Source organism: Camelus dromedarius, unplaced genomic scaffold, assembly GCF_036321535.1.
Source record: "Camelus dromedarius isolate mCamDro1 unplaced genomic scaffold, mCamDro1.pat HAP1_SCAFFOLD_28, whole genome shotgun sequence".
NCBI classification, from domain to species: domain Eukaryota; kingdom Metazoa; phylum Chordata; class Mammalia; order Artiodactyla; family Camelidae; genus Camelus; species Camelus dromedarius.
Genome location: NW_026989775.1, coordinates 409,519 through 481,607, shown reverse-complemented (window position 1 = coordinate 481,607; position 72,089 = coordinate 409,519). Strand labels below are relative to the sequence as shown.

At 36.6% G+C, this 72,089-nt stretch overlaps 2 long non-coding RNA genes and 1 pseudogene across 2 annotated transcripts; 1 reads left to right on the top strand and 2 right to left on the bottom strand.

The window, feature by feature from the left end:
- The first annotated feature begins 35,347 nt into the window (after positions 1–35,347).
- Positions 35,348–45,497, top strand: LOC116151705 (guanylate-binding protein 6-like; annotated as a pseudogene).
- Positions 45,498–46,788: 1,291 nt separating this feature from the next.
- Positions 46,789–58,908, bottom strand: LOC135320622 (uncharacterized). Its single transcript, XR_010379863.1, has 3 exons — positions 58,857–58,908; positions 56,813–56,911; positions 46,789–46,865 (listed from the first exon to the last, which is right to left on the bottom strand). It is a non-coding gene; the product is annotated as an uncharacterized LOC135320622 (long non-coding RNA).
- Positions 58,909–58,917: 9 nt separating this feature from the next.
- On the bottom strand, positions 58,918–62,346 carry LOC135320621 (uncharacterized). Its single transcript, XR_010379862.1, has 3 exons — positions 61,984–62,346; positions 61,763–61,885; positions 58,918–58,957 (listed from the first exon to the last, which is right to left on the bottom strand). It is a non-coding gene; the product is annotated as an uncharacterized LOC135320621 (long non-coding RNA).
- Between the last annotated feature and the right edge of the window lie 9,743 nt (positions 62,347–72,089).

Here is a 72,089-nt window from a genome sequence, read left to right as displayed (position 1 = left end):
TACCGTATGACCCAGGAATCCCACTCCTGGGCATATATCCAGAAGGACCCCTACTTCAGGATGACACATGCACCCCAATGTTCATAGCAGCTTTACAATAGCCAAGACATGGTAACAGCCTAAATGTCCAACAGATGACTGGATAAAGAAGAAGTGGTATATTTATACAATGGAATAATATTCAGCCATAAAACCCGACAACATAACGCCATTTGCAGCAACATGGATGTTCCTGGAGAATGTCATTCTAAGTGAAGTAAGACAGAAAGAGAAAGAAAAATGCCATAAGAGATCATTCATATGTGGAATCAAAAAAAAAAAAGCATAAATACAAAACCGAAATAGACTCATAGACATAGAATACAAACTTGTGGTTTTCAAGGGGGCAGGGGGTGGGAAGAGATAGATTGGGATTTCAAAATTGTAGAATAGTTAAACAAGATTATACTGTATAGCACAGGGAAATATATACAAGATCTTATGGTAGCTCACAGAGAGAAAAATGTGAAATATATGTTCATGTATAACTGAAAAATTGTGCTCTAAATAGGAAATTGACACAACATTGTATAATGATTATAAATCAATAAAAAATGTTAAAAAATAAATCTCGGAACTGAATGTGTGTGAAAGCCATCCATCACCTACCTTTTTGCGAACACTGAGTTTCATTGATTTTGACACAGTCATACCTATATGTATATATGGGGAGGCACACTCTCCAACTCGATTTTCCATTGCAAACGGCCTTTACCTTGAAACCGGCTCTGGGAAACATGGTGAGAACTCAGGGAGAGTGATTCTATATTTACCCTTGCCCTTTAGGCTAGCTGAATGTATGCTTCTCCACATGTTCCATTCTGGGATCCAGACCCTAACCTTGAACCCTGACCCTAAACATGAACACTTCTCCTATCCCTAAACCCTGGCACTGAGCATGCCCCAGCCCCAGCTCCAACCCTAACCTTGCCCCAGCCACAACCCCAACCACAATCCCAAACCTAACCCCAACCCAAACCCTAACCCTAAACTCAATCCTAACCCTACCCCAACCCCAAACACAAACACAAACCCAACCCCAACCACAAAATTGTCCCTGTCCCCTAACCTGAACCCGAACCTCACTCTCATCCTGACCCTCACCCTTATCCTTTCCCTCAACCTCAACCTCTCCCTCAACCTCATACTAAAAACGAACATGTACCCTAACCATCACCTGAGCCAGCATCCTACATACCCGTGCCCTAAACTTGTACCCTGAGCCCTAACCCTATCCCAGCACTAGCCCTGAACTTGAACCTGACCCTGACCTTAGCCCTGACTCTGGCACAAACCCTAACCCTGGCCCTGGTTTTAGTTCTAGCCCTGGTCCTAACACTAGCTCTATCCAAGCCCTGACCCAGAAGCCCTGACCCCATCTGCTGACCCTGACCATAAACCCAGTACCTGAACATGACTCTGACCAACATTGAACCTGGACCTGTCCCTGAAACTTGTCCCCACACCAAAAACACTGACCTTAACACTGACCACCACCTCCTATCCAGACCCTAATGCTGACCCCTGAACTTGACCCTGACCCAGACCCTGACCCAGACCAAGATGCTGAACTGGACCTTACCCTAACTCTACCCTTAACACTAACCCTAATCCTACCTTAACCCTACCCTAACCCTGACCCTAAACCCTAACCTGAAACCAAGCCTTTACCATAACCCTAGCCATAGACAGAGCCCTAGCCCTAACCCTGACCCTGAACCAAAACACTGGCCCTGAACCTGAACCCTGACCCTAAGCCTGAACGCTGACCATAAGCCTGAACCCTGACCCTAACCTTAACCCTAACCTGATTACAACACCAACCCCAACCCCGAATCAAACCCCAACCTAGCCTGAACCCGAACCCGAACCCTCACACCCTAACCTGAACCCTAAAACCCTGACCCTGACCCTTACCCAGACCCAGACCCTGACTCTGACCTTAGACACTAAACCCTAGACCCTGACCTAGACCATGACCCAGACCTTGACCTTTGCCCTGACCCATAATGCCTAACCCAGCTCTTGCCCATAGACCCAACCACAGCCCATACTCATGACATAAACATCCAATACTTCCCCAGACCCCTGTTCCCTAGCACTGACCCCTAACACCCTTTGCCTAACCCTTACCACTGACTATTTTACTTTCACCCTGTCTCTACCCCTCATCCCTTAATCCTATTTTCTTGGAATAAACTAAGTCTATCTTGACGGAATAAAATCCCACAGAAACATCACAAAAACAATCAATTTGCCTATTAAATTCGATTCCTCCACTTACCTAAAGTACTACTTATCTTAATTTAACCACACAATAAAAAGATTATGCACCTTAAGCAAATGTCTCCACAGAAGATTTTATAATTTTTTAACATTTTAAACCAAACAATGTCTTAAATTTTAACATAAAACTAAATGGTATAATAAACAACAATATTACAGCAGGAGAAATCACATAATCTGATTCAATTGATCACAAGAAACGTTAAAAAACTCCACTCTTACTTCATGGAATAAACACTCTTGAAAATAGGGGTAGAAACAAATTATCTTAGTATGATACACAGCATTATAAGAAACAGTAAATAAAAATCTGGAATAAAGCCCAGAGGTTTCCTTTCAACACTTTTATTCACTATTTTCCTGGAACTTCCACAAAAAGCCAGGGTGAAAGACAGTAAAAGTATCAACAAATAAAATTGTTACAATAAAAACAAATCTATTCACCAATCAGATGACATCATCATATATATATATATATAAATCTTGAAATCATGAACAATTCATTAAGTAGCTCAACTTTTAAGCTGTAAGCAACTCAAATACTTCAGCAAGTAGACAATACAAATTGTCAATTTATCAGAATTTCTTTCTTGTACACAGTAACAATGAATAATGTCAAGAATAATTTAACAGAATTATATTTTACATAATATCAATATTACTAGAATACTTAAGAATCAATTTTATCAAGGTGTAAGACTACTAAATTGAAATGGAAAAGACATTACAAAAAGAAATAAAATAAAACCTTAAAAAAAGAAGACATCCCATGTTGATAACAAAACTAAACATGGAAGGAGTGCCCAAAGCGATCTAGAGAGAAATAGACTGAAGAAGGTTTACTAGAAGATTTATCTGCTGACTGAAACTTCCTGTAGTGGAAGCCCACCAATCTACTAAGTATTTTCCTTAATTAAAGTGTTTGATTGGCTTCAATTGATGTAGTGCAAACTCTTGTAATCTGTATTTTCAGAAATGAAATTGTACTTCCTTAAACATTTGAAGACTGTTGGTGTGTACAACCTGAATCCATACTTAAGCACTGATACCGTTTATATTAAGGCAGTAATCCTATGACTGGTAGGATTAGTAATAATCAGAGTGTTGTTTTCTATGTTTAAAATCTCATTTTTTTTATAATTTACTGATAAAAATATAGGTAGTGCCTTGGAGGATTTTAGCCAGAAGTACAAATATATGTTGAATAATGCTGCAAGGAATATTAATGTTTGTAGGTTGATGTTAATGAATTTTGTTATATCTTGAGTTATTACTCATTTGAGGAAAAACCCTTATACTGGTGGCAGACCACATTAGACAATATGATGATGGGGATAAAAATTGTGATCAGAAGAGTTTTATTTTATGTGTGTGATAATGATACTGTTGCAGTCCATGCACAGGGCATAAATAGTAAGTTGACAGAGTTTTTGATGCAAATTAGTGCATTTAGGGTTGTCATGATTGGATTACACATTGTAATAGCTTTTATTCATCTTATATGGACAGTTGATGAGCAGGCTATACATTTTGTAGTGGGTTTTGTTAGTCTGTCTCAGCTGCTGATGATACTTCATAATACAGCTTTGATGAATAGTATGTTTAGTGGGCAGTGAGATTTGGTGTAACACATAGGGGTGTACATTTGTCACATTAATAAGATTGGCTCTATTGTATGACGTATGCCCTGTATAAATTCAATCACTCAGAAAAGAAATGGGGGAAGTTCAATTTTATGTCTAGGGCTATTGTAAAAATGGTGAATGCTCTTAGATTAAAGAATTTTGTACTTGTTCATTGACTGGAGTATACTAGATTAATAATAATATCCAATATAAATAGTATTGATGTGGTGTTTTTGTTAGAAAATACTTGTTGGTTGCTTCTATAACTTGTGCATTTAATTTTCTTTTAGAATGGAAATACTAGTACCATGTGAGCTTTTTATTAAAATAATGATTCCTGAGATAATGTTCAGTAGAATGACAGTAAAAATATGGTTTACTAATATACTAAACATGTAAAACAATACTCTTAGTGTATGTGCCTGATAGTTTATTTAACAGACTATATTCACCATAGAATGTGGTATAATGTGGTAGCATGAACATTTTAAAATTCTTAGGGGTAGGATTAATTCCTATGATTCTAGGAACTGATTAGACCTCTTTTATTTACTATTTTAAAAGAACTATTTTGGGGGAGGGTATAGATCAGTGGTAGATTGTATGCTTAGATGATGATGATAATAATAATATATTAAATATTTTAAATGATTATAATGATAATAATAATAAATTTAAACATACATAAATAAACCTACTTACTTCCCCCCTAAAAGCAGAGCAAAACAAACAAACAAAAACTCTTTGGTCAGACATAATTCTTATGTTTGTAGTGGGATGCCTGATGCATTGACAGGTACTGAAACATATACATAGAGCTAGTCTTTGTGTTAATTTTTTTCATAAATAAGGGATGTATAAAAAAGAAATCTAAAAAGAGAACATAAATCCAAAACAGAAATAGATTCATAGACATAGAATACAAACTTGTGGTTACCAAGGGAGAGAGGGATGGGAAGGGATAAACTGGGAGTTCAAAATTTGTAGATACTGACAGGCATATGCAGAATAGATAACCAAGATTGTACTGTATAGCACAGGGAAATATATACAAGATCTTGTGGTAGTTCACAGGGAAAATAATGTAACAATGAATATATATAAATGTTCATGTATGTATGAAAAATTATGCTCTACACTTGAATTTGACACAACATTGTAAAATGACTATAACTCAATAAAAATGTTAAAAAATAAGAGATGTATAAGATGATCATCTCAAAATTGTGTGTAGGATATTCAAATTCATAGGATATTGTTAGGAGGCATGTTTGAATAATAACATTGGCTGTATTTAATTTGGCTGTATATAATTCTGTTATCTAGGGATTTTGAAATGCCCTTAAAAATAGAATAATTTTGAAACCATTTATTATAGTGATACTGACATATTCATCTATAAAGATCAGAGAAAATAAACCTGCTACATATTCTTCATGGAAGGTATATACAAGTTTTGATTCTCCTGTTAAATCAAAATGGGGCTCTGTTGATTTCTGCTACAGTAGAGGTAAATATAAAAAAAATCTAGCTAGGGTTTGGGAGGGGAAAATTAATCATATGTATTCTTGTTTAATAACTGAGAGTATAAATGATCCATTTATCAGTAGGAATGATAAACCAATAATTGCTAGTTTACATTATTTGAGATTGTGCTCTTGCCCATAAAGCTCTGATTAGTGTGTATTTTTAATATTATACTCATCCAGATCAGAGCATGGAATAAGAAGCTAGGCTTCATACAGCCAGTATAAGAAGTGTGCCTAAGTTTACATCAGTGGATAGTGGATAAGTTATGTTAAGAGGAACTGCTAATGTGAAAGCCATGGTTAAGGCCAGCATTGGTGCAATAATATACATAAATTGATGATATTTGGGTCTCTCTAAATTTCCAGAACCTAGGAATTCCCTTTAATTAATGTGAAAAGTGACACAGTGAGCAAACCTGTAATACTTAGTAAAAGAATGTAGATTATAAACCTGTTCTTAGGAAGAGGACTTAACCTTGAGGAAATAAAGATTTATGTTTGATGCAATTGTTGTGTTCTGCTACCGTAGCAAACTATGTTCTACACTAGGGTATGTATAAATTATTAAAATTTTACTGTATCACCAATTAATTTGATGGTGCTTTTATAAAGTGACCCTTAATTCTCTTGTCCTCTCATACTGGGACAAGTGTGTAATACATACAAACTTATTGGGATCAATCCAGTCTGAACTCATATCTCACAGAACTTTAATCATTAAATGAAGCATTTTCACCAGTTACAACACTGGGATCTTCTGATCCAATTCTGAGGGTATAAAATCTATTGCTGAAATGAATTCTACTTTTGAATTGAGCTATTATTCTTAGAGTACTTTTTTCTGTTAATCAATGTATTGGATCAATACATGCTACAGCATTTTGAAAAGCTGGTCTAAATTTTAATCACTTGGAGCTTGTTATATTCATTGGGGCCACCACAACCAAAATTATTAACCCATTAAAAGCTATGCTATCCGTTAAGATTCAGTTATTTATTTTATAGATTAAACACATAAAGCACCAAAGGATCTTCTCATTTTATATGGCTCCCACCTCTTATTGGGAAGGTCAATTTCACTGATGAAAAGAGATAGTAAAAACCTTGTGCCATTCTCCCAGCTGCTTATTTAGAAAACAAGTGATTATTCTACATTTTCAGTGTCAGGAAACCATGGCCATTAAATATGTCCTTTGTTAGGCAGTACCTCTAATATTAGAAGTGCTAGAGGTAACCTTCCTGGTAAACATGCAGGACATGTGATTACAAAGTTCCTTTTCCTTTTACAAAGTCATTTCTTAAATGCAAACCTGTGTTGGACTAACAGTTTTTTAAAAATAATTAAGTATTGGTTAGGGATTATTTTGCTGTTAACCATCAGTAAGTGATTCATCCTGATATAAGCTTATGCAAGGATAAATATTTCTTGCTAACAATATGAATAGTATTGCTTTTACTAACTAATAGATTAGTCCAGTATTAAATTATGAGGTTTATTATTTTGCTATTGATATTGAGATGAATGTGTTCTTAACCTTGAATACTTTCTTAATTGGTGGCTGCTTTTAAGCAAACTACAGCATTGTTTATGCTTCTTCTCTAGAGAAACTTATATCCTGCATCTACATACCTGTAACTTTTAAAATTATATTAAATTGTATTAACAGTTTTGTTTTTAATTAATAATTAAAATTGAACTAAAATTATTTTCTGAACAACCTGTTATCATCAGACTTGTTGGGCTTATTACCTCTACTCATAAATCTTCTATTATACCATATAGATGAATTTGTTACAGTAAACTGTTCATAAATACATCCTCTGGTTTCAAGGTATTTAACTTATTTCATCTTTCCCTAATGGTACTTTATACTACTAGATTTAATTTTCTATCTTCAATATATTAACTGTTAAACAAATCTCTAATTTACTTATGATAGTTGAATATGGTAGGAAGCCTGGGCTGGCTTTAGTTCAAATTTTTCATGAAGTATGGAATCTACTGGGTGTAAACCAGGTGCTTTTCTTTCAACTACACTTTAATGCATCAAAGCACACTCTCTGGTGTGCTCACATTGTCATGAATCACCTCCTCGTTAATTACTTTTACTTGCTAATGGGCTATAAAAAGTTATCACTATTAGAGTAGAGTGATGGCATGAGTGTGCCTGCTTCATGTCCTGATTGTATTTGTCACACTTCTTAATTTACAACTATGTTCTCCTTTGGTATTTCTTAACAATTTTGTATATATTATTTTGTACTCAAGTTTTCCCTTGACTTGCCATCCAATAGTTTACACTTAGACCTGACATTTTTATATCTAATCATTATGATTATGACTGCTCCTTTTGTGGGTATACTGAAGATGCTGTTACAGAGACAAACCACCAAAAAAAAAAAACTGAAAAAATAAATGAGTTTAGAAAAGTTGTATGATAAAATATCAATACAGAAAAATCAATTCTTAAAATATACACAATATCACTAATTATCAGAGAAATGCAAACCAAAACTACAATGAGGTATCACCTCACACCAGTCAGAATGGCCATCATACAAAAATCCACAAATGACAAATGCTGGAGAGGCTGGGGAGAAATGGAACTCTCCTACACTGTTGGTGGGAATGCAGCTTGGTGCAGCCACTGTGGAAAACAGTATGGAGATTCCTCAAAAGACTAGGAATAGACTTATCATATGACCCAGGAATCCCACTCCTGGGCCTCTGTCCAGAAGGAACCCTACTTCAAAAAGACACTTGTGTCCCAATGTTTATAGCAGCAATATTTACAGAAGCCAAGACATGGAAACAGCCTAAATGTCCATCAACAGATGACTGGATAAATAAGAAGTGGTATAATTATATAATTGAATACTATTCAGCCATATAAATCGACAACATAATGTCATTTGCACAACATGGATGATCCTGGAGAATGTCATTCTAAGTGGAGTAAGCCAGAAGGAGAAAGAAAAATACCATGAGATCACTTATATGTGGAACCTAAAACAAACAAACAAACAGCATAAATACAAATCAGAAATAGACACATAGACATAGAATACAATCTTGTGGTTGCCAAGGGGGCAGACGGTGGGAAGGGATAGACTGGGATTTCAAAATTGTAGAATAGATAAACAAGATTATATTGTATAGCACAGGGAAATAAATACAAGATCTTATGGTAGCTCACAGAGAGAAAAACTTGACAATGAGTATATATATATATATGTTCATGTGTAACTGAAAAATTGTGCTCTTCACTGGAATTTGACACATTGTAAAATGATTATAAAGCAATAAAAAATGTTAAAAAAAAAGAAAAATTAGTTGACTTTCTATATGCTAATAAGTTCCAGAAAGGTAAATTACTAAAACAAACTTATTTCACAATTGTACTAAAAAATAACGAAAATGCCTAGAAATAAATTATAAAGGATGTGAAAGGCCTGCACATGGAAACTTATAAAACAGTGATAAAGAAATTGATACAGAACACACATCCACAAAATTTGTGCTCATACATTAGAAGAACATTGGTATAACATTCATCAAGCCAAAGCAGTGTACACATTAATTGCAAACTCTATCAAATTCAAATAGCTTTTTTTTATGGACACAAAAACCAAGAAATCCTAGCATTTGTGTAGAACAAAGAACTCGGAATAACCTAAATGATCCTAAGAAAGGAGAAAACAGCTAGAGGCATCTTTCTCACTGACTTCACAGAACATGATGAAGCTACAGTCACCTAAGCAGTGTGGTACTGGCACAAAAACAGGCACATGAACCAGAGTGATAGAATAGAGAGCACAGGAATAAACCCAGTTTATGTCGTCAGTTAATTCACAACAAAACAGCTAAGGACACAAAATGGGGAAAGACATTATCCTCAATAAATGGTGCCAAGAACACCGGAAACCATATCCCCCCAAAATGACACGAGACACTGTCAACATCACACACAAAATTAAGAGTAAACTCCACAAGTTCCCATATAAACCCCCTTCTCTGCTGGATCCTCTGAAAATGGAAACCCTTGGCTGTAACCACTTGGAGAAAGCTTCTGCCCACTTTTTCCACATCTTTTACTCTCATGATGTTGCCTCCTGTTGGTTCCTGAAGAAGTCTGGCTCCTGCCTGTGTGTACTTACCTGAGCGTTGTCCTGAAGTTGAAACCACGACGGGTCCTGAAGAGGCCCAACCTCCACTAGCTCCACAAGGAGCCAAGCCCCTCAGTGAGAAACGTGCACCTCAAGGGTCAGAGAGTGGGCATGGAGCCACCTTCTGACCAGCTGGGAACTGCAGGTGCAACCACTCAGTGTTTACCAAGTGCACTCTAAATTGTCCATACAATTATAAAAATGCACATCTATAAATATTCTAAAGGAAAACATGTAAGAAAATCTACATAACCTGGTCTAAGTGATGAACATTTTAAAAAAAATCCCCAAATCTATCCACAAAAGTAAAATTTGTATCATGGAATTTAAAAAAAATAAAAATTTAAACATTGTTTATGATCTTATTCAGAAAACCTAAAGACAAACCACACACTGAGAAAAATAAATCTACACAACACATAACTGATTAAGGATTTGGACACAATTACATCAAAAATTTTATAACAAACAACCCAAATAAAAACTGGCAAAGATCTTAACAAACACCTTTCCAAAGAAAATCATATACCATTAAGGAATTACAAACTAAAATGATGATATAGAAATGCACACTTATTAGAACCACTACACTCCAAAGAATTGACATTACCTGTGATTTATAGAGAATGAAGAAAAACAGGAACTCTCCCTCACTGCTGGAGGAATCCATGTGTTGCTACTTTGAAAGACAGTTTGGCAGTTTTTTCCAAAGCTAGTCAAAGTTCACCTGAGGACCCAACAGTGTGTCTTTAGTATTTAGACAACTGCTTTGAAAGTGTCCAAACAAAACCTAGCCTGCAATTATGCACAACAACTCTACTCATAATGCCTAAATTCTTTATAATATGAGGATATCCTTCCATGCATGAATCCATGTGAAGGATGGCAAATTACACTATAACATAGATCCCTTTAGCTTGAAGATTACAATGGACAGATTTCTTAAAAAAGAACCATGAGGTTCTCTGAAACCCAAGTCAATTTTGCCTTTTTGAGGCAATTTTATATTTATAATGGAAATCTCCATTTGAAAGGTTGTGTCCCCCTCTGTGCCAGGAATAGAAAAATGACTAAATCTCAAACAACAACAACAACAACAACAACAACAACAACAACAACAACAACAACAAAACACTGTTATTAATGGAGAAGGCTAAGATTTAAATCTGTACAATGAACATACCCTTCGTTTCTTTTGGTTTTAGATGAAGATGGTATTTCAAGTGATGTCTTGGGCCATTTCAGGGAATTACTCAATTTTCTTGGTATCTCCCATGCTTAAAGGAGGTACTCATGTTACTAAGTTTGTTTATACAATTATCTATAGACAGCTAATACCACAAAAGTGTGTACTTATAATGATTTAAATGTTATGATTTAAAATGATTTAAGTGTCATATTATGTATTTTTAATCACAATCAAAATAATCAGGAATGTAGTACTGATACAATGCATGATAGTAATACACACTAAAAAGATCCCTAGTGAAAAAAGCCATAAAGAAAAGTTCTTCCAGATTAAGTGATTATCGTGTATGCTTTAAATCCATCAAGGTTGTAAAAAGGAGAGAATCTCAGTAACAATTCTAGAAAAAGAAAAAAAAAAGGGAAACAAGCAGTTAGACCTACTGGTGAAAGTTGAAGTGAGCCTACGGATTAAATAATAATGTGGAAAGCATATCACTTCCTCAATTGCACATTATATGGTGGTTCTTCAGGAGAGTGTCCCTACTTTGGGGAAAGCAGACTACAGTATTTGGTGCAAAGTGCCAACTATGAGGACTTTTTATCATTACACAATTTATTGGAAAGTCCAATATTTTCAAAGCAACCATATCAATACCATGGCAGAAAAGTGGATAAGACAGATATCAAACGTTGATATAGAGGCCAATACTTATCCAGACCAAGGTCATCTAAAGTTGTGATGATAATTGCCCTTGTAGAAAACCTCTTGCTATTAAGAAGTACTGTGGGAGGAGTATACAAGTAGCCATCAAGGTTAAACAGTATCTAAACATCCTTATTGTCTTGCATCAGAGGTGCAGATGTACTGTCATTCTGTCTAAGCAACATCCATGTGAGTTCCTGCCTGGGTCCCCAAGCCATGCATCCACATGTCTATGCAAGTAACTGTCTCACTCCCAACAACATAGCACTGCCAGTAGCTCCTAGACCAGACAAAGAGAAACAGAAAGTGATGGGATATAGTCAGTGGTAGTGGTTTGGAAGAGGCTGGTTTGGCCGTGTGTCATCTTCCTAGGTTTGCAGGCCTCTGTGAGTGAGCGAGGAAGCCTGATATCTGGGTACATGTCAAGGTGACCTCAGCTGGGCTGAGAGTGTGGGGCATTGGTGAAGGTTATAACAGACTTTTCAGGGGTACTTCTGCCTACACTTGTGCAACATGGTCTGTTCATCCCCAGCACAGATTAGAGAACAACACAGTTCCCACGGGTGCTGCACAAGGCCAAACCTAAGGTGTAATGGCTTACTGACCCTGCCATCATGTGGTAACTCAAAACCATCATCCATCCAGTAATGTGTGAACTTTCCCTGAGAAAAGTGCTTTACAGAATTCAATATAAATTCAATGTAGATTTTATAGAAATTCAATTATAGTGAAGTAGAAATCCACATATACAAATATATCCCATGCATGCAATAATAATTTTGCCATCATATGTTTCCTAACATAAACAGCTATAATGTAGTTTCTTTAAAGGTGAATTGAAATGAAGAGAGAAGTAGTAAGATCTTAAGCTCCTATAGAGAGACAATTTCACAGCAAAAGATATTTGGATGTATGTGGCTTATTTGGGAAGTGATGACAGGAATCCAGAGAGGTGTAGATGGCAAAAAGGGACAGTAAGACAGGGAAAATGGAAAAGTCAAGAAAGGCGAGTTATGGGACTGGTTCCCCTTCTGGGAAATGAGGTCAATCCCAAAATGGATATTCTGAAGAACTACAAAGAATGCACTTCAGAAGTATCCCTTTGAAGGGCAATGTGGAGATTTATCCAACAACTCACATTTCCCATTGATTGAGAGTTTTTGTAGATGTCTTTAACACCCCTAAACTTTCAGGCTGTGCCTTTGCAAAATGAGCTGCCTTTCACAGTTTAAAGAAAATCCTGAGACAGAATAGATGAAAGGCACTCGAGGCAGGACATAGACGTAAGCTTACTGGTACCAGGAATGCTCTGCTACAGTACATTTGAGAAAAGAGGCAAGAGGATGATCAATGAGAATTGGAAATAACTGAAGCCTAAGAATTGGGAAATAGAGTGACCAAATGTGAATAATACTTTCAGACAAAGCCTTGTACTGAAAATAATTTAAGCTTCTGGATTAAGGAAATGTATGTTTTCAAAAGCAATAAAAATATTAAACTAGTACTGAATGACATCATTAGGCCAAATTTCAAGGGAAAGTGGGAACTCAGTGAGGTAAGTGGAGCATGGAAGCTGTTGGCAAACAAAGGAATGTGCCATCAATTTTGAAGGTGTGAGATAAGCAGCCAGAGTTCAAAAGTCAGAGCTCACCCAAAGAGTCTATGGGGATGCAATGTACTAAATGACCATAGTGAATAATACTGTATTATATATTTGAAAGTTGCTAAGAGAGTAGATATTAAACATTCTCATCATAGGAAAAAATATATATAGCTATTTGTGGCAATGGATGTTAACTAGACTTATTGTGATCATTTGTATCAAATACATAAATATGATATATATATATATACTATATCTATTTCAAATCCATGATTTTGTGTACCTGAAAGTAATATATGCCAGTTATATCTCAATTTAAAAATAATGTAAAAATGCATGTACTAAAATATCAAAGGAGAAAAGAAAAAAATAAAGGTAAAGGACTCAGGTTTTAATAACATGATATTAACCAATTATGAGAAATAAAAGCAATATAAAATGGGATGTATAATTCTATATTCTTGCCTCTCAAGAACACTGAAGGTTAATGCAATGACAACAGTTCCATTCAACACAAAAGGTGATGAAGCTTCAATGGCAAAGTGTCTTTATTAATGAAGAAATATGTTTTGCTTGAACATTAAAAATTCCAAGCTTGAAATTCCCATAGTAGAGCCCTAGTAAAGAATTCTTGCTGCATTTTGAAGGGCTTAAACTTTCACTTCAAAAAATAACTTCAGATCAGATTACTCCCTAAACTATATGAGGCAAATGAATAACTGTGCATTGTTTGTTTTTTTCAGCTTAAAGGGAATAGAAGCTATCTCATCTCTCCTGAAAATTATCCACTATTTCACACATCATAGAGTCGTTAATTAGAATTCCAGCATTATTTGATAATAAAACTAGAATGGGTTTTATTATACATAAAACTATATGTTATATTAGAAAATATAATAACAGTATAATATATATTAATCACTTATTGTATTCCTGGAACTGTGCTAAACTTGCTCAATGTTAATATATTAAATGTGATCACTATACACCTTGTGTGATTCTCAATGTGATTGTGCTATTTGTCAATTCATTGACTTCCCAACTCCAAGTCTACTCTTTATTCTCTATTCTGAAAAAATAGAGCTTAACTCCTCAAGTATTTTTCCTTGGCAAAATGGCAACGTTCAGCTTTGTCAGTAGAAGGTGTTAGGAGGACAGACACGGTCTAATGGGAGACCTCCTTTAAATATTGAAAGACTAAACTAGTTATTCTTAACATTTTCTGTACATAAACATCAACAGGGATGGTCTTAAAAATGCTCACACTTGACCTTTGGACCATCACCAGAGTGTCTGATTTAACAGAGCTGGACTTGGAGCTAAGCATGAGTGTTTTTTTAAGGCCTCCTTCCCAAGTGATTTTAATTGCAAGCCAAGGATGAAAACAACTGGAGTACACCTACAAAGAAAGTGTGAACTTGAAGGGAATCTGCCTTCCCTCACTCAGAATGCATTATATTCAATGTTGATTTGCTACAGTATGGAAAGGAGAGAGAAGAGAAGCAAAAAAAGATTCATGGCTATCATATTTATTTGCAGCCAGGGGTTTGTTTTAAAGTGTATGTTTTGTTATTATTCAAATATGGTGAGGCCAACAGATAAGGAGATGATTGTCATGGAAAAGATGGTTTGTTATTCACAGCTCCCAAGAGGAGAGGGCATGCCATGACAATGTGGGGCAACACGAGAAAGTACCAGGGTCAGTAAGGAGCAGAGTGAGCAAGGTGAAACCTGGGCAAGAGCTTTATTGTGGCTGCTGCTGAAAGGGGAAAGGGAAGGGGTGAAGCAAAGTAGTCAGGTTAAGATTGGTTAGTTTGAATAATTTCAGCAGGCTGTATGGTATGGGGGTGTCCATAGTTGACTGATATCTGATCCTCAGGTGATTAGAGCAGTTGGATAGTGGCCCAGAGTGTGAAGGCTGATAGAGGAGGTGGCTGGAATATAGCCTATTGATTGGTTGGTTTTTTACAAAAGACACACTTGCAAGGGAGTCCTTTACTATTTCAAAGAATAGGCTAACCCCAGATTGATCAGTCTCTTCAGGGACTGCAAAGTCCCAAGATGCCAAACCATTAAATACAGAAGCTAGTAAATATAGTTACTACAGGGTTGCATCTCTTGGATGGTCCAGGAACTCAAGCCAAAATTTTGGTTTAGGATGACTCTGGACTGGTAATATCCACAGGCACCTTAAAGAATTAAATATGAATCCTTCACAATGGAAGATAATTTTACCCTATTCATCTTACAATTCCAACAAGAAATTTTAAAAGAAATTAAATAGCGATAACAATTTAAAAATTGCCTAGCTCAAAAGGAAACAATGAGCAAACACCCTTCCAAAAAAAAAAAAGAATAAAGTGACTAACAAAATTTAAATGTTGAAAATTATTGAATACAGATTACAAACTCATAAGCTTTCTCTGTTTAAACAAATAAAAGACAAACTTTAAAATATTTGCAAGTAATAGAAAATTATATAGTGACAGCAAATTTCAAAAGGAATGGAAAAGTCTTTAAATGAAAAATGGAATAGCTGAAATTAAAAACCCAAAATATATTATTAAAAGCAGATTAGAGACATCTGACAAGAGAACTGCTGTTCTGGGAGACAAATCAAAATACAATATCCTGAGTGCAGCACAGAAGAGGAAGTAGGAGGAGAAGGAGAAGAAGATATGGAAGAGAACTGAGGCATCTTAGAGGATAAGGCAAGAAAATCTAAACTATATGAAATGGGTGTTCCAGAACCAAATTGAGATTAATGCAGAATCAGTTTTAAAGAACTATCAACAACCAGAAAGAAATTAACAAAATGGCAATAATTGCATACCTATCAATAATTACTCTAAATGTAGATGGACTAAAGTCTCCAAAGAGAAGACATAGAGTGACTGAACATATGAAAAACAAGATCGATGTATATGTTGCCTACAAAAGACTCACTTTGGATCAAGATACACACTAACTGAAAGTGAAGGAATGGCAAAATATATCCTATGCAAAGGGAGACAAAAAGAAAGGTGGGGTAGAAATACTTACATCAGACAAAATAGATTTAAAACAAAGACTGTAAAAAGATACAAAGAAGAGCATTACATAATGATAAAGGGATCAATTTAACAAGAGGATATAACAATTTTATGGGGGGAAGGTATAGTTCAAGTGGTAGAGTTCTTGCTTAGCATGCATGAGGTCCTGGGTTCAATCCCCAGTAGCTCCTCTAAAAATAGACAAACCTAATTACCCTGCCCCCAAAATTAAATAATTAAATCATACAATAATAAATAAAATATTTTTTAAAAGAGTACACAAGACTTGTAAATATCTATGCATCCAACATAGGATTACCTAAATACACAAAGCAAATATTAACAGACACAAAGGGAGACAGTAAGATAATAATAGTAATGACAATAATACAATAATTTTTGTGGACTTTAACACCTCACTTTCATCAATGGCTAGATCACAGAAAAGCAGAAAGGAAACAATGACCTTAAACAATACTTCAGACCAGATGAACATAATAGATAAACACAGAACATTCCACCCAGAAGCAGCAGATACATATTCCTTTCAAATGCACATAAAGCATTATACAAGATAGATCACATGTGAGGCCACAAAACAAAACTCAATAAATTTAAGAAGAGTGAAATTATATTAAGCATCTTTTCTGACCAAAACGGTATAAAATTAGAAATCAATTATAATAAGAAAACTGGAAAAAAAAAAGCCACAAACACATGGAGGCTAAAGATCAAGGTTCTAAAAAAGTAAATGAGTCAACAAAGAAATCAAAGAGGAAATTAAAAAATACCTTGAAACAAATTAAAATAGAAATACAGCATTCCAAAATCTATAGGACACAGCAAAAATCATTCTAAGACAAAAATGTATAGTTATAAAGGCCTATCTTGGGAAACAAGAAAGCAAATAAACAATCTAACTTTACACCAAAAGAAACTAAAGCAAACAAACAAATAAACAAAGAAAGCCCAAAGTGAGTAGAAGGAAGGAAATACTAGAACAGTATGAGGGGAGGAGGAGAGAGAGAGAAGGGACAGAAAGTTTATTAGAAAGAAATAATGGTTGAAAATTTCCCAAATTTATGGATGGAAATAAATATCCATATTAATACAGCATAATCCAAAGGGAATGGTTTTAAACTCGACACTGAGACACATTATAAGCAATTGTCAAATCAAAGATGAAGACAGACTTTACAAAGATTCATTAAAAAAAATAACTTGTCACATACAAGAGAACCCATAACTATGAGAGAATTTCCTTTTTTTAACGTTTTTATTAATTTATAATCACTTTAGAATGTTGTGTCAAATTCTAGTGTAGAGCATAATTTTTCAGTTATACATGAACATATATAAATTAATTGTCACATATATTTTACTGTGAGCTACCATAAGACCTTGTATTTCTTTCTCCATGCTATACAGTATAATCTTGTTTATCAGTTCTACAATTTTGAAATCCCAGTCTATCCCTTCCCACCCTCCACCCCCTTGGCAACAACAAGCTTGTATTCTATGTCTATAAGTCTATTTCTGTTTTGTATTTATGCTTTTTATTTGTTTTGTTTTTAATTTTAGATTCCACATATGAGCGAACTCATATGGTATTTTTCTTTCTCTTTCTAGCTTACTTCACTTAGAATGACATTCTCCAGGAACATCCATGTTGCTGCAATGGCATTATGTTGTTGGTTTTTATGGCTGAATAGTATTCCATTGTATAACTATACCACTTCTTCTTTATCCAGTCATCTGTTGATGGACATTTAGGCTGTTTCCATGTCTTGGCTATTGTAAATAGTGCTGCTATGAACATTGGGGTGAAGGTGTCATCCTGAAGTAGGGCTCCTTCTCTATATATGCCCAGGAGTGGGGCTCCTGGGTCATATATTAAGTCTGTTAATAGTCTTTTGAGAAATCTCCATACTGTTTTCCACAGTGGCTGCACCAAACTGCATTCCCACCAGCAGTGAAGGAGGGTTCCCTTTTCTCGACAGCCTCTCCAGCACTTGTCATTTGTGGATTTTTAAGTTATGGCCATTCTGACTGATGTGAGGTGAAACCTCATTGTAGTTTTGATTTGCATTTCTCTGATAATTAGTGATATTGAGCATTTTTTCTTCTGCCTATTGATCATTTGTATGTCTTCCTTGGAGAATTGCTTGTTTAGCTCTTCTGCCCATTTTTGGATTGGGTTTTTTCTTTTATTAAGTCATATGAGCTGCTTATATATTCTGGAGATCAAGCCTTTGTCAGTTTCATTTTCAAACATTTTCTCCCATTCCATAGGTTGTCTTTTTGTTTTACTTATGGTTTCCTCTGCTGTGCAGAAGCTTGTAAGTTTCATTAGGTCCCATTTATTTATTCTTGCTTTTACTTCTATTGCTTGAGTAGACAATTCTAGGAGAACATTCTTCAGATGTATGTCAGATAATATTTTGCCTATATTTTCTTCCAGGAGGTTTATCGTATCTTGTCTTATGTTTAAGTCTTTGATCCATTTTGAGTTTATTTTTGTGTATGGTGTAAGGGAGTGTTCTAGCTTCATTGCTTTACATGTTCTGTCCAGTTTCCTCCATACCATTTGCTGAAGAGACTGTCTTTATTCCATTGTATACTCTTGCCTCCTTTGTTGAAGATGAGTTGACCAAAAGTTTGTGGGTTCACTCATACCAGTCATTCTCAAACTCTTCCAGAAGACTGAACAGGAGGGAATACTCCCAAACTCATTCTATGAAGCCATCATCATCCTGATACCAAAACCAGGCAAAGACACTACCAAAAAAGAAAATTATATGCCAGTATCACTGATGAACATACATGCCAAAGTCCTCACCAAAATATTAGCAAATAGAATCCAACAACACATAAAAAAGATTATACATCATGATCAAGTGGCGTTCATCCCAGGGACACAAGGATGGTTCAACATATGCAAATCAATCAATGTAATACATCACATCAACAAGAGAAAGGACAAAAACCACATGCTCATCTCAATAGATGTGGAAAAAGCATTTGATAAAATTCAACACCCATTTGTGATAAAAATTCTTACCAAAGTGGATATAGATGGAACATATCTCAACATAATAAAAGCTATATATGACAAACTTGCAGCCAGCATAGTACTCAATGGTGAAAAACTCAGCAGCTTCCCACTAAAATCTGGGAGAAGACAAGGATGCCCAATATCACCACTCATATTCAACATCGTCTTGGAAGTCCTAGACACAGCAATCAAGCAAGAGAGAGAAAAGGGATCCAAATTGGAAGAGAAGAGGTAAAAGTGTCACTATATGCAACGACATGTTACTATATATAGAAGACCCTAAAAGGTCCACACAAAAACTACTAGATCTGTTTAAAGAATTCAGCAAGGTAGCAGGTCACAAGGTTAATGTTCAAAAATCAGTTGCATTCCTTTACACTAATGATGAATCAACAGAAAAAGAAAGTAAAGAAACAATCCCCTTTAAAATAGCACCCAAAATAATAAAATACCTAGGAATAAATCTAACCAAGGAGGTGAAAGAATTATACAGAAAACTATAAAACACTGCTGAAGGAAATTAAAGAAGACTTTAAAAAATGGAAAGATATCCCATGTTCTTGGATTGGAAGAATCAATATTGTTAAAATGGTCACACTACCCAAGGCAGTGTACAGATTTCATGCAATCCCTATCAAATTACCCAGGACATATTTCAGAGAACTAGAACAAATCATTATAAAATTATATGGAACCATCAAAGACCTAGAATTACCAAAGCATTACTGAAGAGAAAGAAAGAGGCTGGAGAAATAACTCTCCCAGACTTCAGACAATACTACAGAGCTACAGTCATCAAGACAGCATTGTATTGGTACAAAAACAGACATATGGACCAATGGAACAGGATAGTGAGCCCAGAAATGAGAGAATTTCTCAGCATAAATCTTATAGGCTAGAAAGGAGTAGAATGATATACTCAAAATGCTGATAGAAGAAAAACTGTAAAATAAGACTACTATATCCCAAAAAATTGGTATTCAAAAGTGAAGGAGAGATAAAGACATTCTCAGACAAACAAAAGCTGAAGGAGTTCATCACCAAGAAATATTAAAGGGAGTTATTCAAGTTGAAAAGAAAAGACACTAAATAGCAACAGGAAAGTATACCAAAGTATAAAACTCACTGATAAATATAAATATATAAACAAATATGGAATATTTTACACTGTGATAGTAGTGTGTAAATCACAGCTTATTTTGATATAAGAGTTAAAAGACAAAAGTGTTAAAAATAAACATAAGTATAAAAAGTTATGAATGGATGCACAATATAAAAATATGTAAAATGTGACAACAAATATAAAGTTGGAGAAGTAAAAGAGTAGAGTATTTGTATGTGATTGAAGTCAAGTTATTGTCAGTTTAAAAAGAGACATAACTCTAAGATATTTTATGCAAGCCTCATGGTAACCACATGACATGAAAATACCAACAGAGAAGACAGAAGAAAAAGAGAAAACAATCAAAAATTAACAAAAATCAACAAAACACAAAGGAAGACAGCAAGAAAGGAAAAGAGGAACAAAGATCTATAAGATAGACAAAGCTGTAAACAGTTAATGTCCAGTAACAAATGAGTAGATTAAGAAAATGTGGTCTAATCATACAATGGAATATTACTCGGCTTTAAAAAGGTAAGGAATTCCCACCATTTAACACAACATGAATGAAAGCGGAAGACGTTATATAAGCGAATTAAGTTGGTCACAGAGGACAAATACTGCATGATTCTACTTACATGAGGTGCCTAAATATTGTCAAAGTCATAGATGTAGTGAATAAAATGCTGGTTGCCAGGAGCTATGAAGAGGATGAAAGGGAGATTGGTTGTACATTAGGTTGTCAGTTGCACAAGATGTGTATGTTCCAGAGAGCTGCAGTATGGTACTATGCCTACAGTTATCAATACTGCACTACACACTTAAAAACTTGTTAAGATATATAAAATAGATAAACAAGTTTATACTGTATAACACAGGAAAATATATTAAGTATCTTGTAGTAACATATAAAGAAAAAGATGAAAATGAATATATGTATGTGTTTATGACTGAAACATTATTCTGTGTATCAGAAATGGATGCAACATTGTAAACTGACTAAACTTTAATAAAAATTAAATTAAAAAGTGTGTGTGTATGTGTATACATATTATATATATATAAATATATATAATATATATATATAGCAGTTTGGCCCACTAAAATGTTTTTGAAGCAACAGTACTGCAGAAATAATGAATAAATGCAACACCCAGATTTTTGTTTTCAAATTTTTGTTCACTTAAAAAAATGTAGCAAACAATGTTCCTTAGAGAAATCACAGATTGATTGCAGGTGTAGGGGAAAAACACAACATGTGGCTATGATATAGTTTGGTGCCAGAAAACAAAAGTACACTCAAAGATTAGTGAGGTCATATCAAATAGGTCATATCAAATATGCCAAATGGACATATCATGGGCAAGTTTGGGATAATTTTAATATCCAAAAGACTCATGACTATAAGTGATTATATTCACATAACCTAAGCCGGTATCCAGATATAACTTCAGTAATAGGAAACATAGGGAAAGAAAAACAATATAAAAGACACCATGAGAAAATAAACAGGTGGGATATTCTATATGAAAACTAGTTTCTTTTAAAATTCAATGCTGTTTTTAAAATGAATAACACATTAAAAACACAAAATGATACTTCTAGGTTTATATAAACAGATATAACAAATAAATATAGGACATGATACTTGGTTTGACCCTGATTCAAAGATATAAATAAATGATACAGCTAAAAAGGTATGTTAGACACAATTGGGGAAATTCAAATATTGGCTATCAGGTTATATTAGAGAATTATAAATTACCATTCTTTCCCAGTTACACTAATAACAAATGTTTATTTAGGAAAAGATACTTATTCTTGGGAGATGCATGCTGAAATACTTAGGGGTATTGTGAATTGTCATGAAACAAGTTTTAAATGGTTCATCGAAAAAAGTATGTAGAGAGAGAAAGTAAACGTGACAAAATATTAACAAATTTTAAATCTTAATGGAAGGTATATGGGTGTTCATTGCACTATCTTTTCCACTTTTCTGTATGTTTAAAATGTATCAATTTAATGTTTGGAGAGAGAAAAGAACTGTCCAAGTGTAGAAAGGCATTCTTGCAATGCTGTTAAAAATATTATAACTCAGGGTACAATCTAAATGCACTGCAAAAATAAATCACTTTAACACATTTAGTACAGTTGTTCCAGCCACAGAATGAATTCAGCCAATCAGTGAACAGTTACCACCCAGGCAAGTTCTTGGCATCAATACTACCCTAAGCCCTGAGGACAGAGTGATAAAGAAAATAGAGAAGGCTTCTTCTCTCAGGGGAGAGCCAAAAACAAGCCAACAAATAAATGAACAAATTCATTACCGATAGGACTGGTGCATGGCATGAAGGAAATAATAAATGACAGAGGAGTTTCCCTAGATTGAGGGAGAGGGAAGGTTACATTGGGGTGGCAGTATTGGAGCTGAGGCTTGAGTGACAACAAGGAGCTGCCACGGGGGACACCTCTTAAATCTTCCCATCCTCACAAGTGATAGCAGAGTGTAAAGGCACTGATGTGAGCATGAGGATGGCTACACAGGTGAAAAAGATGAGCACGGCTGAGGAACATGTTTGCAATTATGGTGCTGTGTGAAAAGAGGGGTCTAGAACATCTTCTCTAATAGGATACAACTCTTCAAAGATACATGTACACACAGGATGATACAATGCAAACCACCAACAGCTTGTCACTGTGTTGACATCACAGGAGACCTTTCTCTTTCTCTCACTATTTGTTTTTCCCAAAGTACAAATGAACATGTGACTTTTATATAGATATAGATATAGATATAGACATAGATATAGATATAGATATTTTAAATGCTTAGCACCCTCCTGGAGGGAAAAAAAAACAGCAGAAATAGCTCAGTAACTCCCTGGCACCCTGAATGAAGTTCAATCTGGACACTTGAGAAGGACCATTCTGATCCCACCTAGTCACAATCCAGGAGCTCTTTGCAGGGAACAGCTTCATACATTTGTGAAATGCTTTGCTTTCTTCCTTGACTCTAAACCTTGGGACTAGGACAGAAAATAGGGGAAAATTCTCATAAGCTACCAACAACAGAAGACTAGCTGAGCCTAAACAAACAAAAAAACAAACAAAGCAATTAATTAATTTTTTAACATTTTTTATTGATTTGTAATCATTTTACAATGTTGTGTCAAATTCCAGTGTTCAGCACAATTTTTCAGTCATACATGGACATACACACACTCATTGTCACATTTTTTTCTCTGTGAGCTACCATAACATTTTGTGTATATTACCCTGTGCTATATAGTATAATCTTGTTTATCTATTGTACAATTTTGAAATCCCTGTCTATCCCTTCCCACCCTCGGCCTCCCTGGTTAATCTTTTTGAAGTGTGGCTATGACTGATTCAGCATCCTGGTTACTGTCACGGAGGAAAGCAACCTACCAGTTGCTCGTTAGTGGGAGCCTGATGATTGGCTGCTCAGCCACAGATATCCACAAGAGGGCAGCAGAGGAGTTTGCTTGCTCAAACACAATCCCATATGCCCTATCCTCCAGGGCCTCCATTCTTCCCTCTTCACCCTCTCTTTTAGTTCCCCCCTCAAAATGATCTCCTGCTTTTCAGCTTACTATGGAGAATAAATCTGTTGGATCTCCACCTTCTGGAGACAATGCTCAAACCACTCATGCCACCTACTCCCAACCGTAAACAAACTGAGAAAGTAGCATTTAAACCTTTGTCTTCAATTAAATTGCATGGCGAGTGATTTCCCCAAGTCCCAAAAGGAAAGAGGGAAACTATGCAAAAAGTCAAGAAGCCTTGGCTGCTTACTCTCTGAGATTCCCCCAACTTATATCAACTTATCCACTTATTTGTGGTGATACTTTTCTTTGGTTTCAGAAAGCTAAATGGACCACTATCTTGGAAGACCTGGAGGGGTCTCAAATTACTGCTGAGATCAGTCAGAAAGTAAGAGTTAGAGAAAAAGGGTTAGAAGCCATTCCAAGTTTTATCTTGTTAAAATCGTTTGGTCCTGTGTTCAAAATTGTAAACAACTGAAGGATGAAATGTGGCAAATTAACACCAGCAATTAGAAACTATTTGGAAAGAGCAGTCAAGGCTTGAACTGAATTACTAAAGTAGCCTTTGCTCTAGCCACAGCTTTCTGAATGATATAAGACTTGAGCTTCATGACAGAAAAAAAGTCCACTGTTAAAATGCTGAGGTGCCTTAATTTCAGACATCAGCTCAGCATTGTGAGGGTAACATTTCTAAAAGATAGAAAATTCACTATCAAATCACATGGCTTTACAATTAAAACAATTGCAAAAATCTGAACAAAGACAGGACCCCATAATATGGGCTTCCATTGAACAGAATACTTGCTGGCATTACAAAGAAAATTTCACTGGATTTTGGACTGTCTAGACTCCAAATAGAAAGAAAAGCCCCCAAAACACACAAGAGGAATACTAACTTAGCTCTGAGGAAGCAAGCATTCTTTGACCACAGTTCCCACTAAATTCACAGGGTGAGGTTACCCTTGTGAGTTGAAGGGCACCCTACCACATTTCTCTTTAATTTTGGAGTGACATATTCCACTTTTAACACTGCTTCCTTTTCTGGCACCTTCTTCAAAGTCACCAAACTGCCAGTGGTGGGTTTTGATAATTTCCCTCATAGTTTGCCTCCCAGCCCCTCAGTATATCTATAAGATCCCTTCTGTGTCAACTCAATTTTCCTCTTAGAACAACTACTCCAATAACTTCATGGATTGGGGTATTATACTTCATTGTGATACTGCAGGACTCCTTTCACAGGTCTCCTATTCATTTCTTTCACTTTTGTTACCTCTAATGACTTTACCTGACTTCCTTAAGCTTCTCTGTCCTCTTCAACCTAGTACCAATCTTACTGTGGACTTAAGTCAATTAGTGGACAGGACTTTTCTTCTTTCTAGACAAGGAATTTAACTGAAATTGGGCATGTATGAGGTGGAGAACCCCATAATAGAATGCTATGGTAAGTAGAAGTAGTTCTGTCCATGCCCCCCCCAAGATCCCCCAATATAATATAACACAAGAGAAACTTGATGGGTGCTAATAGTTCAAGAATTATTAGATAAGCTACTCCTGGTTCCTACTTGTATCCCATGCAACACTTTCATTCTGGCTGTTTAAAAGCCAAATGGAAAGGATACTGGCTATTCCAAGACTGGAGATGCTAACATGTTCCCCTTCAAATCTAATAGAACTCTATCCTGAGGTCTATTTAAATGTTCCCATAACTATATACTTCAACCCTCAATCCACCCTTATCAGAATTTCCCCTTCCCACTCTAGCCCTTAAACTCTCTATAATCACTCAGCTTTAGGCTTCTTTTGCCCTTCTGTGGATTTTTGGAAATGTAGGGACCCTAAAAGTGACTACCACATTTGGAAAAGACTAATTGAAAACAGAGTGGATATTTTACCAACTCAAATGAATTTGAAAAATACCCATATAGCTGCTTGGTGTCTTCCTATTCCCCATTCCAAAATTGAGTTTACAGTCACCTTGACACTTATCCAGATGTCAGGCTTCCTCCCACACTCACAGAGGCCTGCAGACCTGGGCAGATGTCACACACCAAACCAGCCTCTTCCTCACTACCACTGAGTGTATTCCATCACGTTTTGTTTCTCTTTGGCTGATCTAGGAGTTACTGGCAGTGCTATGTTGTTGGGAGTGAGACAGTTACTGGCATAGATGTGTGGATGCATGGCTTGGGGACCAGGCAGGAACCCATGTGGATGATGCATAGACACATGGACAGTACACAGATTCCTTTTCTGCATCTCTGCTCCAAGACAATGAGGATAGTTAGACACTGTTTAACCCAAATGGCACTAGAAGCAGACACTCAGCCTGAGATTCTGGACTTGGACCATTTTACTTGGCTTGTAAGACAATGATCCGTATATGAGCTGATGACAACCCCTGGTATATCGTAGCACCACATTTACTTAAACCAGGATGACTTCCCATTGTCCACCTTTGTAAACAATGTCTTACTGGAACATAGTTATGCCCATTTGTTTACCTATTGCATGGATGCTTTCACTGAATAGTTGTGACAGAGACCCTATATCTCAAAAAGCCTAAAATATTTACTATCTGGCCTTTTATGAAGAAGTTCCATAGACACGGAGAATGCTGAGGAAGGTGGAGAAGAGGAGGAAGGAGAAGTACTCCCTATACCCTCACAGTCTGGCTTCCTTGGACATCTCCCTGTTGCACTTCTCATCTTTCCCTTATACGCTGCTCCATTTTCTTTCTCACAAATGTGTGCACCCAGTCACTTTCTTATCTGACCAAATACATCCCTTTGGAACTGGTCCAATTGGCTAAATTCCTGTGGAAATAGGGTATCTATGTTAGGAGAGGGTCCATGTGTTAGGGAAGTACAGGCATGCTGAGCAAAATGCCAATAGTTAGCATCTCCAGATAATACAATGAAGGGTTGTTCATTTCCATCTTTAATCTTTATTTTCTAATTATGATAAAAGATTTTCATTTAGCTAAACATATATATTAAGGAAAAGATGTAAAATGTTAAAAGCCCTTTACTAACAAAAATACCCAGGAATCCCCGCCAAGAGGAAAATGCTTGAAATATACTTGTTGTATACAGCCTTGCTTACATTTGTGCCATGGATTTTCTATTTTTCTTGTTTGCTAAGGAAACTTAAGCCGCCTTTGGCAACTTTACACGGGGGGAGAGATGTATCAAGAAGGGGGGCTATGAAGACCTTCCAGTGCAGGGCAGCCCACAGAAAGCAGTGGCATGTGTTAAGATGTGACTATTAAATAGCTTTTTCTAATCTCCTCTCACCATGAACTACACAACCATATTCGAAATGTAATCAGTGGATCTAGTATGACTCTGCTAACTGAAAAACAGCATGAATTACTTTTGCTTTCAGCTTCAGTTTTATTACCATCATACTAGATGGACCAAGAAAAGATGAACCTCCTCGCTCTTTTTTAGCTTTCATGAAGGAGAGTCAGACTGGTAGGAGGAGCTAGTGAGCAAGGTGTGAGAGGCACTGAGAACCGTTCTTTTATCCCCAGTGTGTGGAGCAGGTATGTCCTTGTCTTTTACATGCAGTGCAAAATTGATGTCTTTTCTGTTTTTATTGCAATAGAGTCGATTTACAATGCTGTGTTAGTTTCTTCTGTACAATACAGTGATTGATATATATATATTCTTTCTCATTATAGGTTATTACAAGATGCTGAATATAGTTCAATAGGACTTTGTTGCTTATCTATTCTGTATGTAGTAGTTAGCAAGATTGATTTCAGATTCAAAGTGACACCTGAGGAAGGGCAAGTGGCCTGCTGTCTGGCATGCAGGGGTCTGTGGCTCGCTTTAGTTCAAAGGAAGCTCAGCTTCTCTGTATGGACCAGTAGCAGCTGCAAAGTGACAGCCAGACACACTGCGTCCCCCTCGATGTGCTTCTCCTTGAGAGAGTCCTCCTGGGGGCCTGCCTGTCTTGCTCTGTCAAGCTCTGTGGGCTGGCGTTAGAATTCAGAGAATAAGACAGTCCCTGGCAAGGAGGTTATAGGGAACTGTCATCTATAGAGATTGTTTCTTTTTAATGTTTCTATTAGTCAATTTAAGAAAGCTCACAGTGAGAGCTCTGTAAATCTCTATGTAGAGATAAATTTAGTCCCCTCACCCCTGATCTTTATTTCTTAAACATTACGATCACATCAAAACTATCTTTCTCTTTCTGTCTCTCTGGCTCCCTCTTCCTCCCTCTTATTCTCTCTCTTCCCCTGTCCCCCAACCCCCGCCCCCGCATTTGTGGGTTTGTTTTTCATAAGAACATTGGAATCATTTGTAGCATATTTTGTACATACACAACCTAGGTTTAACAATCCCTCTGGGTGATTTTTTTTCTGTAGATCATATTTTGAAAACCAACCTGGAACAGGATTGAATAGCTGCAGTTTGTTAATTTGATGTTAAAAATTATGTGACTTATTCACAGCTAAGAAATCACAGGTCTGTTTCTTTAAAACATTTTTTATTGAGTTATAGTCATTTTACAATGTTGTGTCAAATTCCACTGTAAAGCACAATTTTTCAATTATATATGAACATACATACATTCATTGTCACACATTTCACTGTGAGGTAACACAAGATCTTGTATATATTTCCCTGTGCTATACAGTATAATCTTGTTTATATATTCTGCATATGCCAGTCAGAATCTACAAGTTTTGAACTCCCAGTCTGTCCCTCCCCCCGCCCTGCCCCTTGGTAACCACAAGTTTGTGTTCTATGTCTATGAGTCAGTTTCTGTTTTGTATTTATATTCATTTTAAAAATTTTTGAGATTCCACATATGAGAGATCTCATATGGTATTTTTCTTTCTCTTTCTGGCTTACTTCACTTAGAATGACATTCTCCAGGAGCATCGATATTGCTGCAAATGGAGTTATGTTGTCAGTTTTTATGGCTGAATAGTATTCCATTGTACAAACATACCACTTCTTCTTCATCAAGTCACCTGTTGATGGACATTTAGGCTGTTGACATCTCTTGGCTATTGTAAATAGTGCTGCTATGAACATTGGGGTGCAGATGTCTTTTTGAAGTAGAGTTCCTTCTTGATATATGCCCAGGAGTGGGATCACTGGGTCATATGTTATGTCTATTCCTAGTCTTTTGAGGAATCTCCATACTGTTTTCCACTGTGGCTGCACCTAACTGCATTCCCACCATCAGTGTAAGAGGGTTCCCTTTTCTCCACAGCCTCTCCATCATTTGTCATTTGTGGACATTTGAATGATGGCCATTCTGGCTGTTGTGAGGTGATACCTCACTGTAGTTTTGATTTGCATTTCTCTGATAATTAGTGATCTTCAGCATTTTTTCTTGTTCCTATTGATCATTTGTATGTCTTCCTTGGAGAATTGCTTGTTTAGATCTTCTGCCCATTTTTGAATTGGGATGTTGGTTTTTTCTTATTATGTAGTATGAGCTACTTATATATTCTGGAGATCAAGCCTTTGTTGGTTTCATCCTTTGCAAAAATTTTTTCCCATTCCTTATATTTTTGTTTTGTTTTACTTATGGTTTCCTTTGCTGTGCAGAAGCTTGTAAGCTTAGTTAGGTCCTATTTGTTTATTCTTGCTTTTATTTATACTGCTTGTGTAGACTGCCCTAGGAGAACATTTTTGAGCTGTATGTCAGATAATGTTTTACCTATGTTTTCTTCTAGGAGGTTTATTGTATCTTGTGTTATGTTTAAACATTTGATCCATTTTGAGTTTATTTTTGTGTATGGTGTAAGGGAATGTTCTAACTTCATTGATTTACATGCTGCTGCCCAGTTTTCCCAAAATCATTTGCTGAATAGACTATCTTTATTCCATTGTATATTCTTGCCTCCTTTGTCGAAGTTTAGTTGACCAAAAGATTGTGAGTTCATTTATGGGCTTTCTATTCTATTCTGCAGACCTGGTTTTTATAAAGTTGTTTCTCTCACATTTTCCTGCAGCTTCCTTTAAGTTTTCCATTTAAAGAGGGGGACTGGACAACTCTGGTCATTATAATGTAGCTGTTAGAGGATCCTGTTTTACCTTTGTATTCTTTTCTCCCACAATGAAGAATCAGAAAAAAGGAGATGGTACAGGAGCAGTGTTTGAATTTTCTTGCTGCTTTGCTCTGAAAAAAAAAAATTATAGACCTTGTTTCTTAGTAACCTGAAGTTTGCAGATTGTGTTCAAATATGTAACCCAATTTGTTTAGTGCAATTATTGTGGATAAATCTCCATCTAATTCAGTAAGCATGCACTGAAATCCCATTTTGTGCTGCATTCTATGCTCATATATAAGCTTTTACTTATCTGATTTTATTATCAAAACATCCTCCAGACTGCACTTACCATTTTTTTCATATTACCCCTATAATTATTCTTAAAAACTTAGGTTTAGCTAGGTGAGGCTTCTTGTTTAAGGCCACACAATTAGTAACTGATAAAGCTGGTATTTTTTAAAAATATGTTTGATAGTATTTGAGGCATCTTGAATACTTGACCTATAAATATGGAACTGAATAGTTGAGACATTTGAATATAATATCATGTTTATATATTCTGATTATGAAATATGCATAGATATTATAGGGAACTTTTATTATAATGCCAATCAGAAATATGCCAGAAGAACCATGGTATAATTGTGTTTTTAGTACTTAATTTTTAAAATCAAATTTGCCTTGGAAAACAATTACAAGGGAATCTCATATCCTTTTCACCTAGATTTACCCACTGGTGGCATTTTCCTAGATTTGCTTCCTCTCTCTAAATATATGTATATGTCTCTCAATATAATATAAAACAATATTTGCATTTTCATTCTTATTTTCATTTATGGGATTAAGTTGCAAAAATCCTGACCCTTCTTAACTAAGTACCTTGGCATAAATCTCTCAAGATTCAGGACATCCTCCTGAAACAGAAGAAGAGTGGCAAGTGGGAGAAGGAGCAAATGTGTGGGAACATTGACCTAAAGTGTGCAGTCTCCTTCTCAAAAAGGGGAGGCAGGAGGGTGGGAAAAGTCTTCAGTAGTTTACCTATGAGGATGATGTTACCTGTGCGTTTTTCCATACATAGACTTCATTATGTTCAGGTAGTTTATTTTTATTCTTAATTGTATTTTGTTTAGTTTTCACATATTTATAGACTTTGCAGTTTTATTCCATCTATTAAATTCCAGTTTCATTTCATTGGGTTCAGAAAAAATACTTGGTATGAGTTTAATCTTTTAAAATTTGTTGACTTGTTTTGTGGTCTAAAATATGGTCTATCCTTGGAAATATTCCATGCCCATCTGGGAAAACGTGTTTTCTCTTGTTGTTGGATGAGAGTGTTCTGTATATGTCTGATAGGTTCAATTAATTTATAGTGTTATTCAAGTACTCTGTTTTATCTACCTATTATTGCAAGTAAGGTATTAAACTATTGTATTATTGTTAAGTGATCTGTTGCTCAATATTGTCAATGTTTATTTCACATATTTTGGAACTCTGAGGTTCAGGTATACATATTTAGAATTGTTTATCTTCTAGATAAACTTGACTCTTTTAACATAATGTCCTTCTTTGTCTCTTTTAACAGTGCTTGAAATAACTTTTTTATCTCATATAGATATAACCACAACAGTACTCTTTTTGTTGTTATTTGAATAGAAAATCTTCCTGGGGTGTACAGTAAGGTGGTAGTTGCTCAGGCTGACCTGTCTCCAACCTGTCTGGTGGCAAACCAGCACCCATTCACTCCTTCTAGTCTAGGATTCTCCAGCCTTTCTATCTGTTTCAGTCTTTCTCCAAGTAGCCAAGGGGATTTGTCTCCTCTGTGCAGGACCCCAGGCTTGGGATGCCATGTCTGTGGATTGACCTACTCACTCCTCAGGGTTAGGGTCTATTTGCACAGTCTTCCTTTTCCTCTTAGTCCTTCCCTAGGTGCACAGGTCCCAACCTGAAGTTTTTACTCCTCCCTAATTATGTGGAAATATCTCTCGAAATCTTGTTTGTATAGGAGTTCTGCCAGTTTTCAGTCACTTTTCTGTGAGAAGTTATTATCCCTCATCTTGACCCCCCTCCTCTGGAAACAGTATTCTTGATTGGTAGGTTCCCCCCTACCCCATCACTCAGTTTTTAGCAATTTAAACATATCATTCCACTGCCTTCTGGCCTACAAATATTTTGTTGATAAATTGACTGACAATCTTATTGGATGTGATGAGTTACTGCTTTTTGTCACTTTCAAGATACTCTCTTTGTCTTTTGACAGTTTGATTATAATATGCCTCAGCATTGGTCTCTGATAATTTATCCTACTGGAGTTTGTTGAATATCTTGCATTTGTAGATTTATATATTTCATTGCATTGGGAATTTTTTAGCCATTATTTCCTCAAATAATCCCTCTGCCCTGCCTCTCCCTTCTGCTTTAGGGACTTTCATAATGTATATACCTGTCTATGTGACAGTATTCCATAAGTTTGTTAGGCTGTATTCACTTTAACAAAATTATTTCTTCCTTCTGCTCCTGAGACTTGATAATTTCAAATGTCCTGTCTTCAAGTTTGCTGATTCTTTTTGCCTGTGCAAGTCTAATCCCCTTTATATGTATTCAAATGCTCTTCCCCTGAGCTTTACCACCAAGTCTAATTCCCTGTAGAAAATGTGTAAATTCATTCATTGTATTTTCCAGCCTCAGAATTTCAGTTTGGTTCCTTTTTTAATTATTTTTATCTCCTTGTTCATTTTCTAATTTTGTTCATATATTGTTTTTCTGATTTTCTTTAGTTATTTTTCTGAGTTTTCCTTTAGCTTTTTAAGCATATTTTTAAAAAGTTATTTTAAAGTCTTTGCCTAAAACATCTAATGCACATGTTTCCTCAGGGTTTTTTTTTTTTTTTTTTTTTTACCACTTTATATTCTTCCTTTGGAAGGGCCATATTTTCATTTATTTTGTATGCCTTGTGATTTTTGTTGTTGTTGTTGAAAAATTGGATATTTATTTATCTATTTATTTATTTTAAATGAAGGTACTCAGTATTTAACCCAGGATCTTGGACATGTTAATTACATGCTCTACTACTGAGTTATTACCCTCCCACCCCCTGAAAATTGAGCATTTATGAAAGCAGTCACCTTTCCCATTCTTTGCATACTGCCTTTTGACAAGGGAGTCTTTTCCTAAGCTGGCTCTTGATTTTGAAACTTGGGATTAAGCTTAAGAGAAATTGTAAAGTCTTTTTAGGCTTTTTTGAGCATGCATCTTCCCTGGGCCTGTGTTTTGCTTTTTCAGTTTTTCCATATATGTGCTCCTTTTAAGTATATTAATTTCCCAAAGGATGTCTCCTTTGAACTTTTGATTGTCTATTGTGTGTCTCCACCCTGAAAAGAAAAAGAAAAATTCAGTTTCTCTTCTCAACTTTCTATTCTCTATACTTATTTCTGGTCACCACATACGTGAGCATTTTTTCACAATAAGCAATTCTGACCCTAACTTCCAAGAGTTACTTTATACCCTACAGATTAAGGGCTCAGTCCCACAAGACCTCTCCTCAGTTCAGATGCAATTGCAAATCCAGGTTGTCACCTGTGCTTCTGACTAACTGGCTGTACATTGGAGTTTCCCATCTCTTCCCCAGGTTCAATGATTTGCTAGGATGGCTTAAGAACTCAGGAAGGATAATTTGCTTACTAGATTACTGGTTTATTTTAAAAAAGGATACAGCCTATAAACAGCAAAATAGGAGATGCAAAGGGAAAGATATCAAGAAAAGCATGTGGAGCTTCCATGACCCCTTTGGATGTGCCACCTTCTAACAACATCCACATATTCATCAAGCCAGAAACTCTCTGAACCATTTCAGTTAGGTTTTATTTATTTTTTTAATGGAGGACTTCTTAGGTAGATATGGTTGAGTAAACTATTGGTCATTGGTGATTAACTCAACTTTCAACACTTCTCTGCTCCCCAGTGGTTGGAGCATCAGGCTAAATGTTGCAACTTTCTAATAACATTGATTCCTCTAGCAAACAACTCCATTGTAGTGATCTAGGGGCTTTACAAAATCACCTCATTAACATAAACTCAGTTGTTGTTGAAAGGTGCTTGTTATAAATAACAAAAGACTCTCCTTTCATCTTTATCAATCTGGAGCTATTTTAGGAATTGAGGACAAAAGACCAAAAGTTACAAGAAAAATAATTTCATCTCTCTCATCACATAGGGTTTTAAGAGCTATATACCAGGAATAAGGACAATGATCAAATTTCTATTTCTTATTATACATCTCAATATCACACACCCATAATATCTTGTCATAGGTGTCTGCAGGTCATTCTCCCTGCAGCTTTCCCAAGCAATGCCCACTGCTTCTCCCTGCCTAAGATCCAAATAAGGGAAAAGATAACAGTCCTTCAGGCAGCCCATGAGATGTCAGAACAGTGTAAATGCAGTCTGCTCTGCTCTGTTTATTTTGAAAAAGGGAATTGGAAACTCAACTGATGCATTAGATAGTCTATTTTATATATTCACTGGTAACCTATTGCTCTAGGCTTCTGTGGAACTGTCTCTCCACATTTTTCCTTGAGAAATACCTGCTGCTTCTTTCCACCTGATATCCAAGTTTTACCACCACCTACCCCTCTGCCACCCTTCCCTGAGTTTCATGTGAGGTGAAACAGAGACCTGAAGAGGCAGCCCTGACAGGTTAGAACATTATAAATTTCCCTCTCTCTGAATCAGGGGAGGGAATTGGGAAATGATTTGCCACTTCCTTAAAGACCTTACCACAATGGGGACCGAGGGCAACAGAAAAACCACAGAATTTCCTACCATTTTGAATGAGGCTGTTAGTTGATTTGGTATTTGGTTGGTTGCTTTGGACCTTTGACTGTTTCATGGAACTACTGTAAGGTTATTCTAGCCAGTATTTTGGTTGTTGTTTATATCTCCGTGGGGAAACCAGAGCTTAGAGTTTGCTAGTCTGTCATTTTGCTCAAGTATGTAGATTTTCAATCCTTTCTCAATGACATTCACTCAGCCTTTGTGAGAACCACTTACCTCATTTCCAAAGTAGTTATATTAATTTCTAACTTTCAGTCTCTTGTGAATATCAGTTTAGCTGGATATGTAAGTTATTATCAAAGGGCTTGGTATATTGTAGGCCTTCATTGCATCATAACAATAACTTTAATTATATTATTATTTTGAAATAACACTTTGGAGAGTGATATTATATTATTTCACTACCAATACCATGAGAGACTTGAGGGAATGATGGGGGAAAACCTCTACAGTATGCTAATTCTAGGTTACATTTTGTCTAATGGAAAGCACAGAACTCTTACTTACCATATCCTAAGTTGATAGATGCTTTGTATAAGTCTGAGTTAGAGAATGACTTTATAATCTGATTTCCACTAAGAAACTCTTCTAGGTTGGCAGGTTGCCATGGCATCCAGACCCAAAATGATGAACCCCATTTGTCTGCTGGAAAGTGTCTAGGTGATGTCAGTGAACCAAAAATCTCTGCAGATTCTTGGTGAGATTTCTTTGCCAGTGCTGGTGGTGGCCATCGTAGGACCATATCATACAGGCAAATCCTACTTAATGAGCCATCTTGCAGGTCAGAATCATGGTGAGTGTTGTACTGGGTCAAGGACCAATTGCTTCATTCTAGCTAATACCGCAGCTTCTTAATTTTTGTCCTGATCATGTGTAGGGAGAACCAAACTTCTCTTAACAAATCAACTTTCCACTCCTATTTCTCACTGCTAAACCACTGTCTTACTGTAATTCATTATCATATTGTATGTTTTATTCCTGTAAAGCAAAATTTCTCCTACCAATTCTCACAATCCTACCTTATTTTACATGCTTAAGCACTGGACTCTTGCAATTGTGTCTACTCGCTCTTGAAACACATTTTGCGTTTTTATGGACTATTCTTATCTACATATAAATGTGTTCAAATGTCTATAATCTTAAAAATATTTCCTGTATGTCATATACTACTGTGGCTAACACCTCTCCCCACTTTTGAAAAATTTCTCTGACAAAAAATATAATCTTGATTTTTTTTCCACCTTTTTCTCTTCCCATTTCTGTCTTCAGTCCATTTCTCTCTGGCTTTGAACCTCACCATTCTTTCAAGATACTCTTTTTATGGTTATCAGTGACTTCCATTTTGTCTGATTCATGGATTCCCCTTTGCCTCTATGTTGAGCCCTTGCTTGGTATCTTTATCACAATTAATATTCCTTCCTCCTTGAAACAGATGACACACAAAGGACATTCTTGAGGAAATGGAGAAAGCACCAACTCGTATGCTGGGATACTGACATTCCAATAGATCTGACTCTGTAGCCCCTTGGTTGTTTAGATTATCTGCTCTAACTGAATGCTGCTTTCTCCCCTCTCCTCACAGGCTTTCCTCTAGGCTCTACAGTGCAATCTGAAACCAAGGGCATCTGGATGTGGTGTGTGCCTCACCCACGCAAGCCAAATCGTACTCTGGTGGTCCTTCTGGACAGTTAATGCCTGGGGGATAAGTGAATGGTAAAGCAGAAATTCACAGTTAAATACTTTTTATTCTGGATTTTCCCCTTATCTCTCCATGGTCCTAGAAATTTTACTGCTTTAATCTGTAAAAATCTAGAAATCAATTATAGTAAATAAGGCAAACTATGATTTGTTTGAATCTCACTTCTAGGTAAGATATCATGGTGTCTTAGATAAATTCTTTTATTTCTTGGCACTGTGTGGATGACTTGATTACATTTAGTAAGTCATTATTGAACAGCTGAGTTACAGGCCTTTGGACTTAGAATTGTAGATATCAGTGACCAAAGTAAAGGTCCTGCCCTAAAAGAGTCTTTAGTTCAATTGATAAGACCACATTATCTGCAGTCAGATTTAGTACCATGTAATTGGGAAAGAAGAAGGCTGGATGGAAGTAGAAATTACATTGCATTGCAATCCCCAATTTCTGGGAATTTCATGGGAGCTCCATGGCTAGAATGGCTTTTTTGAGTTATCCTGAGTTTGGGACAGTGGTGCTGATACATTTTTGAAGAGCTGCTCCAGAAGCCTTTCTAATTAAGAGGGCTGACACCTGAAGACTCTCTTCCACCAGCACTCCCAACAGCTGGGGGAATAAGTCCTTCAGTTTTGAAAGGCAATCCAGGCAGCACCTGACTGGTTTTGAGAGCTTACAGTTAAGCATAACTAAGAAAGAGGAGAAGTATCAATCTGTGAGTGAGGAAAAATTTGTGATTCACCTTCTTAGCTACAAGGTGAAGAATGTATTTGAGGGTTGGATTTAAGGGACGGGTTTACATTTTCCATGATGTAGTTCATCAACTACTCACAGAGTGTTCTGGAAATCTGTGAGACTCCTCTGAATGTGCAAGTTCTATAAAAGTAAGTTTTTGTCCTACATGAAACACTTTAAAATGGATTTTTGGTGTTTTAGCTTTCTGCTAATGGGTGAAATGAACTATCCCTCCTTTCCCCCTTTTGAGATTTATTTGGAAATAATACCTACATTTTTATAGCTCTCTTTTTTTCCTCAATGGGAGTTAGAAAGTGTGTGCTTATTTTTAAAGCCATATATCAAATAATGATATAATCTTGTTGAAATAATTGTTTGTCATAACTGCTACTGCTTCTTATCCTAATTGATTATTTTTAAAAAGTGTGTTTTGGGGAAAGAAAGTAATGAATAGACTCTTATCCCCCCAAACTCCCATTTAGAATCTTCTCAACATAAACCACAGTTTTTGCATTTGCACTGGGAGCAACTTTACATGCCATTTATAATAAAAAACAATTTCCAGTTTATGCCATTATTTAGACAATGCTATGATTTATACAAATTAGCCTGTGCTTTAAGGCCTTGATTAGGCTGCATGAAAGCTCACCTTATCTTCTCCACTTGCCCTCTGCCCTGAAATGACTCTAACTACAAGACCCCTGTCTTCTCCCATCTCTAATTTTGTTTCTCTGGGTTTTCCTGTATATGGGATCACCTTCATTTCTTCAGTTCCACATTTACCAGTTCTTTAATATTCAGCTCAAGACTTTGAGGAAGCTTTCAGATTATAAATTCTTTCTCCAAATTTCATAGCTCTGTTCTTCCTTGATAGACTTCTAAATTTTAGTTTAGTGTTATAGCTATAGGTTTCACTGCTTATATACATTACTGAGAGTAAGCCTTTTACAGATACTTCTATCTTTGTTGCAATACTGTTATGGATGTTTGTTCACTGCTTTGAAATAGTCATGTTAAAAGAAATAATTTTCATTTTTAGCATTGCTTTTTTAAAATCTAAGAACAGTGGGGGATATTTAGTAGCTTCCTGCAATTATTTATTGATTGGATATAATTTAAATACCCAGTTATGCCAACTATGGTGTATTTTATATGGACTCAGATTAATAAACATATGCAGAATGAATAAGTGCCCACACTCATCACTGAATTCCTAATTACACAACAGGTACTGTATTAGTTTTTCTGTATATGTTATTTTACTTTATCCAATTGAGGAAAAAGAAAGTACTGTGAACATTAGAATCCTTTTATATATGAAAAATTTGCAAACACAAGAAATGTCTCTCTAATTGTCAAAGTTGATATCTGCATTTACATCTGTCTTCAATTTCTTTGCATGGTGAGTATGTTAGCTGAAATAATAAATGAAACCATGATTGAAGAAGTGTACAGATGAATTTCTAATGTAGGGGTAAACTTCTATCTTGTTCTAATGTGCTTTCTAGGATGAGTCTAAGAAGGATTCATGGATCTTTGCCCTGACCGTGGTTCTGTGCAGTAGCTTTGTCTAGAACAGCATGAGCACCATCAACCACCAGGCCCTGGAGCATCTGCAGTATCCTTCCAGGTCCTGAACCACAATGTTTCACTGAATTCATGGGGATGAGGATAGAGTCAGTCTCTCCCTTCCTGTCATTTAGTTTCTTGGGTGGAGCAGAGGGGACCCATGGCAAAAGAGTGTGTTTATAATATTTTTATACTAGAGAAATGTGGGAATTGTTGGTAGTGAGTTTCTTTTCCCTAACCAAATCTTAGTTATATGACAGAGCTTGCAAAACATCAGGGCAAAGTCCTCTCAAACACCTGATAGAGTAGAAGATTCCACAGAATTTGTGAATTTCTTTCCAGAATTTATCTGGACTGTATGGGATTTCACCCTGGAGCTGCAGTTATGTGGTCAGCCTATCACAGAAGATGAGTACTTGGAGAATGCCCTGAAGCTGATTCCAGGTATCAGAGTATGGCCTGGGCAGTGTACGGTCCAATAGAGTGTGGGATCTAGTAAACAATAACCCTCATCTCTGTAATTGCATTTGTATTTGAGACTAAATCAAAGTCTGTGGAAATGGTGGCTGGAAAGTGGGTTGCAAAGATCTAGCGGCTACAGTTGAAGTATACTCAAGAAAAGCATAGTGTAAAGTGAAATTACTCAAAACCAATTTGTTTTTTATACATCTTTAAATTTAGCATCCAGATTTAAATGGGTGCTGAAACATTCTAAAGACTGGACGCTGTGTTTCCTATTCCTTCAATTTGCCTCTGTTGAAGAAAACAACTAATCAGCTAATTGTTAGACATGAAACTGCAGTGAAAAGCTTATCTAAAGAACAAAATGTAGATTTCACATATTATTCTTTTCAAAGAGGGATATAAAACTTTCTAATCCTGTATAATTATATCATCTACAAAATGATTGTATGTTTTAAATAAACCTGAAGATGTGACTGTCTTTACAATCTATGCCTTTTCAATAATACAGACAATTATTAGAACATTCATTTTACCTTCCACATCATAGCTTTCTCCTAATTCCCACATGTTTACCCATGAATTAATTACAAGGTAAAAAATTATTTTCATGCGTTACATTTCCAAGGATGTGTGTCTATTGAAACCTTGAGAGAAATATCAATCCCAATTTAGTCATTCTTCTTTTCACGTTTCTATTTATGATTTCTCAAAACAGCTATTAAGAAATTGGCTGGCAAGAGAGGACCAGATATAATCATTTACCTCAAAGAGTTTATAGATTATTGGTGATACCTTAAAATTACATTTCAGGTACATTTATACTTCAGAGGATTTACTAAAAAATAGATAAAACTGCATCAATTATTTTTAGCATCAAAACAGTTTTTCTTAAATAATGAGGATGTCCTTCCTACTATTCCAATTACTGTCCATGATCCCTTGTTTGTAGCTCTCCTTTTTGGTTCCACAGCTCAATTCCTACATGAGGTTGAGTTGAGCAGAAAGTTTCATGTGACCTTTCATTCTTTTAGCTGCTAGAAAAGCAAACACATCATAGACAACCACTCTACTAAGTGCATGTCTGGAGAGACCAGCCATAGGTTTCCTTTACTGGATCAGATGTCTCCCTAAATTTCTCTGCAGTTATATCTTTGGTATAAGTCTGATGTGCAAAGAAGTATTGAATGTGTATGTTAAAAGAGTTCTATGTGTAGAAATGGCAAAGACACACAAATCCCTGCCATGAACACCTGTAATCCCCTCACCTCAAGACTCTACACACTCTAATCCCTGTTTTTCTGTCCTTCAGGGAAGAATCCCAAAGCCCAAACATCCAATCTACCCAGAGACTGCATCAGGCATTTATTTCCAAGATGGAAGTGTTTTGTCTTTGACTGGCCAACATAGGAAAAAAAAATTCTAGCCAATATTGGGATGGTATCTGAAGACCAACCGGATCCTAAATTCCAGGAGCAAACAAAAAATTTCTGTTCTTACACCTTCACTGATGCAAGGACCAAGACCCTCACAGAAGGAATCATGGTCACTGGGAAAGGTGAGTCTCTTTTTCCCATTTCCATGAGGACTGGTATATGTTGAATATTTTATATAATGTGCTTTCTAGTATTTTTGTTTGATTCTATAAAGAATTCTGATTTTACAGACATTTATACTCCATGAATAAATCTGTATACTTTATAATTATCTCACTTTGGGGGATTTACAAATTCCTTCCTCAAATTGCAATTTTTGTCAATGATATCGGTGGCTCCCACTTATCTGAAAAGATTCTCCACTTAGAATATAATTACTCTTTTGGTGTAAAAACAGAATACTGCATGTTTTCAAAGGAAGTCCTATACAATAAGCGTTCTTCACAAGGAGAATTCAAAAGATATTTTGAGGATTTAGAGTAGTCCAAAAATAAATTATAGCCCATAAATCACTGAAAATCCATTCAAAGCCTCAGAATTAGGAATAAATTAACCATGGTACACATTGCCTCATCTGTCTATCTATGTAATCTATATTGCTTTCAATTTTTAAAATGAGAAACTGTATTTTCCAGGTAGCCCCTAGTATGTTAGATAGAAGTAGATATTAACTTTTTTAGTCCTGTTGCCTGGAAAACCATAAAAATGAAAAGTCAGTAGGAAAATGAAGGTGATAATAGTAGTGGGAGGTAGGGGTGCATGTGTGTGTTTGTGTGTATGCATGTGTATATGACCCTAGAAGCATAGTCTCAGAATCCTCGAGCCATTGACTGATAACTTGATATTTAGCCCCTAAATTTCCTGGCTTCTTCAGGGCTGAGGACTCTGGTTGTGACCTATGTGGATACTATCAATAGCGGAGCAGTACCTCGCTTGGAGAACACAGTGACAACTCTGGCCCAGCTGGAGAACTCAGCTGCCATTCAGAAGGCAGACAACCACTACAGTGAGCAGATAGCCCAGCGAGTGAGCTTCCCCACAGACATGCTGCAGGAGTTGCTGGAGGCGCACGCTGCCTGTGAGAGGGAAGCCCCTGCAGTCTTCATGGAGCACTCCTTCAAGGAAGACAAGCAGGAGTTCCAGAGTAACATTGGCATAATCTGTCTTAATATTTACTTTTTGTCGCCTCCCCTTGAAGAATGAAGCCTAGAAGTGTTGTTACCTGTCCCACGGCTCATCTCTCACTAAGGATAAAGTAGTCCATGTTCTCATGAGGGACAGAGTTTCAAAGGACTACATTTCCTTCTTTTTTGACTGCCAGAACTCAGGCAGTTTATCTGGAACTCCCTTTGACCTTCAATGAAAAATCAGTATAGATATCCTCTTGAAATAAATACTTCTGTGATTCCAAGCCTGTCCAGAACACCCAAGACATTCTTTAGCTGGCTTCTTTTTCTGTGAACACACTCCTATGGCTGGGAACCAAAATTTCTCTTTTCAGATCCACATCTCAGGCCAGTTTCAGCTTAGGTTGCTCCTTGTATCTATCATTGAATACAGACAGAATCACTGAATGTGGCAGCTTCAAGTAACCAGAGAGATTAGGTAATGCAACTCCAACAGCTCAGATGAAATACCCAAAGGAGCTTAGGGAACTTCCCCATGGTCTTCCAGAGTTTTCAGAGCTGTGAATAAATCAAATCTTGTGACTGCTGTTTTATTACATGTCCTCCAACAGAATACTTTTCTCATGAGGAACACAGTTACACCAATTCTTCTACCAGATCCTTTGGAAATTTACTTCCTCTGTTCCTTGCTTCTGGTGACAGCCCTCTATCTTTCTTCCCTCTAGGAAATCATAAAGAATAAGAAAGATGATTTCTTGATGCAGAATGAAGAGACATCAATCAAATATTGCCAGACTAAACTTGATCAGCTTTCAAAGACACTAATAAAAAGTATCCCAGCAGGAACTTTCTCTGTTCCTATAGGTCATGAACTTTACAGGAAAGCAAAGGAAATTATTGAAAAGGAATATCACCACGTGCCCATGAATGGAGTGAAGGTGAGGAATAAGGGAAACATGGAGAACCTACAGAATAGTCAAAGGGCTATACTGAAAATCTGAGAGTGCAGCTCCATTCATGCATAAAGAGAGAGTATGGGACCATTCAAACAGCTTTGGCTCTTAAGGTTCACTGCATGCTATTTATTCCTGAAGAGAGTACAAATGTCAACTCCCAACCATGAGTACAGATTTCTTAAATCCAGAGACAGAACATAAATTATTCTTTTTTTTTTTTACTCAACAACATATTTGACGTGATGAGCACTGACAATTTACAAGTCAGTCTTTGTACACAAGGATGATCACAATTGAGACAGGAAGTCAACTACATAGACAAGTTATAACACTCAGGAAAGAGCTACTTAGGTGTTAGAAACAAACATCATCATCATCATCATCATCATCATCATCATCATCATCATCATCATCATTATTATCATAATTAAAAAACAGCAATACTAATGCAACTAATATATATTGAACAGTTGTTTCCTATAGCCAAAATGTTAAACTCTTTCCCTAGACTCTTTAGTTTAATCTTTCAAATAACATTAAGAAGTATCTACATTATCAACATTTTAAAGATCTGGACTGAGAAGCATAGGCAGGTTAAAATAAGTTGTCTAAAGTTATAACCAGCTAGTGGCAGAGGAGAAGACCAGCACAATTTAGAGGCACTATTTCACACTGGGAAAACAGATATGTACAAGCACCAGAGATTTGGATTTGTAGAACTGAACATGGTTCTGACTGGCTGGAATCTAGAGTGGGGAGAAGGAAGTAGCACTGGGCAAGTGACTGGAGGGAGACAGGTCAGTCTAAGGAGCTTGGACTCATTGTAAGGAACCACTATGGAACTTTAAACATGAAGCAAAAGTTACATGGAATTAGTTGTCTTTGCAGCACTAATTTACTTATTCGAAATCTAATTTCTGTGCTCCTCCTTGGTTCCTCAGGGAAATGAGTTCCTCCAGAGATTTCTGCTGTCCCAGGTGGCAATAGAGAAATCCTGCAGGCAGATAAAGCCCTCAATGATGGGGAGAAGCCCATAGCAGGTACAGGGTAGGGCTGGGCTCACAGTGGGATGTGTATGTTCTTGCAGTGCCCTCTGAAAGGTGTGAGAGCAAAACCTTCCCAATACAGGAGCTTCCTTCCTTTCTGTGGAACAACCCTGCTGCGTCTGGAAACAGCAAAGGGAACTGTGATTGGATGCCAGACAGACAGAGCCTTTTCTCTCACATTCTGAAGTGTGGTCTTGATGGTGTGGACACGGGGTGGGGGGGAAGACTTCGGAGATTTCCTACCACTCTCTTCAATTTGGCTTGGCCTCTGAGCTCAAGAGGGTGGAGGTCAATCGTTGCCTATTTTTTCCCTCTCTAATGCCTCCCTGGGGCAGAGGAGTGGACCAGGAATGAGACAGCTGATAAGGAACAGGAGCTGCTGAAACAGAAACTGCAGGAGCAGCAGCAGCAGGTGGAGGCTCAGAAGAGAAGTCTTCAGAAACACATAGTCCAGATGATGGAGAAGCTGGTGAGGGAAAGAGAAAACCTGCTGAGAGAGACAAACAAGATATTGGAGCATCAGCTGAAGGTGAATCAGGCTGTGGCAGTAGTAGAGCTTGATAAATTTGCCCTGGTACCTCAGGAAGGGATGGGTGAAGGTTACAGCAAGATCATGCAGAGATCAGAAGTGCATCTACTGCTTGGGATTTATTAAAACCCTGAAGCCTTTGAATCCTTCCAAAACCTTTAAATTCGTCTCTGTAAGTAGACTTTGGAGTGTTCAGGATGAGTATGCCCCCCCTACTCCAAGCCCTCAGAGAATATAAATATGGTTGAATAGCCACTTAGAGAAATTTAAAATGATCTCACAGGGCTTGATTGAACAGATATTCCAAATGTCTGTGTTTAATATGAACAACAAATAGTATGGTTTACCAAGATCACTACATTTTACCAGGAGCCCTGCTCAGCCCAAGGCCCTGAGGTAGGTCTCTGCTGACATAAAACTACCAGAAATGTCCAGAATTAAAAATACAGGGAAGTGGCAGCTTTTAATCTTGCTGCATTGCCTCCAGGTTTGTATAGATTCCCAAGCTATCATGTGGCTTGGAGGGATTTCTCTCATTGTTCATCTGAACATGATTTATAAGAGATTTCTATAATTTGTGGACCATGTGTTTATAACAGATTTCTATAATATGGTTGACAGTACCATCCTGAGTGGAACTGAGAATTAGTGCTGTCAGACCAAGGCTACCTCTCATTTGCATTTTTTGACTGGAAAATATTACATTTATCCTCATGCCAGGCTTAGCCTCCTGGCAAAACCCTAAGGTATATGAATATTATTAAGGCTGTAAACTACACTTTCTCTTAATATTTAGGTCCAAACCAGGAAATATTCCTTGTTACAAGAGTCTCCTTTCATGATTAAGAGAGAAAAATTTTAGGAATAAAACAAAGATAGTCTGACAAAGTTTTAAAGTTTGACAAAATGTAATCCTTGAAAAAATGGGGGATTTAAAAAGTTTTACTTCCTTCCTCACTTTTTTTTTTTTTTTAGGTCCAAGAAGATCTGTGTACTGAAGGATTTAGAAAGAAATGTGAGAAGATGAAAACAGAGATAAATCATTTGAGAAAGAGAATTGTTGACACTAAAAATGATGATCTTTCCTTGCTTGCACAAGCCTTGGTCAACCTTGGCAAAATAATCACTTCATTATTGCCTGCCCCAGCTAACATTCTTGGTAATGTTATGAAAGTATTGGGCTCACTATTTAAAAAGATGTAGCTCTCCTTGTAAAGAAATTAGATATATAATATATTATACATGTATATTCTCTGGCCTATTACTGATGTGCATGCTTTTCACTTTCATTCAGCAATGCTTTAAGTATAAAAAGTGATTTCTAGAGGATATTGATGCCTGGCCCACATTAGATAGAATAAATGCATGGACACTTTGATTTAGTGTGTTCACTTTTAGGAAATATATATGTGTGCAAAATCATATATATGTGTATGTACATACATACAAGAGTTTCACTGAGGCTTCATTTCTAATGGCAAAAGATTGGAAACCACTTAATGCTCATATATGTAATTTGGTAATATATATTTTGCATGCACACATACTAGAATACTAGATTGCTAGTAAATAGATAGTGGAGCTCTATTTGTATAAATATAGAACAATCTGGAAGATAGATTGTAGAGTGAAAAAATGAGGCACAAAACAGTTTGTATAATGTGTTCACCATAAAAAAAAATGCAATTATTATGGGCACTCATACACATGTATATATAGCACATTTCCGGAAGATTCATTAGAAATTGGTATCATTGGTTCTTCCTGAAGAGGACAGCTTGGCATCAGGGTTAGAAAGGACACATGCTTTTCATTATATACTCTATCTTTTCAAATTTGCAAAGATATCTTGTGTTATCATTTCTAGAATAACAAAGAAAACAAAGTATAATACTAATAATTAAAATAGTAAATGGAATGTGAATAAATGGAATTGCTCATTGCTTCTAGAAATGACATTAGCCTGCTCAATAAGGGGTCTAAGACTAAGATCAGAATACTAGGAAATAACGTCTGCATCCTAATCTTGTTTTTGCTTTGGCCTTGGTTTTTAATCTCTTATATTTGCTTCAAAAATAAGGTATGAAATTTCCTGTTACCCCTTGAAATCTCAGCAAGAGTAACCTTTTCTTCATAGGTTTCAATTACACTTTTACAGTGTTTAGAAACAAATTATTAAACATTAAGAATATTCACTGGTGAGAGGAATTCCCATCATCCTTAAGTTCAGTGGTGGCATCTCTGCTGTAGGCAAGTACAGAAGTTGTGATCTACCACTGCAGAAATGGATGCCTTGATAGTAATAGGGAATGAAAAACCCAGACACACAGAGGCCAGGTGTTGGCATTTAAACATCAGAATTCAAGTACATACAATGAGAGTAATGAGCATCGTGGTTTGTCTTAGCTCAGGCTGCTATAACAAATTACCATAGACTGTGTGGCTTACAAAACAAACATTTATTTCTCCCAGTCCTGGAGGCTGAAAGTCCAAAAGAACTGTGCCAGCATTGTTATTTTCTTGGTAAGGGTCCTCTTACAGCTTTACAGATGACAAGGTTCTTACTGTGTCCTAGCATGTTGAAGAGAGAGAGACAGAGAGAGAGGGAGAGAGAGAGAGGGAGAGAATCTCATGATTTTTTGTTATACAGGCACTAATTAGATTCATGAAGGCCCCACACTCATTATCTAATCCCTCCCAAACCCCATTTCCAAGCACATTGGGACATTGGTAGTTGGAGTTTTCTCAAATGGATTTTGGAGAACACATTCAAACATTCAGTCTATAATTTGGTTTGAGTGGCAGCTAGCAGACCTGACCAGAGAAAATTCTGAAGATGGCAAATAAAACAAGGTGTCTGTAGAGAAAAAAAGAATGGGGAGGAAACCATTGGAATCAAGGATATTTATAGGAAGCTGAGAGGTAACATTGATAAAAGGTTATAATCCCTAGCCTTGGTCTAAACCAATTTCAGATGATGGAACTATCACCTGGAGGGGAGGGCAGGATCCCAAGAGAGAGGACCTTGCAACTCTGGGATGAGGATAAATGATAATGATTTTCACAGTGCCACAGGACCTCTGGAAATGTACTTGGATCCATATGCTGGGAAATGAGAATGCCCAAACACTTCAAGGACTCTCAGAATCAGGATCCAAGCTAGGAGTGATGCTCATATCCTGAAAAGACATCACAGTCTCCCTGTTAGAGGTACATGGTATAAACACACTCTTGGCCCAAGTGCAAATAACTTGGTCTAGTATTTGTTTTCAAATAAAAGTAAAGTTCATTGGAAGACAGACACCATTATATATATTTTTTTCTGTACATCTTCATAGTGTATGTTTAGGCACAGAGGGTACTTAGTAAGAAACTTCTGTAAAAACAAAAAGCTGACACATGTGTGATTGTTTTCAATTGCCAGAATTCCATGATCACTCCAAAACTCTGAGATAATAGATTGTTTGGATTTTAGATATTAGATTAAGGTCTCTAAGTTGACTTAAGGGCCAGAGGAGCAGAAGAAATGCTTTTGGTACAGTCCCCCCCTCTGTGACCTTATGCACCACAGTCTCTGTATCTCTGCTAAGATGTTAACTCATCTCCACTGGAGACTTTAAATGACTCCATCTAGCTGTGGCTTCAAGTGTTCAGAAGGAAGAATGAATGGCTTTGCCTTTTAAAGAAGAAACCATATAGTAATGAATATGTGAACAATGTATCATGGGGTTTAATGCAAAAGTAAACGATTCTACAGAAATATCTGTATATCTGTTCCCACTGAGAGCTTGACTTAAGCAGATGTTCTAATCCCTTGGACTAGACACACCCTGCATTGAAGAGCAAAGAGAAGCCTTGCCTTTTTTAGATTCGACATGTAAGTGATATCACACTGTACTTGTCTTTCTCTGACCTATCTCACTAAGTATAATGTGCTTAAGGTCCATTGATGCTGCAAATGGCAGGATATCCTCCTTCCTTGTGACTGAATAATATTCCCTTGTGTATATATATATGTGCCACATCTTTTGTATCCACTCATGTGTTGGGCATTTAGGTTGCTTTCATTGCTTGGCTATTGTGGTTAATGCTGCAATAAACATGAGTGCAGATATCTCTTTGAAATACTGTTTCTATTTTCTTTCAATAAAAAATAATAACACTGACTATGGTCACTTAGAAAAATAAAAAGGCTTTAAAAAGTAGATAACAATTTATTCACACATCTATTTTTATCCTCATTAAGGAATGCTTGGTTCTAATTATTTACATTGTTAAATTCTTATGTCCTCCCTGCCATTGTTCTGGATTATGTAAAGAGAGAAATGTAAAGATCTTGTCCTCATGCAGCTTACACTGTGTATGGGCCTTACATAATGTTATTTAGGCAGAAATAAATATTGTAATTATATACATGTATATATATATATGTGTGTGTGTGTGTGTGTGTATTGATGTGTGTGTGTGTGTATATAGATATGTGTATGTATGTGTATGTGTGTGTATATATATAAATATTATATGTGTAGTGATCAACAATCTAAGTAACAACCAAATAGTCATTTTTTAAGTTTGGTTTCAACCTAGTGCATCTTGCCTGGAGATATAATTGTGTATTATAGAGCCCTAAGGACCAAATATGGTAACTTTAAAGTAAGGTAAAACCTAGAGTGCATGGTGATTGAAACAATGAATAAATAGATTAATGGTTGGATGTATGAATAAGTGTGACATTTGTTTATTATTTCAAAGGGTAATAAATATCCCTCTTATTACCTATAGGCAAAAAAGTAAAGGCTTTGGTGAAGAATTTTGTGTTTTTTGATCTCTATTCCTTTATCACCTGTACAAATGTATTATGTTTAAACAAACTAAAGTGGATTCTGTTTCTATGACTGTAATAGGACTGATATGACAACTCTGGAATATTCTTCCTTGTGTCTCTTTTTCCATGGAAGTGTGGTTGTGCCACTCAACAGTGTTATTTGGATGGAATTCCTTTTACTTCAGATAATGTGATCTTATTCCCTGACCACTGTTTTGTGGACAGTGGTCCCAGGCTGCATTGAATATGGTGCACACTCTTAGACCAGGAAACGGCCCCTGATAAAACATGAGTAATGAATTCCTCCCCTGATATATTTAGTCTACGGCCCCAATCTCTCTCTGCCCCTGCTGACTGTCCACTAATATAGAAAATGCAGACAATCAAGTTCTATTTCCCTCCCACTTAAAGTACCTAATTATTTTATTTTGATGAAATATGCACAACTATTTACTATTTTAACTATTTAAAGTGTACAATATAGTGGAATTAAGTATATTCACATAGATGTTACAATCATCATCACTATCTATCTCCAACCCTTTGCATCATGCTCAGCTGAAACTCTGTATCCAATAAACAAGTCTCCATTTCCCTCTCCCCAAGATCCTGGTAAGTGTGAGTAAACTTTCTGTTTCTATGAATTTAACTACCCTGGATACCTCATAAAAATGACATCATATAGTATTTTTCTTTTTGTGACTGTCTTATTTCAGTTAGCATAATGTCCTCAGGTTTATTTAGACTGTAACATGTGTTAGAATATCCTTCTTTTTAAGGCTGAATAACATTCCATGGTAAGAATGTACTACACTCTATTTTATTTTTTAATTTTTAATTATTATAGAACTTTTAGATTTCCACTTAATTTGCAGTTATTACAAAATACTGGCTATGTTCCCTGTGTTGTGCAGTACATATTTGTAGCCTGTCTTATACTCAATAGTGTGTTACTCCCACTCCTCCCACTCCTCCCACTCCTCCACACCTTTATTGCCCACCCCACTTCCCACTGGTAACCACTGGTTTGTTCTCTATATCTGTGAGCCTGCTTCTTTTTTTATTGTTGTTTTTGTTATATTCAATAGTTTGTTGTATTTTATACATTCTACATATAAGTGATATCATATACTATTTGTCTTTCTCTGTCTGACTTATTTCACTTATCACAATGCCATCCAAGTCCATCCATGTTGCTGTTAATGGCAAAATTTCATTTTTTATGGCTGAGTAGTATTCCATTGTGTGTGTGTGTGTGTGTGTGTGTGTGTGTGTGTGTGTGTGTGTGTGTAGTATACAATAAATATCTATACACACTATATCTATCTATATCTATCTCTGTGTGTGTGTATATCATATCTTCTTTATCCATTCACCTGTTCATGGACACTTAGGTTGCTTCCATACCTTGGCAATTGTAGATAATGATGCTATGAACATTGACATGCATGTATCTTTTCAAATTAGTGTTTTTGGTTTTGGTTTTGGTTTTGGTTTTGGTTTTATATACCCAGGGGTGGAATTTCTGTGTCATATAGTAATTATATTTTGAGATTTTTGGAGAAATCTCCATACAATTTTCCACAGTGGCTGCATGAATTTACTTTCCTACCAAGAGCCCACCAAGGGTTTCTTTTATCCACATCATTGCCAATATTTGTTGCTTGTGTTCTTTTGATGACAGCCATTCTGACCAGCAAATACACTACAATTTACTTACCCATTCATATGTTAGTGGATAACTAGATTGTTTCCATTTTTTTGTATTGTTTTCAATAATGCAATTATAAACATTGATGTACAACTATATATTTGAGTTCTTACTTTCAGTTCTTTTGAGATATATAACTAGAAGTTGAACTGTTGAATCAAATGGTAATTTTATGTTTAATTTTCTGAGGAATAGTTATACTGTTTTCTACATTAGCTGTTCAATTTGTTCCTACCAATGATGTACAGGATTCTCAATTTCTCTACATCCTCACCAAAATTTGTTTTATGTTTCTAAAGAAATGGCAACCATATTAATGTGTGTGAAATATATCTCATTTCCTTAATGAATAATGATGATGAGCACCTTTTCAGGTACTTATTGGCCATTTATCTCTGTTATTTGGGGAAGGTGTCTTCAAGTGCTTGACTATTTTTGAAATGAGCTCTTTGTTTTTGTTTTTGTTGTTGCTGAGTTAAAGGGTTCTTTATATATTTTGAATATTAATTTCTTATCAAATGTATGATTTGTAAACATTTTCTCCCATCCTGTGAGTTACCCTTTATTCTTTTGATATTGTCCTTTGATATGCACAAAATTTTAAATTTTTGTAAAAACCAATTTATCTATTTTTTAATTTGTTGTCTACACACACCTTTGGTGTATATCCAAGAAATCATTGCCAAACCCAATAGAATGAAGAGTTTCCCCTACGTTTTCTTCTAAGAGATTTTGTTTAGCTTTTACATTTAGATCTTTGTTCTATTTTGAGTAAATATTTGAATATGGAAGAAGGTAAGGGTATAACTTCATTCTTTTGCATGTGAATATCGAATTTCTTCAGTATCACTTGTTGAAAATATTGTGCTTTTCCCACTGAATGGTCTTAACACCTTTATCAAATCATTTGACCACATATGAGAAGATTTATTTACTGTATTCGTCTATATGTCTATTTGGATTACAATAGTTTGTACTAAGTTATGAAATCAGGAAGTATGATATCTCCCGCTTTGTTCTTCTGTTTCAAGATTTTTTATTTGTTTATTTGGGATCTCTTGAAATTCCCTATGGATTTTAGAAGTTTTTATTTTCTGGAAAAATATTGGAATGTTGATAAGAATTGCATGAGATCTGTAGAATCTGTTGAGTAGTACTGACAGCTTAACAATATTAAAACTTCCCACCTATGAACATGGATGTCTATTTCTTTATGTCTGATTTAATGTCTTTTGGCAATGTTTTCAGTATGCAAATCTTTCTTCTTCTAGGCTAAATTTATTTTTAATTAATCACTTTGATCCTATTTTAAATGGGATTGCTTTCTTAATTTTTTGAATTGTCATGTTAGTGTATAGAAATGCAACTGATTTTTAATTGTTGATTTTGTATCCTCCAAATTTGCTGAATTCGTTTATTTTTTCAATTTTTTTGGTGAAATCTTTGATATTTCTATATTTAATATCATGTTGTGTGTTGAGAGAATTTATTTCTTCATTTCCAATTTTAAATCTCTTTATTTCTTTCCCTTGTTTTATTACACTGGCTAGTACCTCTAATTCTATGTTAAATAGAGGAGGGAAAAGTGGGCATTACTGTCTTTTTTGTTATCTTAGGGGAGAAGATTTCAGTCTTTCATCATTGAGTAGGATGTAGCTGTGGATTTTTCATGCATGGTTTTTATCATGTTGAGGAAGTTTTCTTCTATTCCTACTTTTTGAGTATTTTTTTAACAGAAAAATTATTAAATTAGATCAAAGGATTTTTGTGAATCAATTGGATGACCATTTTTTTCTTTGCTCTCTTAATGTGGTATATTATATTGATTGATTTTTCTATTTGGAATCTACAGGATGTAATCAACATTTATAGAATACCAAAAACATCAGAATACATATTTTCCTCAAGCTAACATGAAACATTCACCAAGATAGACCTCATTATGTATCATTAAACACACCTTAAAAATTGAAAGGAACAGAAATGTTATAATGTATGTCTCAGACTAGAGTGAAATTAAACTAGAAATCAACAATGGAAAGATAGCTGGAAAGTCCTAAAATACCTGGATAGTAAACAACACACTTCTACATTATACATAGGTCAAATAAGTCTCAAGAGGGATTTTAAAATGTATTCAATGAAATAAAAATAAAAATACAACTCATCAAAATTTGCAAAATGCAGTGAAAGTTGAAGGAGACTTATAAGATACTTTTGTCATGATATATAATCTTATGGAGACCATAAACTCAATTTTGGGAAGGGGAATAGGAAGACACAAAGCAGCAGTTCCCAGGAAGGGAAATGATCCTAAAATTAAATTCATAAATGGTTTCCAAGCAAAGAACAAATCCAGGGTGTTGCCAGAAAACAAAAGAAAAAAGATGGAGGGGTCAAATATGAAACGAAGGACGTGAATGAAGAGTCTTTTGCTTAAACCTCAGAATCATTATGGTTGCATCCTTCGAGTATGACATAATCAGAAAAAGACTCTCTGAGGAGATATAGTATGTATCATAGATGCTTTCAAACAATTGGGCTTCTGGAAAGTTTAAGGGAGTTTTTCCTCAGACTTCTCAGCAAAAACCCAAGGTAGAGATAGGGCTACATTGAAAAGATTTGTGGGTTCACAATTGTTGAGCCTTGATGAAGCTCACCTCAGAAGGCTTAGAACAAATTGGAGGGTATTTGTGCTAATGAAGAGCTACAGGGGAACCTGTTGATCCTGACCTGGCACTCCCATGCATGACTATACTTTTATACATTTTTCCTTACCATTTTATTCTCTTATCTGTTTTTACCCTTTGTTTTTCTTTCTTTTATCATTTCTTCACCTCTTTTTGGACAGTTTTGTGTAAGTAATGGACAGAGGACAGGCCTTGGAATCAGAGAGATTGCATCTGAGACTAAGATCTAGAACCAAGTTAAGTGACCTAGAAGATGTTAAGTCTAATCTCTTCACTTGCATAAATGTAGGAATAATATCTAATTTACTGTGTGATCATGAGTATTAGAGATAGTAAGTGTACTTCCTTAAAGGTAGAAAGTTTCCAATAAGAGTGGCTGTTATATTGTTTTTATTACTGTTGCTACAATTTTGTTTATGTGGTTGATTTGGGTTCTTGGAGCAGCTGTTAGTAAACTCTACACTGAATTTCTTTACTCTACATACTCTTTACTATGATTATTTTTATGAGGTTGATTTTCATAGCTGATATTGAACTCTCTTAGTCTCTTTACAGCAGAGTATCCATCCCAAGATGCTTTGAGTGCTGGCTGCTAGAAAGGCTCACATGATCGCCCTTTAGAAATGCCTGGGAACTTGCATCCTCCTATGTCTCCACTTCTCTAAAGATTTCTTCTCATAGGATTCAAGCAACAAATCATCTACAGGAATTGCCATCTTATGCTTTGCTTCTAACATACTAACATTAAAAATTTTTTTTTTAATTTTTATTTTTAATACTACAAATATATCTTAGGCCTTCCACTAGCAACCAAAGATACAGCAAGCCCTCTGTTAAAGAGAATGCTAATCTATACTGTATCTGTTTCCCCTTCCTGGCTCCACTTCTGGCACGATGGTGTGCAACTCAGAATCACTCCTCAAGAAACTGATGAAAATTATTTTTAAAACACCTTTAAAAATAGTTGGCCTTATGAGCATACACAAATGGAAATGCCACTACAGATATACAGCAAATGAGGACACATTTAGTCAAGAATATTTACTAAAGCTCCATAAAATGATGAGTCTTTAGTATTTGAAAATCCGTACTTTTCCCCTCTCCACTCATTGAGCTGGGAACTCCACCCAGACTTGTACAACCAAGAACACAAGTTTTTGACTCCCCCCAGGTCCTGGTTGGAGGGTTGTCTTCCTAGGAAGGACATGACATTAGCATTTCTCATACTGCCCCTAGATACTTGTTGCTGAGGCAAAGTTCTGTACTACAGCAGCCAACAGGTGGGGGCCCCATTCTTCCACCACATTTCCTCTCATGAGACAAAGGTTCTACCTTGGGCATGGTAGGACATTGAGGTCCCAATTGCTATTGACTCAGCTTATAGGACAGGGGCTTGTGCCGATGGAGACAAGCCAAGGACACCTGGGGCTCTTGCCCATATATCCACTGAGCACTTACTTCTTCAAACTGGGCTGTCACTTAGAATTGACATATTGTTCCTTACTCCAGCACCAGAGTTGTGGCTCAGAGATTTTCCCTCGGAGGAAAGGCAGACCATAGAACAGAGAGCTCAAATTATCTCCCCAAAGGAGCCAACATTATTCGCAACAGCATAAGAAGTTCAAATCTAAGGGTGCTTTCAAAAGCAGAAGAAGTGTTGGTAAGAGGCAATGGGGAGGAGACTGAAAAATTCATTGAAGATACAGGCTAAATGATAAGCCAACATTTTGCTGGAGAAAAATAAGAAACCAGCTGCAAGAACTAGAGTCTGAATAAATTTCAAACATTGACCATCAGGAACTGTCCCTTCATAGCAGCCTGAATTTGACTGGATTAGGGTGTAAATAATTTATTCTCCAGGGCATTGTTATGAACAATAGAGCTTTTAACCAGCAGTTAGTGGAGTTTCATAGGTTAGTGTGGTCAGGTAACTAGACAAACACTGCCTAAGTCCTGCTAAAACCTTGTTATCCCAAAGTGGCTGGGCATGTCCAAGGATGAATCCTTGAGGAAAAACATCAGAGGCTTTACCCGGTGTCTGTTTAGGGGATAGAGGAGGAAGAGAAGGGAATGGACAACACTAAAATAATCGTTAGTCTTTAAACAAGTAAACAAGCTAACAACAATGACAAGCACTGAAAGAGGGGAGAGATGAAGCCAGTACCCAAAGTTGCTGCAATATCTAAAATGTTCATTTTCCAAAAAATATGAGACATGCAAAATAAGCAGGAAATTATGGCCTAGATACCAGAAGAATAGCAGTCAATAAAGCCACCTGCAGGAGAGACCTGATGTGAGAAAAGAAGCCATTATAAATATGTTCAAAGAAACAAAGAAAACCATGATTTTAGAAGTAAAGCATGATGACAGTGTCACATCACATAGAGAACATTAATAAAGAGACAGAAATTATTAAAAATAACCAAATGGAAATTTTGGAGCTGAAAAGAGCAATAACTGAAATTTAAAAATTCAATAGATGGAATCAATAATACACTTAAACGGGCAGAAAGTAAAAGTACTTAAGAATAGATCAATAGAAATTATGCTATCCAAGAACAGAGTGAAAAATGAATGAAGAAAAAATGAGCAAAGCCTCAGAGAAATGTGGGACACTAATGTATACCAACAGACATGTAAAGGCAGCACCAGAAGAACAGAGAAGGAAAGGAGCAGAAAAATATTTGAAAAATTAGTGGCTAAAAACTTCCCATTTCCTAAAAAATTTAAATCTACATATCCAGGAATTTCAACAAACTGCAAGTAGGATAAACTCAAAAAGACCCATGAATAGACACATAGTAAACATGCCAAAGAAAATCTTGAAGGCAGCAAGAGGAAAATGACTCCTTGCTTAAGGAAACTCCTATAAGATTAACAGTTGACTTATCATCAGAAACAATAGAGGGCTGAAGGCAATAGGATAACCTATTCTCAGCCCTCAAATTTTAAAAACCCTTAATCAAGAATCATATATCCAGCAAAATTATCATTTAAAAATGAAGATGAAATAAAAAGATATTTGGAAAACAAAATCTGAAAGAGTCTGCTGCTAGTAGACCTACCTTACAAGACATACTAAAGTTAGTTCTTCAGGCTTAAAGCAAGTGACCCAAGACAGTAATTTGAATACACACACACACAAAACAAAGAACACTGATAAAGGTAATTATGCAATTATAAAGGAGTATAATTGCCTATTATCCTTTCTTATCTTGTTTAAAAATCATAAAGCAGTATACTTTTAATTGTATTTGTGGGCATATAACATACAGAAATGTAATATATTTACCAATAGCAGGGCAAAGAGGTTGGTGACAACAAACCAACATTGGGTTAAGAATTGACTCCAGATGTTTCACTTGAATCCAAAGGAACAAATGCATAGAACCTGAAATGGAAAGAAGGCTAATATGAGAAAAATTATACATATAACATAAAAATTGTGTTCTACACTGGAAACTGACACAACATTGTAAACTGACTCTATCTCAATTAAAAAAAAGAAAAATGTTATACGTATAAACTTGCTCTCTTTTCTCCTCTCAGCTTCTTTAAAAGACATAAAATTACATAAAGGAATAATAATTATAATGATGTACTGTCGGGCTTATAACATGCATAGAGATAATACCTATGACAAGAATACCACAGTAAGAAACAAAAGAGAGTAGAGCTATATGGGAATGCTGTTTCTACATTCTCTGAAATTCCTGGTGTAATTGTGAAACTATTTTTGATAAGACATATATGGTAAGGCCTAAAGCAATCACTAAGTAAATAACTAAAAATATATAGCAAGAAAATCATTAAAGAATTTAAAAAGTAATATTAGAAAATATTCAATTAATGAAAAAGAAAACAGTAATGCCAAAAAAAGACTTGAGGTGTAGAGAAAATAATAACTTAAATGAGAAATGTAAATCATATTATTTTGCTTAGTTTTGTTTTTATGAACTCTGGATACAAGTCCCTTATCAGATATATTATTTGTGAATATTTTCTACCATTTTGTGGGTTGTGTTTTCATTTTCTTAACATTACTTTTTTAATTAATGCTATGTCTCTCTCTTTTTTTTTTTTTACTTAAGATGAATCAAAGCAAATGCAACATGTGTACAAATCTATAGATAAAGCTGCTCTGGAAAAAAACGCATAAATACATGGCAAAGAAATGAGACTTGGCATTTTAATGCTGATCATGCCATCCTCAATGCCATAAAACCAAATCTGTGCTTGCAACACAGTAAACTATGTGTATCTGCTATACCCTACTTCTCAAATCCAGGACTTATGAACTCAAATCAGAATTTGCCATCAAAAATTCAAACTTGAATTCCTGTACTAGGAATGTCTCCAGTAGAGAGAACCAATGTTTTTTGAATATTCGGTGTAAGTAGCTTTAATTGAGATAAGGCTTAGGAAGGACTTACAACCCTTTCCCATTCCCATATATCTGGGTACAAAAGACATAGGCATTTATTCCATATCCATTAACAGTTTACAGAGCACCCACTGTCCCCAGGCACCACATTAGGCCTTGGGATCCTGAGAAGGAAAAGATACACTCTTACCCTCAAGGAATTTGGCCTAGTAAAGAAGACTGTCTCAATCCCCTAATAATATCTCCTTCCATCAATCAAGGAAAGCATTTACTAACTAATCATGCACTTTACTATCACAAACTACATACATATATGTAGAAAAGCACATGGAGTGTAAGCATTTGAAAACAGTAGGTTCAGGAGGGCCTTAGAGAAAATCTAGTCAAAATCTCTCATTTTATACCTGGAAACTAAACCCAGAGTGGATAAGTGACTTACCCACGATCACGACAAGAACTAAGATTAATATGGCACTTCCTATACGCCTAGAACTGCTCTAACAGTATTGTTTATTTAATCCTCACCACAACTCATTTTTGAAATACAAAACTAAGGCACAGAGAAATTAATTAACAACAAAAATCAAACAGCTCACAAGGGCAAAATCAGGATTTGAATCTAAGTAGTCTTGCTCCAGAATCCATACTTTTAGTCACCATGCTATATTTAAGTAGCTATGTCTAAAGGCTGTCATGAATTTCTGACTCATGTTTTTACACTGTCTTGTTATTTTATACTGTCAGGGTTTCCAGCATCTCTAGAACCCATTGGTCAAAAATTATCAAAGAAATCTCAAGATATTATGGTACTTCAAAGTCACAAGATCCTTGATTTGGGGAAAATGGCTCAATTCAACGTGGATGTATATGTTACCAGAAGGTGAAGATGAAGACATGCACAGACATGAGAAATATAATAAGTAATCTTGTAATAAGTATTCTTTTATCTTACTTTGACAAATGTTGCCACTTGTGTCTCATTTCCTTGTTTTCCTGAATCACTTCCATGTACACCTTCTCACTTCCAAATCCCAGTCTTTAAGTGTGTTGATTCTTCAATCAAATAAGAACATGTTAATGTAGACAGAGCTAGGAATTAAATCTTGAGAGGACCCTGCACTATACAAGATGGAGAAGATGTGCATTTCAGAAGCCTCAGACTTCATTTCACCCATTCATTTATTATCTAACAAATATTTATTTGGTGCCTGCCATATGCACAACAATGCACTGAGTTCTGGGGATGTGCTAGTCTATGTGATGGATGTGACCTTTACTCTCCTGAGGTTCACAGTCTTACAGCATTCCTCCAGAGTAAGTTAGGGATCCATAGTTAAGCACTTGTCAATTCTCAACCTGTTGGGCCTCTGAATGATGCCTGAGCTACAGGAGGATGAACAGAATGACTCAGCAAGACTGGGGACTGCTAAGAGATGCTGTCACTCTCAGGTGTGCCAACTACAGAGGAGAGAGCATGTTATTTTGAAATGACAGTAATACACTGTTTGAGTGATATGCATGAACTATAAAATAGTTTATAAATAGAAATTATTTGCATTATGATTATGTTTTGTCAGAATGCATACATCATTTTTGTGTGTGTGTGTGTCCTTGAGGACCCTGAAGAACAAAATTTTATATCTGATTATTGAATTGGTTAAGTAAATTAAGCAAATCCAGGCATTTTATTTGATAATTAAGTTCACTCAAAGATGAAGGTAAAATTATAAAATTTACACCCACTTACATATTTGTTTCATTCTTTAGTATGCTTCCCCACTCATTTTTACTTGTAATCAATCTGTCTTTAACTCCCCCAGTTACACAGAGGCCTTTACCAGACACCAAAAGCTATTCTGCTCACAAAAACAACAGGCTTCCTTAAGCCTTAAGTTGTTTTTTGTTTTTTTTTTTTAATTTGCCCTTTAGGTCTCAATTTCTGTGAGAAATCTGGGAATTCCTCTCCACTTTAGCCCACTCTTTCATCTACCAATGTAAGACCCAACTACTTTTGCCCTTCAATTTTGTAATGAGATAAAGGACGCCTGATTTATTATCATACTGCTCTTTTTCATAAGGTGACCTGGTTACATTCAGCTATTATAAAGCATATTTGAGTCATAGGCTCTGAACCATGTCAATATCCTGTACTAGGTGATTTTACTCAGCCCTGAATTTGCTCATATATCCAGCTAAATATTTGCCTCTATTTTTTTTTAAACTCTAAGTTTCTTGAGGGCACATGTTTATTTGTTTTTATATCCTCCAAAAACAATTTGGTGGAGAGACTGAATTGGAGATAAAGAAGTTAGCAGAGATAAATTAGTAGAATAAGTGGATAATTGGAAGGTGTGCCTGCATTTGGATACATAGGATTCAGGAGACAAAGCCAAAGAGAACTGTGGTGTGGGGACACACTGGGGTTTGGTTAGTTAGTCCTCACTGATTTATCATGTCCAGCCTAACGGTCCCTGGAGGAATGCTTGGAAACTTCTGGAACCCGGGAGGGCAAAGGCCACATCCATCAAATAGACCAATGTATCCTCAGAAACCAGTCCAGTGTTTTGCACACAGTAGGCATAGAATAAATATTTGTTGGATGATAAATGAGTGGTAAAATGAAACGAAGTCTGAGATATCTGGAACATGAAATATTCCTATCTTCTTTTCTGATATAGTCCAGGATAGTTACATTAAACACATAGTAAACAGAAACTCCTGCCTAGACTGTTAGTGGCTTGCCCCAGATCTCACTGACAGAAGAGCCACAAGCAGAACCCAAGATACCAATTCTCATACACTTTCTGAGTCATATCTCTTTTTCTCTATTTCTAAAATGTTCTGAATCTTGTTCTTTTACAATTTATATTGATTCTTAAAAATTCTTAACAAATTATATATGTGTGTGTATATACATACATACATACACACACACACACACACACACACACACACACACACACACACACATACATGTGCATACATATTATGTCCTAGTCTTAGAGAATCAGTTAAGGTTAGAATTGAAATTCAGTATTAAATGTGTATTACAATTAACAGATAGCCTAATATTAGGCCAAGAAACACATATGCACAAATACATACACACACAGATATTGAGGAAGAAAAGATGGGAGGGGCATGGAATCAAGGCCTAGATGGTATTAGACCTGGGTTACTTCAAATCAAAGAAATGAAAAAGTTGACTATGAGGAACCTCAGAAACCAGCTGCTTTCACAGTATCAGGAAAACTTTTGCCCAGATTTCAACATGGTCCAGGGAACAGATTGAATTCTTACAGGGATCCCAGCAAGCACTATCTCTGTCACTAGCAGAACCCATCAGGGTGTTTTTTATATCACTTCACAGGAGCTAAGGAGCACCAACTCTGCTTTAATTCTAAGCTTTCAGCCTGGCTTCACTTGCAAATATCTTCTTAGAAGTCTTCATTTTATGGATGGGAAAGATAAAATAGTCAATAACTGGCTGGCTCCTGTGTGGCAGATTCCAATATGGGACCCAGATGACAGTACATATTCTTTAAATGGGATGCATGGGAAACTTTCAAAGAAATATTTGGACATCTTCCCAGAAGACAGATTAGCTGGAGATGGCGGGCATCCTGCTGCAGGAAATCGTGTTTTTCCTTTGAAGAAGAGCCTGGAAGATCACCTACCTAACACTTGTCATAAAAAGAAGGGATGTCATATAGTTAAGGCAGAGGGTCAATCAGCACAGTGGGGTGAGAACACAGAGTAATTGGTCGTGAATATTTAAGACTGGGACCATGATAAGGGATCAGCTCACACAGAAGTGCACAGCTGGCCTTGCACAATTACAGTTTCTAGTCAAGCTACCTTATTCCAAAAACACTTGCAATGTCGACCTCATCCTGTCCTTGGACTTCTCACCACTGAGCTCATTCTCAGGGGTCATTCTCAGAATTTCTCCCAGGCCCGAGGAGAGCTCACGTTAAAACTCTGCAAACAGGAGATTGAAAAGTTCAGGAAAACATGGTGAAGTCTTTGATCAAAAATAAATAAAAATTCTTCATCAATGACAATATGCTCAATCATACACAGTTGAACCAGCAGGATGTCTTTCTGAGAATGCAAAGCCATGAATGCCTTCTCACTTTTGTTCTTTTCTTCTGACCTGATGTCTCAGTAGGACTAACAAACTTGAACCCTGGTGTTGAGAAAATATTCCAAACTAGTATTTCAATTGAGCACTCTAAAGCTAGCCAAACTTTCCCAGACCCATATTCCTATGCTCCTCCTTCAACCCTGCATGGCCCACCAACCTCTCCTCCCCTTTCAGGTGCTGCCTGCTTCCCCTGTAGATTACATACCTCTCAGAAAAGGAATAACGATTCCTGTTTACCTTCGTGTTCTGCCTCACCTCTCCAGAACTCCAGTGCTTTCTTTTATACACTGTAGACTTTCAATGTTTTAATTAATTTAAAGAAATAGAGACTTTTCCATTATCAAAAATAATTTTATAATACAGAATTGGAAAATAACTGTTAATACTGGATAATATTCTGTCTTCCATTAATCATAAAAATTTTCTCATGACACAGAGAAAACTGAACTCTTATCAAGGCAGCCAAATGGAGCAAAGCTGATGACACTCAGAGTCTCTCATTTTTTAATTTTTTTTTAATTTTTTATTTTTTGGTTTGGTTTGGGTTTTATTGTTTTGTTTTGTTTTTCAGGGAATCAACTCAGAAAGGCCCTGCCAAACCTAGGAGTGAGTTGATTGTTCCATGTAGGTCATGCAGTTCAATAACACAATTTCTAGTGATCCTTTCATTTCTGTTATTTGTGACTCTGCTTGTGCCATTGGGCAGAGGAACCGGCCACATTGCTGCTCACAGTCATCTCCTTTATCATATGAATGTGAGGAGCCTACCACTAGATATTTCCCCAAACCAATGGGATGCTGTAGAAAACAGAGTATTTCTATGTCTTTTTCTTCTGGATATTCTCAGGTTACCAGAAAGAGATTGACTGAGCCCTGAGGGTGGATTGGTCATTTTAAGACAATATTTGGGGCAGATAAGGCAAACATATATAGTTTAGGTCTTTCTAAATTTTACTTCTCTTTCATGAGTCTCTTTCTGATTATTATCACCTGCACTGATCCATCTCTTCATGTAAGTAGTACTTGGTTGTTTTCTATGTGTTCACCTAAGTTCTGAGCTGCTTGAGGTCAGAAATCAAGATTGATTTTTTTGATATTGTGCTTGATATCTAGCATACTGATGGGCACAAAATGAATGCTTAATATTTATGATGAGACTTCTAAACACAATTTTACACTTTGACAAATTTGGCTGTGGAAATAGTGACTGAGTCTTTTAGAATTTTCTATGAACAGAATAATAAATGCATATAGGAAATTTATAAAATATAGATGGGAAATAAAATACAGCAGCATATTTCAGAGACACAGCTTCTGTTTCCTTTCTCTTTCCAGATCCATGCAGGTGACAGATCTTTCTCTGTCCACCTCTGATGGAGACTACATTCTTTACTGTCCAGTAGCATATACCCTTTGATTGTCTCTTAGGTATGCAGAATTGTGAGCATATTCGAACTTTCCTTCTTTCCTTCTGTCAAATTCTTGTCAGCAGTTTTACACACACACACACACACACACACAAACACACACACTTCCCCCACCACCAATCTTTTGCAGATTATAAGCAGGAGTTCTTCAGGCTTCTGCCTAAGAGCGTGGACTTTGCAGACTGGTGGGCCTGGGTTTGAACCTTACATGATCACTTTGGATAAGTTTCTGGATTAGTTAAAATTAGCTGCCAGTTACAGAGACTGCAAAGAACAGTGGCATAAACAAAGTGATGTTTGTTTCTCTTTCACATTAAAAAATATTTCTAGGAGACGGAGAAGATGGAGGAGTAGAAGGATGCTCGCAGGTCACCTTCTCCCACAAATACACCAAGACCCACATCTACAGACACACTCAGCCAACCAGAGCACCTGTGGAAATCCGACAGAACATCGCCCTCTTCAAAAGATAAAGACACCAAAAATCTGGTAGGAGAAAAGGAAAAAAGAAAGAACAAAAGGCAAAGCAGCACGGGATGTGGCCCGCGGGGAGGGAGCGGCAAAGGAGGTCTGGCGCTCGCTTGCTGGGTCTCCCCTCTCCAACTGAGAGGCCAGCGGGATGGAGGGGGAGCCTCCGAGTCTCAGATCTGTACAGAGCAGCCCTTGACTAACAGAACTAAGTTAAACGGGCACAGAGCATCCCCCAGACACCCAGCCTGAGACGCGGGCTGGCAGCCGTGGGCAGGGCCAGGCTGCACAAGCCGGGCGGAGGACGGGGGCGGCTGCACGGAGGCAGCCCCGGTGGAACGCAAGGGTCTGTGTGCCGTGGCTGTGGGTGCACAGGGCAGAACAACCTGGGCCCTCCATAAAACAGCAAGGTTGATGTGCTCTCAGGGGAAGGGTGCACACCCCTATCTCTGAAAACCTGCGGAAAGTTTTCGGGGGAAGAGAGGTGGGGCTCAGGCACAGCCGCCATATCCTCCGCGCTGAGCACTCAGGATGGGGCGGGGGCGAAACCTGCATCTGCACTGAAGGGCTTAGCAGCCTCAAAGGCCAGACTGAGACTGGCCTGCAGCCCGGGGCAGATAGGATCCTTCCATCCTGGTCCCTCAGATAACTTGCTCCACAAAGACAAACAAGGAGCTGGGTTTTGCCTTGGAGCAGGGACAGGGCTGTCCCTCGGTCTTCCCAAAGCCCACAAGTGGAGCGCCGACCAGGGCGGAGCAACGACCAGGGCAGAGTGCGCAGCCGCACAGAGAGCGGAACTACCGGCGGTGCAGGTAGAGGGAGAGCGGCCCCCTGCCTTTAGGGCAGGAACACAGCCCCTGACCTAGGTGCTGGGAGGGGGCACGACCCGCCCTCCTACCTGGCCTGTCTGCAACATCTGACTGCAGCATCCGGAGGGGAAGAGACCCGCCTGCCCAAAGCAGAGAGCTGCACCTGACCCAGTGTTAGGAGGAGGCACGATCTGCTTGCCGACAGGTGCTGGGAGCAGCACAGAAGAGGGCGCCAACAGAGGGCCTCTGAAAACAGCAAGCTGAGATTCCAAAACAGGACCAAGACAGAAAGATTCCACATTAAAAGCACACAGACTCCAGGAGAACACCGACAACCCCCCCTTTTTTTTTTTAAATCTGTTTTTACCTGTTCTATTTTCTATTACTCTCTTAATCTTTACTTCTTAATTCATTTCTATTTCTCTTGGGTTTTGATGTCCTGCTATTGATTAGACACAACTTTCAAATACATCTATTCATCTCCCCCCCTTTTTTTGTAAAGGCTTTAAAAGGACGTCTCAACCTGATTAATAATCTGCTTCAACTCAATCTTCTTTCATTATACACTGTTTTCAAACCCTCTTTCTCCCTTCTTTTAAAATTCTTTCTTTCTCTCTCTTATTTTTTTCTTTTTTTCCTAAGTTCTATTCCTAAATAGGCATCAGATAGATAAAATCCTTAAGGACCAAAATAAACAACTGATACTCCATAAACAACAGTGCCAAGGAGGTATGAGCAAGATGAAGAAGCAGAAAAACCTTTCCCAATTAAAAGAACAAGAGAAATCCCCTGAAAGAAAGATCAACAAAATAGACATCGATAGCCTACTAGATCAAGATTTCAAAAAAGGAGTGATTGAATTGCTGAAGGAATTAAAAGAGATAGTGTTTAGAGATATAAAATATGTCAAAAATGAAATTGAAGCTATAAAGAAGAGCCAAGTAGAATGGGTAAACTCATTGACAGAGATGAGGAATTATCTAATAGCTGTGCAAAGCCGACTAGATAATACAGAGGAAGAAATTAGTGATCTAGAAGACAGGGCAATATAAAGCACCCATTCAGAAGAACTACAAGAGAAGCAAATAAAAAGTAATGAAAATAGCATAAGGGACCTATGGGATAATATAAAGCATCCCAATCTTCGCATAATAGGGGTCCCAGAAGGAGAAGAAAGATCAAAGGGGATTGAAAAGGTTTTTGAAGAAATCATGACTGAAAACTTCCCAAACTTAAAGAAGGAATCAGATATCCAAGTACAGGAAGCTCAGAGGGTCCCAAACAGGAAGAACCCAAATAGACCCACACCAAGACATATCATAATCAAGATGGCCAGAGTCAAGGATAAAGAAATGATTCTAAAGGCAGCAAGAGAAAAGCAAAGAGTAAGTTACAAGGGAACCCCCATAAGGCTCTCAGCTGATTTCTCTACACAAACACTACAGGCCAGAAGGGAGTGGCAAGATATATTCAAAGCCCTGAATGAAAAAAAGATGCAGCCTAGGATCCTTTATCCAGCAAGGCTATCCTTGAGGATAGAAGGAGAAATAAAGAGTTTCACAGACAAAAAAAAAAAAAAAAAGCTGCAGGAGTTTAGCAACACTAAACCCATGCTAAAAGAAATATTGAAAGGGCTATTCTAAATAGAAAAGCAGCAGGATGCTACATAAATGAGAAACACACAACTGGAAAGGTGATAACTCATGAATTACAAATAAAGTAAACATGAATTTATAAAAGAAGACATACAAATCACTGAGAGTGGGAGAGGGAGGCAGGGAATTATAGAATATTTTTTTCTTTCTTTTTTAAAATTTTTTAACAGTAGGATGGGTTTGAGATCATGTTACTATCAGTTTAATAAAAACAGTTATAGTAATGGGTTGATAGATTTAAAAAATAGGGTAACCACAAGCCAAAAATTTACAAAGGATTCACAAAAATTAAATAAAATCCATGATAATACAAAGGAAAATTACCAAACAACAAAAGGAAGAAGAAAGCAACAAAGAGGATATAACAATTCAACTGCAAAGGTAAGTTCAAAATGGCAATAAACACACATATGTCATTAATTACTGTAAATGTTAATGGACTAAATGCTCCAGTCAAAAGACACAGAGTGGCAGACTGGATAATAAAGCAAGAACCTTCAACATGCTGCATACAAGAGACCCACTTTAGGGAGAAGGACACATATAGATTGAGAGTGAAAGGATGGAAAAGAATATTACATGCAAATGGAAAAGCCAAAAAAGCAGGTGTTGCAGTACTGATTTCAGACAAAATAGACTTTAAAACAAAGGCCATAAAGAAAGATAAAGAAGGGCATTTTATAATGATTAAAGGAGTGATACAAGATGAGGATATTACACTCGTTAATATATATGCACCCAATATATGAGCACCTAAGTACATACAAGAACTACTAACAGATATAAAGGGGGGTATCAATGGGAATACAATCATAGTTGGAGATTTTAACACTGCATTAACATCACTAGACAGATCTTCCAGACAGAAAATAAACAAGTCAACAGAGAAATTAAATACTACAATAGAAAAACTAGATTTGGTGGATATTTTCAGAGCATTACACCCCCCAAAAATAGGATATACATTCTTTTCAAGTGCACATGGAACATTTTCCAGGATCGATCATGTACTTGGGCACAAAAGAAACCTCAACAATTTTAAGAAGATAGAAATTATCTCTAGAATCTTTACTGACCACAGTACCATGAAACTGGAAATCAACAACAGAGAAATAAAGGAGAAAAAAAGGAAAGCATGGAGATTAAACAATATGTTATTGAAAAAACAATGGATCAATGAGGAAATCAAAGCTGACACTAAAAAATACCTTGAGACAAATGATAATGAAAGCACAACCACTCAAAACCTATGGGACACAGCGAAGGCAGTGCTAAGAGGGAAGTTTATAGCGATATAGGCCTTCCTCAAAAAAGAAGAACAGTCTCAAATAAACAATTTAACCCACCACCTGAATGAAATAGAAAAAGAAGAAGAAAAAGCCCCAAAAAGCAGCAGAAGGAAGGAAATAATAAAGATCAGAGAGGAATTAAATACAATAGAGATTAACAAGACCATGGAAAAAATCAACCAAACCAAAAGCTGGTTTTTTTTAAAAGTAATTAAAATCGACAAACCTCTGGAAAAACTCACAAAAAAGAAAAAAGAGAGAGCACAAATTAGCAAAATAAGAAAGGAAAATGGAGAAATTACAACAAACAAAATAGAATTACAGAATATCATATGAGAATATTATGAAAAACTATATGTAACCAAACTGGATAACCTATAGGAGATGGACAAGTTTCTGGAAACATACTGTCCACCAAAACTGAATCAAGAAGAATCTGAACACTTGAACAATCCGATCACTAGAAAGGAAATAGAAACAGCAATTAAAAACCTCCCTACAAATAAAAGTCCAGGACCGGACGGCTTCACCGGGGAATTCTACCATACATACAAAGAACTCATACCAGTCCTTCTCAAACTCTTCCAGACGATTGAAAAGGAGGGAATACTCCCAAACTCATTCTATGAAGCCAAAATCACCCTGATACCAAAATCAGGCAAAGACACTACAAAAAAAAGAGAATTATAGCCCAATATCACTGATGAACATAGACGCCAAAATCCTCACCAAAATTTTACCAAATAGAATCCAACAACACATAAAAAAATTATACATCATGACCAAGTGGGGTTCATCCCAGGGACACAAGGCTGGTTCAACATACGCAAATCAATCAGTGTAATACATCACATCAACAAGAGAAAGGACAAAAAACACATGATCATCGCAATCGATGCAGAAAAAGCATTTGATAAAATTCAAAACCTATTTATGATAAAAGCTCTCGCCAAAGTGGGTATAGAGGGAACGTATCTCAACATAATAAAAGCTATATATGACAAACGTACAGCTAGCATAGTACTCAACGGTGAAAAACTCAAAAGCTTCCCACTAAAATCTGGGACAAGACAAGGATGCCCACTATCACCACTCCTATTCAACATAGTCCTGGAAGTCCTAGCCACAGCAGTCAGGCAAGAGAAAGAAATAAAAGGGATCCAAATTGGAAAAGAAGAGGTAAAAGTGTCATTATATGCTGATGACATGTTACTATATATAGAAAACCCTAAAAGGTCCCCACAAAAGCTACTAGAGCTGATTGAAGAATTCAGCAAGGTAGCAGGTTACAAAATTAACATTCAAAAATCAGTTGCATTTCTTTGCACTAATGATAAATCAACAGAAGAAGAAAGTAAAGAAACAATCCCCTTTAAAATAGTACCCAAAGTAATAAAATATCTGGGAATAAATATAACCAAGGAGGTGAAAGAATTATACACAGAAAACTATAAAACATTGATGAAGGAAATTAAAGAACACTTTAAAAAATGGAAAGATATTCCATGCTCTTGGATTTGAAGAGTCAATATTGTTAAAATGGTCACACTGCCCAAGGCAATCTACAGATTTAATGCAATCCCTATCCAATTACCCAGGGCATATTTCACAGAACTAGAAAAAATCATCATAAAATTCATATGGAACCATCAAAGACCTAGAATTGCCAAAGCATTACTGAAGAGAAAGAAAGAGGCTGGAGGAATAACTCTCCCAGACTTCAGACAATACTATAGAGCTACAGTCATCAAGACAGCATGGTATTGGTAACAAAACAGACATATAGACCAATGGAACACAATAGAGAGCCCAGAAATGAACCCACAAACTGTTGGTCAACTCATCTTTGACAAAGGAGGGAAGAATATACAATGGAATAAAGACAGTCTCTTCAGCAAATGGTGTTGGGAAAACTGGACAGCAGCATGTAAAACAATGAAGCTAGAACACTCCCTTACACCATATACAAAAATCAACTCAAAATGGATTAAAGACTTAATCATGAGACAAGATACAATAAACCTCCTAGAGGAAAACATAGGCAAAACATTATCTGATATACATTTAAAAACTTTCTCCTAGAAGACATCAAAGCAAGAATAAACAAATGGGACCTAATGAAACTTACAAGCTTCTGCACAGCAAAGGAAACCAGAAATAAAACAAGAAGAAAACCTATGGAATGGGAGAAAATTTTTGCAAGTTAATCCGACAAAGGCTTGATCTCCAGAATATATAAGCAGCTCATACTACTCAATAAGAAAAAAATAAACAACCCAATCCAAAAATGGGCAAAAGACCTAAACAAGCAATTCTCCAAGGAAGACATTCAAATGATCAAAAAGCACATGAAAAAATGCTCAATATCGGTAATTATCAGAGAAATGCAAATCAAAACTACAATGAGGTATCACCTCACACCAGTCAGAATGGCTGTCATTCAAAAATCCACAAATGACATCGTATATTTTTAAATGAGTATTAATTCTACAGTTATCAGAGTATTATTTTACTTTAAGTCGTATGTAGCTTATAGATACCCTCATGTGTGCAATACGTATAAAAAATTCAATAAAAATTGTCACATATTTCAAAGTACATAGGTTCCCCTATAATACGTAGAAAATCCCAAATCTCTTTCTTATTGCTTTAAATAGACAGGAACTGTATTTTTTAATTTAATGGAATAAAAATAAAACATTTAGATTTTAAGCTATATTTTGGCATATTTCAAAGGAGAACACATCTTTATTTTGTTTTCATCATGAAATATTAATAACATAATAACCAAAAATACCTGGAATCTTGGTAGCCATGAATAATTAGAGATTTAATCACATGTATTACAGAGACCTGGTTCCATCTAAGGATAGACACATGGAAAGAGTGTCATACTTATCAAACCATAAGAAAAAGCTGGGAAATCTGCAAAATCACACTGCTGCTGAACCCATCATAGTGCTGATTTTGAACGGCTACCATCAGGGTAAAATTTGAGGAACGCTGGCATGAGCCTCCAGACAGACAAGACACTGGCAATCCCTCACCTACCCCAGAGCACTGGAAGTGTTAGGTAGTTAGATAAGGGGGGAACCAGGCAGACAGGTGGAGGAGAGAGAGGATGGTGTGTATGATGGTGGCATGCATGCCACCAGCATAAAGGGGCTTTACTTCTTTTATGTGAGTGCCAGCAAGAAACCAGTTAGAACTAAAAGGCTGGAACTTCATGGTAGTGACAAGGACCTAACTGGACATGACCCAGTTCTCATTCTAATATAATTAGCATTGAGGTTCTGGCCCCTCCATGGGTTTTTCTGTGTTCATCATGGATAAGGGCATTCACAAAAGGGGACAAACATGACTGAGCACTCCAGGGGTCAAGAGCCATCAATCAATCAAAAGACCACCTCTAAGTGAGGGTACAAGAGGAAGGAGCAAAGACCATTGCCGTCTGCACTTGGATCAGCCTGCCTCCTGTTCTTGGAGGGGTACTTCCCTTTTCCTAATAAAATCTTTCACTGCACAATGCTTTCATCTCCCATGTGAATTCTTATCTTTTGAGTAAGTCAAAAACTGTGGCCTTTTCCTTCCTCCTTTAGGGTAACAGAAGGAGACAAGGTGGCGATGCAAACAGATACAAAAGTATCAACTAACTCCTTAATGAACTGCTCAAAGCTGAGCACTCCCAGTTGGGAGAGTATGGAGTCCTGGGATCACAGATGGTCGCAGCCCCTTCTCCATGGGCCTCACTTTTTGCTTGTGAAAAAGCCTGGGGGCAGGAAAGAGTTGAGAAAGCCTCCCACAGTTGGTGTGTTCCTGTTGCCCTGGGAAGGCACTGCTGAGGGAGAAAACAATTCTTACCTGGATGCTTTCCCCAGTGGAATAATGTCTTAAGATGCTGAAAATAAAGGGCAGTAAATCCTGTCACTTTCAGGGGGTTGAAAACTCAGAGTTTGTTTAATGGAGACAGGCAGAAATCCTCCTAGTTTCAGAAAATTAAAGATTTCTTTTTACCATGGAGGGCAGGGCAGGATCACCAAGGAAACTTGGATCCAAAAACTCAGAGACACGTGAGATACCTAAGACTGATGCTAAATGAGGAAAATGTGGAAAGCCTCTTTGTTCTTCACCACCTGGAGTAACCAGGACCAAGAAAAAGCAACAGAAGTCGAACCCCAGCAGAGGGATAAGAGCACACAGGGACCAAGATACTGGGTCACAGGGAACATCTACAACTGAAGGTGGACGAAGCACATTCCAGAATAAAACTCAGATAGTCTATCAGTCTAGCTCCCACCCTAACGACAAGGTGACACTGATGGAACCTGAGGTTGGCCACATATGGCAGGTAATTGAAACTACCAGCAAAACAGAAACACAGCTCAGCTCC